Raw genomic sequence first — 64,420 nt, 5'->3', positions numbered from 1 at the left:
CACAGATCCACCTGCAGCCTGTGGAGGAGCCCCTGCCAGAGCAAGGGGATGTGTCCTGATGGAAGCTGAAGCCCGTGAGGAGCCCAGGCTGGAGCAGGCTTCCAGCAGGACCTGTGGCCCAGGGAGAGGAGCCCAGGCTGAGGCAGTCTGACCCTGAAGGACTGCAGGCTGTAGAAAGGAGCCATTCATGACGGATTGTGTAATTGGACTCCACACTGGAGCTGGAGAAGAGCATAAGGAGGAGGTGTGATGAATTGATTACAACCTCCATTCCCCATCCCCCTGCACTTCTGGAGGAGCATGAGGTAGAGGAGTCAGCAGTGAGGCTGAGCCTGGGCAGGAGGATGGAGGGAAAGTGCTTTTAGTTTTCCTTTAATTTCTCACCCTTACTAATTAACAATAAACTAAATTAATTGTTACCAAGTCAGGTCTGTTTTATCCTTGGCAGTAACTGGTGAGTCACCTCCCTGTTCTTAACCCAACCCACAAGATTTTCACCTCATTTTCTCCCCTCCTCCTGCCAAGGAGTGAAAGAGCAGCTTGATGGGCACTTGCTGGCCAGCCAAGGTCAATCCACCACGCTTGCTCAGCTGATGGCAGGGAAGTATCTGATGTAATTCATGGCATTAATAATAAAGTTTTGAGATAGATGGACTACAAAAAAAAATACTATAATGTAACCACAAAATTCAGTGATATGACTCATAGCAGGGTGCAATAATTGCTACCCAATTGCTACCCAACAGAGATGGCATATAAAATAGCTCCTTTCAGATTGTGATTTGTATCACTAAAATAGAAATCCAATTTACATGAGTAACTGCCATCAACATGTGCAGGCAGGTTCAACACTCAAACCGATCTCATTAAGCAGAAGAAATGCCCTAAATTAGTGAATTTGTTAAAAATATAGAAATGAAAAATCATGAACTAATTAGGAAAAAAGAGAACCTCTCAAGGCAGCAATAACAGAGATTAGGCTCTAGGAGCTGAATATGAAAGAGGCTGGTATTTGGGAAACAAAGCAAACATCACTCTGGGCCATATTAGCAGGACTACTGTAGGTCAGACATAGGAGGTAAACTTTGCCCTTTGTTTATCCCCTTAGAGTAACAAATCCAGAGGACCCTTCAGCACCTCTGACTTCCAGGTTTCAGTGCCAGCTTTGGATACTGCAAGTTAAAAAAGATGTAAAGAAAACAGAGAGTGAAAAACTATGATGCTGGCAAGCCCTTCAAGCAACAGGACTTATGAGGAAATGTTTTAAAAATAAAGTTTGTTATGCTTTTCTATACTAAAAGGGGAAAAGAACCAGGAGAAACACCACAGAAACACACAGAGAAAACTGAAAGCTGCTGGCCTTCCTGTACTTAGAAATATTATCAATAATGTTACATATTAGAAGGAAAGCTTGTTCTCTAAGTGCCCTTAGTCCATTATAAGAAAGAACTAACAGGAAGAAAAAATGAAAAATAATTTCTTAGATTAATGTATCTTAGAAGAACCTAGAAAGCCCCCAAATTCTATTTCTGGAGGATTTAAAAAGAGGTTAAAAAAGTGTTGATAAGCAATGGTTACATTTAATTGACCCTTGTTCCAAAGAGGCACAGACTCCTGTTCTGTGAAAACTCTAGTTTTCTATAACAAGATATGAAAATACATGTTCTGTTCTTTCCACTAAGAGCTGCTGGCAGCATGCTTACATTAAGAGGAAAAAAAGTAGTATTTGGAACTGCTGTGAATTTCTTTCCAGCTCTGGTTTCCTGTCAGTAGACTAAAGCCTTGATTTTTACTCAAAGCCTCAAGGCTAGTAGCCTGTTTTTTCAAATGTTTACTGTAAAGTCAGTACTTCCAGTAGTGTTTCCATCTCTAATATTTCTTTAATTTCTTTTTATGCAGCACTACATTGCTTTTGGTACTTTATTTTTTTTTTCTGAAGTTACTGTTTAAATGGCTACAAAAACAAGAAACCGCCTCAGCTTCCCTAATCCTCTTTCTATAGGAAGCTGGATGAAAACCTTTCAGTCCTTTGCAGGGTCACATCTCAATTTCCAGGATGTCTGAGCCCCCCTTCTCCAATCTTCTGGTGATGTTTTCCTTCTTGATTAATAAACTAGACACAATGTAATAATTAAATATTTTCACTGTGAGGAGGTTGAGCACAAAGCAAAGCAATATGCAGCTAAAATATTCAGCTTCTAGTTACTTGTGTTTTGCCTACTTAGTATAGTGATGTATGCCCATGCTGCCCAAAGCCCTTGCCAGCTGGGCTACCACTTCCTCAGAGGAGCTTCCTAGACTTAAAATTATCTTAAATGCAGTTCAAGTTTCTAAACCCCAGCAGCTATGACATGTGTTTATCCTTTAAGTGAGAAACAGTCTAAGGAAGACGAAGTTGACTTTTACCTCAGCTACCAGATCCCTCCCACCCCTTTTTTTATTCATGCTTTCTGCTACTACATCCCTCCCTCTTATGACCAGGAAAACAGGAATCTGTTCCCATTAAAAATAAAAAAATAAAAAAACAAATTATAAAAAAATTAATAAAAGGGATTGAACAAAGAACATGCTACAATGTACAATGCCCAGGTTTTCCTCCTAACTACAAACACCTTAAATCTTTGGTCAATCAGTTAGACTGGGATAGATGTGCTGTTCCTTTTCTACTTTTATAAACAAACTTCCTATATTAAGGATCAGATTTAAGTATTTAAACAGAAACACACATCAATGGCAACAATGAATCATTATTGTTATTTAACTGCCGGAAGGACTTTTGGGTGTCATAAGTGAATGTTTATGAGAAAGAGGTGTTTTAAAATAGTGGTTAATCCTAACCTTAAATATTTACCAGACCTGCAGTCTCAGTGCCACACTCCGTGCCCTGGCTCAGCCTTTCTGCAGTACCAGGGAACACACGAACTGAGGCCCCTCCAGATTATTCCAGGGAGGTTTGATACTTGGCCAGGAAAAGTCTTGAGTACATAACCTCACTGCTGGATGTTGGCAATGGGCACACAGACGATGTGGCTCCAAAAACGTCTGTACCCTGTGGCAGCTGGGAAAAAAATGACACTTCCCCTTTTGGTGAAGAAAGTTCTGCTTTGACAAACTCCTGACAAGAGGCACTGGCAGAACCCAGGGCACTTTTGGTACCAGCAGCTATCACAAGACACATTGTTTGGGCTTTTTTCCTGCTTGGGCTTTTAGTGTGCTGCTGGTTCTGTGTGATGAGCCAGGCAGAGAACACAAGTTACCCTGCAGCACTACAGTGGTCCCCAAGAGCTGACACTTCTTTGAGGCCACTTGGATATAGGTGAGGACCCATTTTCCACAGCACTTTCCCTAGACCAGGAATTCTGATAACCTACTCTTGCAAATTTGCATGAAGGAGCAGTCCAAACCAAGGATGTGGATTGTCTCATCTAGAAAAAGCCCTGAAAGACTTCATCATGAGGTAGATAGGGTTAAAAATCTCATTCTCTGGTGATAAAACCCACCAGATTCCTCCATCACCTGAGTGTTTATCACTCAAGCTTGTCATTACCTGAGCTCTTGCCTGAGGTTAAGGAGAGGTGGTAGGTCAGACCTGGGTGGGCTTCTTGCAGGTATCCCAGGAATTCTTTGGGACCCTTCCTGGAAAACCATCATACCCACAGAGAAGGAATGGATGTGGTCTGGCTTTCATGACTGCATCTGGAGATTTCAGCATGGCCAAAACCAGGATTTAGCTAAAACCTGATGAAAGTAAACCAGTAATGGGTCTCAGGCAGCTCAAGTCTGCTCTCAGCTTTTGTCTTGAGTTTCTAATAGTGGCAGACAGAAAAGATCTAGAAAATATCCTTTTACCATTGAGAATAAATTGCTGTAAAGCAGCTTCACAGCTGCCCAGGAATGTAGGGGAAGAGCTGTCACTTCTCCCAGCCTGTATCAAATGCCACAGAAGGAAGACAACATTAAATTTGGCTTCTGTGGGCTTCTGCCCTGGAACTAATGACAGTGATAACCCTGCAGGTAGAATCAGATATGGCATATCTGATTTTGCAGTCAAAAAATCTAGTTAAAGGTTTTCTATTATTTCCATGCTACCTTAAAAGAATTTTTAAAACATGTTCCCCATTTTATGGTAATTCCTGGTTTAAAATACTGCTGCAGACAGATCTTTATGATTTTCAAAATGCATTAACTAGTTATGTTCAAGGTTTCCTTTCTGAGTTAGGAATTGTTTTCAGGACTTATTTAAGTTTCTAACAAGATGGGCTTGAAGTTCTGTCCAAATATAGTTTGAGATATCATGTTTGAAAATTGACAGTAAAAACTGCAACAGATTTTTGCCCTCTTTTAAACTCTGATAATTTTTAAAGATCTTCTTCTGAGATATAAATATCCTACAATGTGTGGGGCAAACAAAGCCATAAATGAATTCCATCAGAGAAAGTGTGCTAACAGGAAACCTTGCATTCACTAACAAATATTCTTAATTATCCCCTTATCAGTTTGCTCAGGATCTTTCAGAGCTGAAAGGACACAAAGTGTGGTACAGGCAGTCTTTTCAGATACAGGGCCTTTAAGCATGAAACGTTTTGTTTCAGCATGTTCACATTACTCTCCCAGGGCGATGTTGTGTTAATCATCCTGCTCAGATCCCTGCTCTGGTGGCTCAGACGTGTCCAAGCTCCATGATACATGGTGCTGTTTGCTGGGGTGGATTCTCCCCTTTTGAAAGGCTGCCCAGCACCACAGACCATGTGGGGGTGGATTTCAATGCTCAGGCCTTTACACAAAGCATGCCACTCAGAATCTGCTCATCCCACAACAATAATATTTGGGCCAGCTCCAATACTTGTAATTACCGACAACCTCAAAGTATTCAAGTCTTATATTCTGGCATTGGTTCTCAAGCAGAAAAGGACAGGGGATTTCCTCACCACTTCAATAGTAATTCTTGCCACAAAATCTCTCTCAAGATTAATTTTTAGTAAAATGACCTTTACTTGGTAAATTACCCTTGGCTTACTAAATTAACCTTAATTTAACAAATTAGCCTCAATTTAGTAAACCAAACTTAACCTAACCTTAGCTCTACCCAGCAGTGTAATACCAAAGTTAATGAATAATAATTATCCACGTTTGTAAAGCTTTGCTACACACTATTAAACACCTGTGGCCTTGCATCCATGGATGTTATGTCTCAGCTCTGGGTGATGAAAAGCTAAATTTAATCCTCAGCCATGCTGGCAGACACTTAGAGAATTCAGCAAGGTAACAGGGATCAACACACTTCCTGAAAAGCTGTTTTTTCCATTTAACACCACTGGTGATCAGTCCACTGCAGTGAGGCCACAGGAAGCAGCAGCAGCCTGAGCACGTGTAACTCACTACAGACTGTGGGAGCTCCTGCTCCCGGGGCTGGGATCACTGCTGGGCATCACCAGCTGGGAAAGGAGCTGTGAAGGAAACAGAAATGATGTGTCTGAGTACTGGATCTTCCACCAGGGCCATTTTGGATACAAGCTGAAAGGAATGTGCTTCATAGAAGATAAATAAAGTAGCCCTTTAAGAGGCATTTTTTCCAGCTGCTGTTAACACTGCTTTGGTTGTTCCTTCTTACTCTGCTTGGCCTGTACTTTTTGTAAATAAGGCAGGCCCTAGGATTTTTCTATCTCTGTTCATTGGATACCCTCCAGCACAGCCCTGAAAGTTCCCACTTGTTGTGACATCCTTGTCCTCAGCATCTTCATCAGAATTCCTTCCTGCTCCAGCTGCTGCTCTGCAGTTTGATGTCTCTGAATTAAGTTTTAGTTACAGTGAGCTCTTATCTTTCCAGTGACAACTGGAGCTGGAAAAAGGCAGTGCCACCACCTCCTAAAAATAACTTTAACCAATGTTTTCTGATCTAAAGCCCATCCTTAGCAGTAGTTCTTCCAATGTTGACCACCTATTTGTTCAAAAAATAATTATGTTTACAGGTTTTAAATAATGTTGACCTGTCCAAAACTGGTCCCACCAGGGCTGAATAAATAATTTCCCTGAATCTGCTTCTCCTGATGTAATTATATGATGTTTGCACCACCTGTAATGAGAGCAGACTATTGCCTCCTTACACATTTTGCCATCCAAATTTGCTTTTATAAAGTCTCAGCCATTCAGTTCCCAGCCTGTTCTGATGTGTGGGGTTATTCCACCCCAAGCACAGAATCTGACACTTCTCCCTGCTGGATATCAGGAAGTTCTTGGTACAGTTTTCATGTTTCTCAATGTCCTCCTGGGTTAAAGCTTTGTCCCTTGGAATCAGTCATTTTCCCTTACTAAGCATCATCTGGAATTTGCTGCAGGGTGCACATGCCTTGTCTCATCATCCAAGTCACTGATGAAGACATTGAAAAATCCTGGGTGTCCTCAATGCTCCATTTGTTCCTGGCCTCCAGCTGGATGTTAAGCCATTGATTATGACACACTTTAGGCCTGGCATCACAACTATTTTTCAAGCACACTCATGCAACCTCCAATACTTTCTCAGCTTGAAAATAAGAATCCTGTGGATGAGAGTGTCAAAAATGTTACCTGAGACAGGGTATATTCTCCACTGTCCCTTTATTCACACAGCCAGTCTTTCCACCAGCTGTTCTTTTTCCAAGGATGAATGTCAGGAGCCTTCCCTAAATGACATGATGCTTTGCAGATGGTAGACATCAACCTGGCAATTGCTCATCTTTGATAGTTTCACTAGCTGGATGGTTCCTACAGCAAAGAACCTCTCTCCTTTTTGCCTTAGGCTGAGGAAAGCTTTCCTGGAGGGATGATTTGGATTGCAAATATCTCTATTCTGTAGTATCTTGAGAAATTCTTCATTTTATTTTTACATTTGTTTCCTGATAAAAATGCAGCAGTTATGTTTTATTTATGGAAGTGTCTGTATTCTGTTAAAAAAAAAGCACCTTATCAGAGCTGTTCTTGAGTTTACTGAAAGCTGTTAAAGATATCAAAAATTTCAGTTGCTGTGAGAAATAAGACTACTGCCTTCCTTTTGGCACCCAATTTCATGCAGATAGAAGCTGAAATACTGCTGAAATTTCCCAGTGTTTTCCACTTATCCAGAGGCTGTCAGCAGAGGTGGTTCTTCACCTGCTGCACATCTTCATTAGCAAGAAGTTTTTGAGGAGCACTGAGGGCTTGAGAGATTTGCAGGAGCTGTTCTCTGCTCTGTGTTTAACTCCAGATGGATGCATGTGACAATAAAACCCAGAGGAGTCTGCTCAGTTCCTCTGGATGTGTGTAGGCTAAAAAGGACAGGGTGTGAGCTCCATACCCAGAGCCTTGCCTGCCCAGATGCTGAATTTCTGTTTTGCTCCCTGGAGCAGTGTGTACATGACCACACCTACACAGTCTCCCAGGGCTGTCCCATCCTCCTGCAGAGCCCCATGCATACCCTGGGGGATGCAACACACCCCTTCAGCTTCAGGCCATAAAAACATCACTCTTGTGGGTTGCAACACAGCCCTTAGATTTTTCCAGAGCCTTTGTACTCAAAAACACAGCACAGAAATAAAAATAAATCTTAGGACTGAAGGGACACCACTTGCAGCACAGAAGGGAGCCAGGGCCAAATGCCACACAAATTGTGGGGTCAGTCTGACACAGAGGGCTCGCCTGAGGACTGAAGTCAGGCCATGGCACTTGCTGTCAGGGCCAGACACTGGGGTCTGGCCATTTTATATTTAGCAGAATGGACACAGCATCTGTTTGAGATGCAGCTTGTACAGGCCAAAACTTAACACCAAAGTGGGGTATTTTTTGTGACTCATTTTCTGTGCTAATCTGAAACAGATTTACCATGCCTTGTTTAATAGGGAACAGCCTCTAAAGCTATTAAATGAATGAATTGCTGGTTTAGAGCTGGCTGCTTGATTCTGAGCAACTGTTTTGAAATGGTTGGCAAAAAGAGCATGTCCAGTTTTCCTGGAAGAGCTGCAATCAGCTTACCTATTGCTCTCTTCTCCTGTCTATGACTTAGTCTCAAGGCTACACCCGGTAGCCTTACACCTACACTCCTTTCAAAAGAAGCCTTTTAAACAGATTGCAAACAGAAACTGCTGCTTGTGTCCTATCTATGCCCTGATCCTATGTCTGGAATCTTCCTCCCAGAAACTTTTGTAAGAAGGCATTCAACCTGTCTCCTCTACCTGGAGAGAAGTCAGGGAGGAAACCTGAAGTATCAGTTTCACAGCTTTATGTTTGTATTTTATACCCAGGAGTCCAAGAACATGAACATGGTGCCAGTCCTGTTGGTGTGGTCAGCTCTGAGTATAAAATACCAACCAAAACTATCATTTTGTGTTTCCTTGATTCTGTGTTCTAAGACCGGCATTTATGACCAACAACTCCAGAAAAAAAGCAGTAGCCATCTAACTAATCACAAGGGACACGTGTCATTTAGGGTCTTGAAGGACCAGACTTTCTTCTAGTGAATTGCTCAGCTCTGTTACTGCTCTGTAATTGTGTTGCTCAGGGCAAAAGGACACACACTTTTCAGTGCACTTTCAAGCAGAAGGCACATGATATTTCTGTGTGAGGAAGATTAGACAATGATCAGGCTTTTTACCATCTCTTCCTTATCAGACATCAGCGAGGACTGAATTCTGACTTGCACTTGCTTAGCTGCTCCTCAAACCTATAGGCACCCTTCAGCCTGTTCTGCTTGATTTTGAGCTATCTCAGCCTTGGTGAGTTCAAAAGTTCAGCTGAGATGTGAGTTGGATGTTCCTTCAGTGAGGCTGTGAAAAATGGAATGGGAAGGGTTCTGGTACACACAGATGAACCCGTGGTTACGTGTTTGTGTGTACAGCAATGCCTCAGCCAGACTGAGTGGGAGGAAGGGGTGAAGGGGGAGGGAAGTACTTTCCAGATTTCTAGCCAGTAGAGGAACTTCTTTAAAAATATAACAGCTAAAGATGGGGGCTAAAGGGAGAGAGGGGAGCAATTGAACTTCAGTTTTGGAGCAATTTTGCTCAAACAAATAATGACACAGAAAATCAAAAAAATGCCAAATTACATTTGGTGCCTTCTGCCCTGGTCTGTAGAGGAATGGCAGGCATCTCAGCTAAGGTGACCTGCAGCAAAGTATTTGAAATCAGATTTCCTGCTGGCTTCCAAGTTCTGTGATCTCTTGTTTCTGATGGCCTAATTTATCAGAGCACAGACTCAAACACAACACCTCCTTGGCCACACTTTCCTGCTAAAGAAAAAGTTGCTGCAAAGTCTGTTTTACATAAAATGGCTTTAAGAGTCCTCTTCAAGTTGCTTGTGCAGCCCCCAAGTGAGCTCTACATCCCTAACACTGTGCCTCCAGGGAGGATGTGAGCAGGGCTCATTATGGTCAAGTACATAGAATCCCCCCTTTCCAGTAAGTGAAAGCAGCTTTCAAGGAAGGACAATTACAACTTACAGGAACTTCTTTAAATTTGCTGTTGAATTTGCAGCACAGGTCAGTATTTGCAGTGGACAATCAGTCACAGAATCACAGAACCACAGGATATATTGACTTGAAAAGACCCACAAGAATGCTCACTCAGTCCTTCAGAAGTTTAATTAGTGGTCTGTACAGCTTGTCTTCTTGTAGGTCATTTTGGAAAGAAAAGTTCAAGGGGAAGAAATGCCAAAGACTAGATGTTAATGCTAAAAGCAGTGCTTTCTAACTGGCTTTCTTTAGGCAGAGGAAATTCTGTCTGACAAACACAAACTTCCTCATTGGGGATGGGATAAAGACCACCCATCTCTGAGAAACTGAGAAAAATCCACCCATATTTAAAACTTTTTAAATTTCCATTTCTCCCACCTCTGACTGCTATGTAGGACTAAGGCACTGCCTTTATCTCACAGTTAAAATAGGTTTCTGTACTTCCTCACCTGCCCATAGTTGACTACAAAAAGAATCAACAAATAATAAAAAAACAATCTCATGCCTCCTTGGTAAAGCTGCATCTGTAAGGAGCCTATTGTGTATGTTTAGTGTAGATCACTAAAGCAACAAGCTCTATACAATTGTCCACGCAGGTGTGTACATGTGTTTAACAGGAGGACAGGTTTGAAGAACATGACATTCCTCCAGCAGGAGCAAACAAACTTGTGCAAACCCAATTCACCAAATTCCCCAAACAGCTTTCTTTTAGACCACTGGACAAACAGGAGGGTAGGTGAGTAGCTGGCCACCACATCCTGCTGGGGCAGGCAGCAAGGACAGGGATCTCCATGGGCCACAGTGCATGGCATTGTTCAAACTTCTGCACAGTGGCAAGCAGGTGACAAACAAGGATACACAGAGAACCCATCTGAGCAGCCAAACTGAGACTACATCAGTGTGTTATACTTTGATTGTGGTGAATTCACCTGAACCTCACAGAATCCCAGAGTCACAGGAGCACAGACTGGGTAAGGCTGGAAGAGACCACACTGGCTCATCTGGTCCAACCTCCCTGCTCAAGCAGGGTCATCCCATAGCACATGGCACAGGATCATGTCCAGACAGTTCTTGGATATCTCCAGTGAGGAGACTCTACACCCTCTCTGGGCAATCTCTGCCAGTGCTTGGTCACTGCACAGTGAAGAATTTCTTCCTCAGTTTCAAGTGGAACTTTCTGGACATCAGTTTCTGCCCATTGCCTCTTGTCCTGTTGCTGGGCACCACTGAGCAGAGCCTGGTCCATCCTCTGACACCTCCCTACAGACACTGACACACATTGATGAGGTCCCCTCTCAGTTTTCTCTTTTCTAGGCTGAACAGACCCAGCTCCCTCTCCCTTTCCTTGTAAGAGAAAAGCTCAAGTGCCTTAATCATCTTTGTTGCTCTCCACTGGATCCACTGCAGGAGCTCTGTGTGTCTCTTGTCCTGAGGAGCCCAGAACTGGACACATCACTCCAGGCGAGACTGCACAGGGCTCAGCAGAGGGGCAGGACCACCTCCCCCATCCTGCTGATGCCTTTGGCTTTCTTGGTCCCAAGGGCAATGCTGGCTCAAGGACAGCTTGTTGTCCACCTGGACCCCCAGGTCCTTCTCCACAGAGCAGCTTTCCAGCAGTTCAGCCCCTAACCTGTCTTGACGCCCAGGGTTGTTCCTCCAGAGGTGCAGGACCCTGCATTTGCCCCCTTAGTCTGAAACACAGGTGCCACTGAGACCTCTAAAACCCCAGCTGGAGTGCCACCAAATCAGGATGTGTGTGAAACCACTGCCACCCTAGGAAAAGGGTTTCTCCAGACCCTAACTGAAACCCCAGCTGGGATTTAGTTTCTTTTGTCTTATCCTGCACAAGTTTCAGTGAATCCCTGCTGGTTTAAGCTTTGCACAATAGATAGAAAAAATGAAGGCTCTCTTTGTGAGTTCTTGGTGTGGGAGACAGGTTTTCATCTAGATATTGCAATTGGAGCCTTTTCTGTTTGAAGGAGGAGTGAAAGTATGCAGCAAATCCCAATTCCCCTTCCAACTGTGGCAGGGATATAGAGCTATCTCTCTGCCTTCACAATGACATCTGTGAGCTGCAGAGCCAAATTCTTCCTTTTTCCTGTTTGGCTTGAAGACCTTTCATTATTTTTACAAAATGCATTCACTTTTTCAGGAGGAATTGCAAGCAAAGCATTGTGCAATGGATGTGCACCCACCCTGTAGGCTGTGGCTGAGTTTTTCCTGGTTAGCAGAAGAGCTGTGCTCGAACACAGCTGAGTATTGTATCTGCCACCAGGTCCCTGGTTGCCTGCATTCTCTGTGGGTTACGGATTGTGAGGCAGTACCAGAGAAAACTCTCAGTGACCATACATATTCATCTCAGAGGAAACTCACAGTCAAAAAATTTGTGTGGAAATAAACACAAAATCTATTTTAGACCTTGTCTCTCTTGGCTTTTTGTCTTGGCTAGCTTTAATATGTCCCAGCCACCATGTTGATTTCTCATAAACCCAGTTCTCAGGCACTTATTTGTCCATGTGCATTGGACCAAGAGCCCGAGTGGTGAACGCGAGGCTGGGCGTCACTCAGCAGCCGAGTCCTGCTGTGAACAACGCTCACTGATCCCACACCAGCCAACACAGCTTCCTACAGAAATGTTCCCCTTGGTAAAACACCCCACCAAAACCTCCTGAAGGCACAAACCTGTTCAAAGAGAAACAGCTCAAACCCTGCCCCCCCCACCATTCATTACAGATAAACGCAATCTTCTGAAATATATTTTAAAAAGTCCACTTCCTTTGAAAATGGCAGGAAGTTCCTAATGCAAGACCAAATAAATGACTCATCCCCCATTTAGCTGCTTTTGCTGAAGCAGCTAAACCTGCCAAAAGTAGTTTCCAAACTGGAAATAAGTACTTAAGTGGGGATATGAATATTACCAGGCAAAGGTATGTGAATCCTCAGTCTGTGGTGTCATGCCTCTGGCAAAGGCATGTGAATCTTCATTTTGTGGTGTTATTTATTTATATTTTCAACTGAGGTCAGTGCCCTTGGTTCAAAGCTCCACTGAATAATTTTTGGAAGGACAGCCGATCTGAATGGCTACATGTCAGCATCATCCAGGGATCCAAAGACAGCAACAAAAAGCCATAGTAGAATAAAATTCCCAGTGGATGGGGTGTGATATTTGATGTGTCACACAGGGAATTCTTTTAACATGAACCAGCAAACATCAAGTATATTTTTCATAAAACATGTAGCTTAATCCAAAATTATCTCTCCTGTATTGTTAGCGAGAACAAGGGAACACCCAGTTTCTTTTGCAGTGACTAATAATATTACCACTGCTTAAATGTAAACAGTGTGCAGAGATCTCTCTAAACAAACACATAATATTTTTTGTAAAATATAACACTGTACTCCCACTTTATTTAATTATTTTTTCTTTCTTTGCTGCTGCAGCACAACTACTGAAATTTCCTGAATTAATGCAGGCATGGCAAGAAATACAATGTCAAGGGAAAGAAGAACAGTCTCATAACTAAAATCTGTTTCCATAGCATTGAAATGGATGGAATTGACACCCTTTGGTGGACTTTGGATCAGGTCTCAATTCTGGTGGTTCTTCATTTGCACCATACTCTTTTCCCTGGAGCCTTGTTAGCATTGATTAGTTAATGGCTTTAAAGTGCTATTTAAATGCTGAAATATTGTTACTGCCAGATACAGGAACACATAGGCAGGTTTCTGCTCAGCACATATGATTAGTCTTTTCACTAGCATGGAATTATGGCCTTTCATTCTTTGGTTGTGTGGATACCTACAACAATCCAATTTAGTAAAATAAAACTAAATCAAGGGCTTGTTTACTGTACTCTTAAATAACTTGAAGACTTATGCTGTGATCTCAAGTGAAGGCTACCAGCAGCGCTGGAGAGGTTTCAGGTTCATTTGCACAGCCTCTCTGCTGGCATGGGAATGGAGATCTGTGTCAGGGCAGCCACCCCTCCAGAGATGCTCTTCTCAAAAGGACAAGTGCATACCAGCTGCACAGAGCTAGCTTATTAAATGAAATAATATTTACAGTAGCAGTACCCATTAGGGTTTCAGAGGGCCCACATGGGTGGCAGCTTGTATTGTCTCCTCAGCACAGTGGTTCCTAAAGTACACACGTCTGTGCACGTACAGCTCCTGCTACAGGAGCCATGCAGCTGCTGTGGGAATGCAGCGAGAGCAGCCCTGCAGCACGGCCTGAAAACTCACTGAGGCTGTGCTGTTGCATTGTCAGCAGTGACACTGGCAAATTAAGCCTGGAAATTCCTGTTTTTCCAACCTGTCTTCTGCGCAGACTTTTTCAAGCAGAGGGGAGTGATGTTCCCCAAGCTTTCAGCTGTGCTCCTTTCTGGCACAGGTCAGAATTTGGATGTCTGAGTACAAATTTTACCAATTACATCTTCACACAGTAAAATATGTCATAACTTGGATTTTTAGAATTACTTCATTTTCTTTTGCAATCCACCAGTCTCTCAAAAGTGACTATAAATCACTGTGTTATTCTCAGCCACAACTAGCAAAATAGCTGGAAAGAGTGCATGAACTAGTGAAGGCTCTGTTTGGATGCACAGATTACCAGGCTTTGCAAGCAACTACTCCTTGGGACTTCTACCTGCCTGTCTTCAGCATTTTTGAAGGTCCAACACTGCATGTGCTCTAAATAACAAACAAACTACAAGGCCAAAAAAAAAAAAACAAACCCACTTAATTTTAGTTTTCCCGTCCATTCCAGACCCATTACTTGTTTTTTAACTGCAAAAGTCTTTATCTAGTGAACAGACTAATAGTTAATTCCATCTGAATCTCTGAAGCTTTCAGCCCCTTCCCCAAAAAGCAGCCAAGCACAGCACACTGAAACACTGGTTGAGGATGGGCCAAATCATACAATTCAGACACTGCCCCAGATCTGTTTTCTGAAGGACTGAATGTTTTTGAACTAGGATATTGTTTCATGATCAGATGAGGGAAGGATTAATCTGTTGGAAAATTAGTCAAGCCCATGTTCTTGTTCTAGCTTTTGCGCTTGTTCCATAACTTTGGTACACTGAGTTAGACAGATCTTCCGTAACAAACAGAGCATGCCAGTGACCTGATGACATAATTTTGAACATATGACTTCAAAATGGGCTCAGTTGCAAATTAAATTATTTGTGATAGTTTCATTGGTTTCCTGGCATCACAGTTTAAAACAGTTATGAAAAAGATTAGGCATTTTATCATTCAAACAACAAAGAAAGCACATACAGAACAGTGCTATTTTAGGATGACAAATGCTCTCTTGCCTTGTTCAGAAATACTTTTCATCCTTGAAGACATTAACTAATCAAAGGGAAGAAAACAAGACATTTCCTATATTGTACACTTGGTAATACTTCAGAGTTATTGCTGCACAACATGATCTCCCATAATTTTGTGGTGAAAAAGGAACCAGAATTCCAGGGTTCTACTTCCAAAGGCAGCAGTTTCTGTGTCAGGTGCAGAAGCTGACTTAGGAAGAGAGATGTTAATATGCATTTGAACAGAAGCAAGCTTTTGTAGACCTGGCTTAATAACCTTGCTATATAGCTGAGGAAACAGAGACTGAGAGTTTAACAGAGTTAAACAGAGTTTGAGGAATTTCTGATTTCCCCTTCAGGCCACTTCACAAGGGGGAATGACAACATGCTGTGGATTTCATGTGTTTGGGTCACAGTAACATGCCATAAAAGTGAAGTTTGCTAAGTGAAATCACACACTTGGGGGAAGAGTGTTTCACAGAAAAGTCACAGAAAAAGCAGCTCAGGCTGTGACAGTTTAACTCGCCTCTTGGCAGATGGCTACACACAGAACCATGTATACAGAGATACTCTTTGCTCAGCAGGCGAGGGCCTCTTTTTTGGAATAAACGATTAGCTGTGCTTCTTGCCAAAGGGCTGTTCACCGGGAAACTCACTCAGCAGTTGAAGCACCCGCTGCACCCTCTGAACTTCACCAGAAATGCTCAAAGACGTTATTTCCCTCCTGCAATTACAGTTCCTTCCTAGTGGTCATTTTAATGTGTGAGCTCAAGATTTTGCAACTGGTAAATAGACTTTATGTTTATATATAGATGTCGCAAGGACTTTGACCACCTGTGCCAGGACCCCGCTGCCGCCATCCTCGGCTCAGCCTCTCCCAAGGCTGCTGCTCGGTCCTCGGGCGAGCCCTGGCACACATTCCCCTCCCGTGGCCGAATGCTGGCAGCCCGGGCTATCGGGGGAAGCGGGACGCGGGTCTCGGCCGCTGGCCGCTCTCCAGCCTGCCCGGAACGCGATGGCAGCGCCGAGCCTCCTCCGCTCGGGCTGCGCGGCCGGGGAGGAGGCGGACCGGGCTTGCGGGGGTGTCGGGGCTCCCTGCTGCTAGCCAGGGTGCCTGTGGGGCCGGGCACAGGGGCGGCGGGCGGGCGGGGCCGCTGGCGGGCGGGGCCGGGGCTATAAATGCTCCCGGCGGGCGGCGGCCGGAGCGCGGGGCGGCAGCGGCGCAGGGACAGCGGCGGCGCGGCAGGTAAGGGAGCTCCGGCCACCTTTCCTCCGTCATCCTTCCGTCCATCTGTCTTTCCAGGAATCCATTCACCCGCCTTCGCGGTCCCCTCCAGCGCCCATCCTTGCACCGCCCTCCTCCTTTTCATGAAAAGTCTGTCCTTTCCCCTCGCTCCCAGCAGGTTTTTGCCGGGGGATCGGGGGTTCTCTCGGCGCCCCGAGCCGGAGCCCGGCCCTTCCCGGCTGCGGGATGCTGCTGCCAAGGTCCGGGCTCCCGGGGAGCAGCGGGATGGGATGGCATGGGCTGGGCTGGCAAACAGCTGTGAAGTCAAGGCACAGCCTCACTTTCTCTACGGAAGTTGACCACTGGTGATTGCATGTGTCTCTCCGCTCTGTGCTGGGCTCGGGGCACGGCACAGCCGTGCTGGGCTCCGGTGGGTGTTTCCGTGGGGTTGTTGTCACCCTGGGTGGCGGCAGGCACAGTCTGCTCCCGGCGCTGAAGGGAGGGTTCGCCGCGGAGTGCAGCCCCGCACTGCGCTTGGTGAAAGAAGGGATTTCACTTCTGCTAAGGGCTTTTCATCGTGGTTCAGTTTTCCTGTGAAACACTTGTAAGTTGGCGTTGCTCACTGCATAACCCATTATTTCGCAAAGATCACAGTGCCCTGTGTAGCACCCCATCCCCAGAACAGGACTTCAGCTAGAAGTGCTTATCACCTGCGTTATTTTGATGATTTTTTTTCTCTGGTTTAAATAGGAACTGTATTTTGAACCTAGAAAATGCAATTGTAATGACATGGAAGAGGTCCAAGAAAACCTGAAGCTTTCTGTCCAGGTTCTCTGCATGGTGTTTTGATTGTTTTCCTTTCTTTTGGCTTTTTATCAACTTTTTTTGTGTATCCAAGTGTGTCAAAGCTACACACCTGCTGCAAAACTCACTGTTGAGGGAAAGCAATGGCAATAACCTGTAAAGAGGAGCTATCAAGTGCCTCAGGTAAACGTCTGAGAAGAACTGCCTTGCTGTTTTTAGCCTTGGTTGTTACAGGTATAATTTGCATGAAAATTTCAGCCAGTGGCATTAAGCAGTGCACTTTGAACTTAGCTCTGGGAACATGTTTGGTTGTTGCTTTTTGTTTTTTGTTTTTTTGTTGGTGTTTTTTTTTTGTGGGGGTTTGTTTTGTTTTGGTTTTTGGTATTTTTGTTAGGTTTTTTTGTGTGATTTTTTTTGTTGTTGTTTGTTTTAATTTTGTGGTCTTTTAACCAGAGTCTAATGTAGTTTGACACAGAATGACTGTGTTTTTATCACCAGTACTTGAATAAACAGCAGGCAGCTAATGCTGTGATGTTCTGTGCACAGCAAGAATTTAATGATTTCGGATGAAATGCTAAAGCTCGGAGTAGATGCATCACAAATAGTGATTCTTAAAGGTTTGAACAGTTCCCAGGGTACTAATGAGTCCCAGGCCCTCAAAGAAGAGTAACTCAAGAATGTGTTCAGGAGGAGCTGGTGTGTGTTTTGATATGGAAAACACAGATGCAGTGAAAGCAGGTTTTAATGTAGTAATGGCAGACTCCTCAGGGTTTTGCTTTTATACCTAATATTTTTCAGTAGAAGCTGAACAGATGCCACAGCACAATGGTTTTGGGACCTGGAGGCCTCAGCTTCTGAATCAGAGCTCCTTGCGCAGCAGATATCCGAATGTGTTTGATTTCAACTTGGAAAACTTGGAACAGGAATTTCTACAATTACTGAACTGAGAGATCATAGAATGGTTTTATTGAAAAATTATTTAGCTAAACTCTCCTGCTATGGACAAGGACACTTTCCACTAGACCAGGTTGCTCAAAGCCCCATCCAGCCTGGCCTTGACCACTTTCAGGGATGAAGCATCCACAGCTTCTCTGGGCAGCCAGTGCCTCAGCACCCTCACAGTGAAGAATTTATTCCCAATATCTAGTTAAAATGGACCTTCTTTCAGTTTAAAGCCATTCCAACTTTTGTCATTATATGCTCTTGTAAAAAGATGAGCTCTTCCTCAAAGAATGGACGCTGCAAAGTGACTGGCCTTGAACCAGGCTGGGGAAGAAGGGTCTAGACAAACTAGGTGTTTTCATTTGTTTCCCTTGGAAAGAAGGGTTTGTGTACTTATTTCTTGCACTTATTGGCCTCTTTACCAAGATGACAGCAAGACAGATGTCAGAGCATCAGGTGTCCACGGAGTTAGGCAAAGAAGTGTCACCCTCTGCTGAGGGAGGGCTGCCACATGCCCTGCCTGCATTTGGGAACCAGCACCTGGGCTACCAGAAAACAAGCTCTTAAGGTTTTCAGTTTGGGCCTTCCACAATGGCTTTTCTTCTTTATTCTTGCCAAAATAAAAGGAGCACTAAAACTGTGACAGACCATCTGAGTAGATTGTATGAATGCTCAGTAGAACTGGCAGGATTCCCATATTGTCTTTCCTCTGGTGGGAGGTACTCTGCACTTTGGATATTCCTTTTTGGACTATGATGATTACAGGGCACCTTTTGGAATGTTTTGGCAAGGGAACCTGGTCCTTAGAGGGAGTTATAAGGCAATTAAGTGATTTACCCTTGTAGATCAGGTGAGATTATAGTGAAGTGTTGGGAGAAAAATTCTTTGATTCAGATTTTTAAGCCTAAGTGATTAATTTCTTTGATTGAAGTGCAACATAAATCTTCTCATGACCAGCTTAAGAGATTTTGACAAACTTCTAGCTTCCCACAGAAAATACTGGTTTTTTTTACTTAACCTCATTAGAGAGCACAAAACATAGAGCATATATGTAAAAAGACAATTCCTGATTTTATTGTCTCAAAATAGACAAAGAGTAAAAGAAAAGATGCAGAAGGGGTGAACTGGCTTGAAGCTCTTCAGAACATGAGCAGAAACTGTGAAACTCTCAAAAATAATACCAGTTCTAATTGTGGTGGATCAGCAATGTTTACATCATGTGCACAGCTGGAAGCTTAAGGCAGCAAAATCCTGTTTGCTGTCAGGGAGAGCACAGCCTGGGGAAGCAGTGGCCTGGATCAGTTCAGTCACAGCAATATACAACATGAGTGACTTTAACTGCTCTGGTTTGATCACTTGAAAGGAAAATGTTCCAAAATTCAACTGCAAAAAGGAAATGTGTCTGCTAAGTATTAGCAAGGATGAAAAACTGGTTCTGGAGATGAAGTAAGGCTTCCAGATGACTTTTCATTTTTAGCTTTCATGTTCAGTCACAGCACCTAGAAATACAGAAGAGCCCAGTTTCTCCTATCACTGTTTTGCTATAAAGATGGCATTGCACTCATGGACTGCCCTTGAGCTTTAGGTGTGAATTTCAGTGTTTACCTAAAGCAGGATGATGCTGTCCCTGAAACTGCCTCAGTGGAGAATTTCCCTGGACAGTTAGGTGGGGGCTGATCTCCAGTTCCAGTAGCTCATCATAAAATCATAAAGGGCTTGGGTTGGAAGGGACCTTAAAAACCATCTAGTTCCAACTCCTGTGCTATGGGCAGGGATGCCACCCACCAGATCAGGTTGCTCAGGTCCAGGAGCAGCTGTTACCCCTCTACCCTCTGTCAAAAGCTTTGTCCCAAAAGTTCCAAGTAAATTGCTACTACTGGAATGTTAGGGGAAATATTCTGCAACTGTTTCAAAAAGTAAGGCAAACCCATTTTCAGGTTCAGTGGTGTGTGTTCCTATGGATGACTAAAATCTGGGTTAGACATCTTGGAAATCGATGGCTGTGAATATAATGGGTATTGAACTTGGTGTTTCTGTCAAATGGTGGTGGCTTTTTTCCCATCTGTGTCGCTCCCAGGGCCCTGGGTGACTTCAGTGAGGGACAGCTAGTGGGAGGTAATCCCTACTGGTTATTTCCTTTAGCTGTGGTTTTTAAGCAGGAGTAAGGAGGCATTCAGAGCTTTTCCTGAATATGTGTGTTCATGTGTCATTAAAGTGTTGTTATGACATAATTAAACCCAGTACTGAGACTCCATGTGAGTCAGTACCTTTATTTGACATTTAATCCAGAACAGCAAGTGTAGAGATAAAGCCTGAAATTGTCCAAGTGTCAGACCTGAATGTGCAAGCTCCTGTTTTGGATGATGAGGGCGATGAGTTCAGTTTTACTTTTGTCTCAGGGCTGCTGCAGGTTCAGGCCTATTTTGTTTCCCAGCTGGCATGAGAATGTTGCCTTTGGATAATGCCCAGAAGTTTGTCGTCAGAGGGAGTGTTCTCCATGCAGAGGTGCTCTGTGGTGTGCTTGATGCACAACTGGACTGCCTGTGCTGAAGAAATTTTCCACAGCTGTATCTCTTTGTATAAAGCAGGATGTGTGTCAGTTTTGCAGCTTTTATTTTGTGTGGCTGATCACGTTTCCTATGTTTCTTTTGGGTTTGGGGCTATTTCCTTTCAGTTAGTTGTCAAAATTTTAATAGATTTTTTTCATCTGTCAAGTTTTTTTTCCTTGGTAGCTGGAGTTAGTCAATGTAGATCTTCCTTTTCAAGACCTGTTTTTAAAACTGGGTATTCACTACTTTTCTAAGCCATCAACTCGTTGTTTCCTGCCTGACCTAAGTATAGCTTCAAAAGTATAGCTTTTTCAGCTTATTTTATTACCAGTTATTTTATTACCAGACCAGGGCTAGTCTGCTAGACCTGTACTGATGATGCAGAAATTAGTGGAAACACCAAACATTGGGACTTAGTGCAGCATGAAAACTCAGCTCACTGCAAAACAAATCTTTCCATTTGCTTTCAACCATTCCTTGGGGTTATTTTTTTGTTGTTGTTTGTTTTGGTTTGGTTTTTTTTTTGTGTGTGTGGTTTTTCTGTCCTTACCATTTCACCACTCTTACAACCTGACTTTAAGAAATTCTGAATTTTAGGAAGAACAAACTAAGTAATAAGGCTCTTAAACTCTAATGCCCTCATGGAGACTCTGTAGGTGGAGGCAGTGATATTCAAAACAAAAAAGTGGTAACATCTGGTAGTGTGTCTACTGGTAGGCATAAGCTGTAATGGAAAAGCAATCAGCAAAACAGGATGCAACTTTCAAAGGAACTTTTATTTGTGAACACAGCAAACAGACATGCGGATGGGAAGTGCACTGTTAAAGGAAGGAAGGATTGCTCTGCTGGGGTGTTTTGGGTTGCTTCCTTCAGGAAGCTCTTGTGCACCTTGTCAAACTAATGATGTCATTTTCCTGCAGCTATAGTTCTGGAGTGCTCTAAACATGCTCTGCATGTCCTGTAACATATCCCTGCTAAATTTTAAGATGTATTTTTATTCTTGGACAAAGTTGTGGCATTTTGGGCTATGGAACTAATTATGCAGTAGAAGCACTGCAGAATTTTTTGATGACCTTTTATATTTTCTTTCCTAGATGATTCAGTTTAAGAGCATCACATTTTTTCCTATGTGAAACACTATGAATTTTATGAAGTTTTGTGTAAAATCCCAATGCTGTATAAAAGCTTGGATGTGTATAACTCTAATCCTTCTTGTGAACTCAGCCTGGAAAGTGATAACAAAGCTCTCTTCCTGTGATAGGCGCTAGCCTGGAGTGTAGATGGGTAAGGCTTTGAAATAAGTCAGCTGAAGATGGTGAATTATCTTTTGCCCACTTTGAAGGGTTTTGAAAGGGCCTCTTTTGAGAAGCAAGGAGTATTCTGGTGCTGGGTGGTGCTGGTTCAAACACTCCCTCACCAGTGCCACCTGTTGTGGTTCAGGCTGTGTGCTCAGCCCTGGGGAAGATCATATTGTGTATTTGGGTGCTGATGCCTGCAGCAGTGGAAGACTTTTGCCCAGATGTAGTCACAAATAATTCAGCATGTGAAAATGCTTAAATTTGGATAATTTTATTAAGGTACTTGCTTGGGAAGAATGAAAGATATGTCTTAACACAATGGACATTTGTGCAAAGTTTGAGTTCAAATTAAGCTCTAGAAGGCTAAAGTTCATCCTAGAAAAAGGAACTGGCCATGCATGGGAACAGAATAATATCCATAAATTATACTTTTCCCCTCGACAAACAAGCAAAATCCCTCATGCACTCATCATGGAAAACTTCAGCCCAGACATTTTGGCAGGGGTTAGAAAGAGAACTTGTAATAGCAATGACCAAGCAATTTTAATAGGTGGTAGAACAAGTTGTCTGTGTACTCAGAAGCTGTAACCTTATGGATAAATGTAAATTAAGAAATGTCATCAACCTTAGCTGTGATGCTTTGTAACTTAAGTCCTCATCATTGCAACATTGATGTGAAAATACTAAACATATAAAAATAATCCACTATACTCTTGTGAGGTTGCAACCTAGAGAGCCAGACAACATTCCTCATCTCTGAGTATACTGTGAGCCTCTCCCTTCTGGAATAATCTCAGTATGTTTGTGCCTCCAACTTTGACAGAGCCACCCACTTGTTGAAGCGGCTGCAGCTGGGCAGCAGCTCTGAGCTATGAAAGCATGACAGATTGAGAGCAGGAGGGGGCAGGGAGCATGTCCTGACACTAGCGAGCTGCAGGAACAATAGCTTTTTCTTGTCTGTTTAGACCATAATCTTTGTGGTAGAAGCCATCTCTTCCATGTTATGAAATAGCTAATCCATCTCTGCCCCCTCATAACATGTCTGTTATTTCCTCTGCAACCAAAGCCCAGCCCAGCACTGCAGAGCAGGTGTCAGGTCCTGTATCAGTGCATCACCTTCAATGCTTATTTCAGACCTTTGTGTGTGGTCAGTGGAAGGAGCAGTGGGATGGAGGCAGAGGAGGCTGCTGGGGCACTGGAAGGAGACAGGGTGGCTGGGGGGTGGGTGTAAGGAAAGGAAGCCTGGGAAAGCAGCTGACTGCTGTTCATCCTTTCCACCCTCCAGTGCTGCCACCCATGGCCTGGAGCCCTTAAAGCTAAAGCACAGCACTGGCACCAGTGTGAATGGGCAAATCTGTCTTTTTAAAGATCATCTAATTCCAGCCCTTCTTGCACTAGGCCAGGTTGCTCAAAGCCCCATCCAGCCTGGCCTTGAACACTTTGCATTATCAGACAGAACCACTTGTCACAGAGGTATGACCTGAGGCAGTTTCAGGTGCCAGATGCTAAAGCATGAATTTTTGAGAACTGCCTTAGGGTTTGTAATCTGTCCCTCACAGAGCTGTGATGTAGGTAGTATTAGGGATTGCTGCAATAGGAAAAAGCCCTCTGGCGTTGAAATATTTCCATTTCCCTGCCAGCTAGGAAGAGCTAGCCCCTCATTATATTGGGAGGGGGTGCACAGCAGGGGTGTCCAGCAAAGCAGTGATGGGGGACAGCAGACATGTCCTCTGGCCAGCTCACCAACCCTTCCCACAGCCAGCTTCTACTCCTGTGAAACATGGGAGGACCTGAAGCTTTCTAAGGAACATTCTTCACCACATCCCACAGAGAGGGTTGTGCAAGCTGTATCACAACAGTGCCTTGCACAACATCTGTGGGGTGGGCAGATGGGCTGCTTCCAGCTCCCTGTGTTTTGGTGCTACTGTCCTTGTGCAGCTGCCAGGGAGGTTTGTGTGTGTGGAGGGTGACCAGCCCCTGCTCTGAGGAACTGGCAGCTTCAAGGCTGTGTCTGTTCCCAGAGTGACCACAGCTGAGCTGTGTCCAACAGGCACTGGGGCCAGTGGCACCGGTGAATACAAGCCAGGGGAGGTGGGCTGGAGCCTGGAGATCTCCTCCCTCACTGCAGGAGTGTCCCAGCTGCTGGCAGGTGGGGCTGGGGGAGATGTTGTGGCCCCCCAGCTGTGCCTTTGTGCTGGGTCAGCAGCTGGCTCTGTCCCTGCAGCTGTGTCCCTGGGGCTTCTCCTGGCTCTTACTTGGCACAGGGCTCGAGTTCTTGGCTGAAAGGTTCTGGTTTCCTAATCAGGTTGAGTAGCACGTACCATAAGTAAACTTAAAAATGGTTAAAACTTAAGGCTCTTGGTTTTTTGGCGTGAAAAAAATCACTGTTATGCTAAATTATCCTCCTAACAACCTGCTTTTGTTGTTTTGTTTTTTTTTTTTTCTTGGATGTCAGCTCTCATTTTCAGCTAGAGCCTTCATGAAAACATGCTGGTAGAATAACTCACAAAGAGTTGAAAGAAAATAAAAGTAAAATGGTTAGAAGAAAGTAATGAAACTGAGTATCAGCAGTGTGCTTGAAAAGTGCTAGGTGATAGCAGCTCCCAGGACATCTATGAACTGGAGACTACCAGGCAGCATAACTGTTTCAGTTCCCTGATATTTGATTTAATGCTTTGATTCTTGACCTTTTCTCTTTTTGAAACTTCAGGCTATTTAAGTGTTCAGTTTTCCAACTTCCTTTGTCTCAGGTTATAAACTTTTAGTTGTAAATTGAGATAATGTGTAACTGGAGGCTAAGGAAGCCTGCAGAGTCCCGGGTAGTTGGGTGACTTCAACTTTTGATGCTTCCTGCTCCAACTGTTTATTCAGATCCTACTTAACTGTCAAAAGTAATTTGCCCTTTTTTAAAGGGGAGGAACTGCTGTAAAACCTCTTTCATAATTTATTGTGTGGAACGATGTCAGAGAAAAGCAGTAACTGTACACAAAGGACCTCGTGATAGCAACGCCAGTAACAAAGAGTAGTTTAAACAGGGCAGAGTGGGGGCAGATGCTTATGCATGAACTGTTTGGATGCTTGCAAATGAATCATTTGATTCACAAACAGGAAGATTAAATTTGTCAACTTTGTTATGAAATACCTGAGATGTAAACTGCACTTGGGGATGCATTATGGCCCATAACCACACATGGGTGCTATGAACTGTCTTGTCTTGATGCCCAATTGTCTCTGTTTAGTCTCTGCATAGCCGAGACAAGTTGTTTTGTTTTTTTTTTTCAAGCTTCCCTCAGTTTGCAGTAACCATGTTTATGTTAGGCCAGTCAGACAAGTTCACAGCATTTACTGTTAATGACTGGAAGGGGTCTAATTGACCGTGGAAGGCTCAAAGGCTGTTTGAGCGTCACAGTAACTTTCCTTCATTGTCAGAGGCCTGAGATGCTTGGTTATTTTTTTTATTATATATTTTTTGATGTATATATTTGCCAATCAACTTTTTCAGAGCTTTGGAGACATTTTAGCTATTTCCATCCTTGGCTCATCCTTGCATAATTGTTCTGGGAGCTGTTACAGGTACACAAAACCTCTGCCCCCCCATCCTTCCTACCTCCTTTGGTGACACTGCTGAAGACACCTGTAGCTTTCAAGAGATAAAGTGCAGAGTGATGTGACTGGCTTGGAAACACCTTTCACCTGTGGTCCTGGAGCACAAGTTTCCCTTTGTCTCCAAAGAGAACAACACCAGTTCTTGGGAGTTGGGGCCCTTGGTGCCCACAGCTATTTCCCTCTTTACCATTAGATGCTCATGAGTATTTAATCCCATGTGCAAAGTGGTTGCTGTCCCTCCTTCTTGCTCAGCCTGTGGAATTGAAAATGCTATGGGGATGCTCTGGTTACCTTTCTACACATCAGTACTCAAAAGGAGAATAATCTTTGCTGCCAGTGTTTAGACAAACAATTTTGAGGAAATTGTCTTTATTAAACACAGGCAGGAGTCTTTTGTTGCTCTTTATTTTCTGTGATAGCACATAAATAAAAACCAGTTTGGTGTGAGGGCAGAGAAATCCTGTGGCATTGGTAGCAGTGCCCCCAAGCCCTTCAGGGATGTGAGGCCATTGTTTGATTCTGCACCCCATGGCACAAGCTTGGACAGCCCTGCAGGTGCCTTCAGAAACAAGAAGTTTGAAATGGGGGATCTTGGAGCTTCTTTTGCTTCTGTGCTCAAAAGGAATTTGGTCACACATATGCATATTGCCTAATGTTTGGTATTTATGATTGCAACATTGCTGGGGTCTGAGGATGCCCTGGTGGGTGTCTTCTTTGCCTCTTTGCTGGGATCTCTGTTGTACAAAGCCAGGCTGCCCATTTATCCTGGACCTTCTGCTACCAAAACAAGGCTGCAGCAATGATTATCCCTCCAGCAATGATACAGAGGGAGAGGGGATGTATTCTGAACTTCTAATATCAAAATAATCAGGCACCTGATAGAGATTCCTGTGCTAGGAGCCTTGGTTATGACACTTGCTGCAGGTGGTTTTGGAGCAGTAGGATTAGGCTGGAAGGGGGTATAGAAAAGCCTCTGAATTAAATTAGTCAACACACTGTTGCACAGATGACTTCACCCTTCCCCACACCTTCCTTGCTTCCTAGAGTCTGATGCCTTTCCTACTACTTGGCAAAGGTAGATATGCCAAAGCTTTAAAGCATTTTGGCACCTCAGAAGTGTCTTAAGCATTTGGGTTTCTCTTCGAAGTATAATTATTTTAGAGCTTAAAGCTGTTGCAGAAGTTGCAACAGGTACCTGGGTGTACAGGGTGGTGGGTGGCCACGGCGTGGAAGTGGCTTGCCCTGGAGAGGAGACCTTGGGACCTCTCAGCAGGGTGAATTGGCCAAGCAGAGTGAAAAAAGGTCGTTTTTCTCCAAGTTGGCAACTTTACACTAGTGCTTGCAGATATAAATGAACTTTGTCTTTAGAAGGCATCTGTGAGGCAAGTGCTTTGAAATGTGTATAAAGGGATGCTTGTATGGTTATCTATTTAGGAGAGTTACGCAGATACATTAGCTTTGAGCTGCCCTGTCACATAACAGAGGGGAGCACAAAGCACCTATTTAGAAAGTATAAAATTTGTGCTGAACAAGGGTGGTACAAAGCCACTTCCCCATCTTTCTCCTTGGAAAATAAGATGTTTTTTACAGTGCTGTCAGATAGCAGGGCTTTGTTTGCCAGCTCTTGTGAACAAACAGCGTGTTGTTATCCTGCCTGAGCGCAAGGTTGCTGCTTGCTTGGAGTGTTTCAGGTGTTCCTGATGCACAGGAGGAAAACCCAGACACCTTGGAAATGCCTCATCTGAGAATATTGTGGCTCCAAGATGCAGTATCTTTCCAAAAGTGAGAACTTGGTGAGGTAGAGCTTTTGTTCAGCAAACTTGGTGGCAGTCGCGCAATCTGCTGGTCAGCACTTCCTAACGCCGGCTCTTTCGGAAACGTAGAGCAACAACTTTGAACTATTATGAAAACAGGATTGTTTTTAAGGCTATAAAAAGCATCCATCATGTTCTTTTTTGGCACAGTTTTTTTGCTCATTTGTAGTCAATGCTCTGAGTCCCTGAAAATCCAAAAGTACCCCATGTAAACATCTCTATTCCACAAACAGTGGCTGTGGCTTTGTTCCCTGGGACACTTCTTACTGGAAAACTGCAGGGGACCTGGCTTCTTACTCTCAGCTATAGGCAAACCATAGAAACATCTCTTCCACTTCTAATCCCTGTTGAAGAATTAGGTGCAATATCAAAGTATTTGTCTTAACAGAATTTGCTGAATCGGGGAAAAAAAACCTCATAGGTGCAATTGCATATGAATATTTTAACCTTCAAATATTGCAACAACATTTATTTTTCCTCTGCCATGCCCAATGGCTCACTGTGTAGAATGGCAGACTACATATGTGGGTGTAATCATAGAAATTTGCAGTGTTTGCTAAAATGTTGCTTGTAGTTTCCCAAAATTTTGCATTTTTTTTTTTCCTGCTTATTCTTTTTGATTAAAATCTATAATGGACAAAACACAATGGAAAACCTGGATAAGAGAGTGAATCAGAGTCACTTGATTCTCCTGACTATTTCTGTACCTCTGATGTCATCTTGTGAATTTGAAGTACAAAGCACAGGCAGTGGGGTTAGTTTTGGTCCTGTCCTCATGCCTCAACTGGTGGTGTAAAATATTAATGAAAAATTTCTCTAACTTAAAATCCACAGTATAATTTTTACCAAAAATGTCCCCAATTGCATAGCTAGCAAGAAGTGTTCCTAAAACCAAAGCTATTTGAATGAGAGGACACCCATGTCTTTCCAGCATTAACTCCTTTAGTCTGAGTGTGTCCCTTCATAGCTTTCTGCAGCATCCAGCTCTCCTGCAGACTGTCACCAGAGCATCTTTGCCCAGGGACAAGTGCATTGAGTTAACCCATGGGGCAGAGTGAAAAATAACACTACTGCCACTGCCTGGATGCTCCTGTGGCCTTCACAGCCCTTCCTGAGCCATCAGGGCATTTATGTAGACTGCATGATGGGCTTAAATCAGATTTAAGTCAGGAGACAGGGAATCATGTAAATTAAAGAATCAATGTAAATTGTGGTATGTTGTTCTGTGCTTACCTTCAGAAAATAATTAAAATGTGTTCACTTACACTTAACCAATAATTCCTAAATATGTTTCAGGCTTTGGGCTTGCTTTGAGTGCACTTACTCATGGTTTACTTGAGACTGTTCTAAAATTTTCTTAAAAAGTAAATATTTGTTTTATAATTGTGTTGATGGAAAAATTGGAAATTTATTAAAGATGCCCAAACCCCATATGATATGCATTTCTCCAGCAGGCTAAAGGATATGTAATAAAAAGGCTTTGACTTCCATATTTGCTGCAGCAGTTCTAGGATCTCTTTTGAGAACTGTTTCTAGCCATTCATTAGAGCTTCACAGAGATCAGCCCTCTGACCCTGGTACCTGATCTCTGCCAAGGGAGTGGGCAGATGCTGTTCTTGACTCCCAGTCTGGACCAGTGCAGAGGTGCTCTTCACCTGAGCCATGGCCTGTGCTTGTCTTGAAGAATGGAGCACATTAATCTGACAATAAAATGATGCTAATGTGTGTCCAGTTCAATTTTCTCACAGTAAAAATATGGGGATAGTGACAAACACTGGACTACAGAAGTTTTCAGAAACAGCTGTTCAAGCAAATTTCAGTAGGTAGTCATGTAGATTTGGCTATGCCTTCTTTCACCTGTGGGATGACAGTTTCCATGGTTCTCTCTGCTCTCCCTGCCTTGTTTCCTTCAGCATTCCCTGCTTTGAAGCTGCCAAACTTCTGTTTGATCTTTCAGCCTTAATATTTCTTTAATCTCATATTATGCAGGAGTGTGTATATAAATAAACCAGGGAGGCATTTTACAAGAGATTTATAACCTTCTTGCAGAGGTCTTTTAAACTATAACCTGAAAGAGTGGGTCATTGTGGGGGCTGGGTGGAGCAGGATCTTTACTTGTTCCTGTATTTGATCTTTGATGCAAGCTGAGAACAAATCTCTTTTCCTCTTTGCAGATATCAGCTACTGACCATGTCAACAGAGTTCCAGGATGCTCACCTTGCAGAGGTGAAACCTCTGGTGGAGAAGGAGGAGGTAATTATTTTAAAGCTTTTTAGAGCTTATGTGCTTTTTCTCAGGGCTGCTTTTGGAACTGCCCATACGTTCTTAGATTATTTTGAACATTTTGTATGGAAGAAGAAAAGAAAAACTGGAGATGGAATAAGAGTAGTTCATTGAGTTGTTTATTTTTTTACATAATGCAAAACTGACCCTAATTATTTGTTCTTGTTTGCTCTTGTTCTTTTAATATGATGGTGACTTTCTTTTCTTCTCTGGATAATGACAGCTCTGGGTGTCTGTAGCTGTGTCAAGTGATGCCAATTGGGCAACATCATGTACATGCCTCTATAGCTACACCCTTCTCAACACAGAGACAGGCTTTGCCTCTCACAGAGAGAGCCATTTACATTTCCTTTGGGCACAGCTGAGTCCAGAGGTAGGGCTGAGCCCCTTCTTGTCCTCTGAGTGCACAGAGCCATGAGTTACCCAGCTGGGTACAACCCTACAACCCTCCGCCTCTTGCAGCCACTGGAGTTGCAGGACAGAAACATCCCTTTTTTTTTTTTTTTTTTTTACCTTGTTATAATACTTTCCACTCTTTACTGGACTTTTTTGTTTTTAAAAAAACCTATCAACATCTGGATTCAGTGACTATCTGACTCTTCAGTGGTAGCCATATTCTGTGCTTTGATATGTTCATGACAAAATATTCACTGTAATGTGTGAAGAAACAAACATCTCAAAATTTTCTTGAAATAAAACTAAGATTTTTCTCTTGTTCCAAATGACACTTTTTCTTGACAATTATATAAGTGTGTATAAATGTGTTGGGTTTTTTTTTCTGGTCTTATACACTAGAATTCATTGCTGTATCTGCTACTTTTGTTTTTATTCCTTCCCTCTTTTATGTAAACACTTGAGAAAATAATTTCCACTTGTGACTGCAGTGAAATGGCTAGAGAAACTTTAAACACAGCTCCTTTGCCAAGGACATTGCATGAAAGCAGAGCTTGTTTGAATACCACTGAATGCAACACTCAGACATTTCAGAAACTAAGACCCCTTTTTAATGCCCATATTGTTCAGAACTACCAAAGCAAAGGAGATTCTAAGCAGAAATCCTGTTGATACTGAAGTATCTTCACTTTGAAGTTCAGAAATATCTTAAAATTCTGATTTACTTCCTGGGTTTTGGTAGCACATAGGTCAAAACTTGGAATCTTGACAATGAGCCCTATATGTTTTGGTTCATGATGTTACCTTTAATTTTGTCCGCATGGGGGAAACAAGGACAGAGTTTGATTTCCTTTGTGGCCATTTTAACATAGATGAAGGATGTTCATGCATTTTGAGGAATGGGAAAAGGTTGCCCTGAAGGATGCTCAGCACATGTTGAGGTGAACACTGGAGCTGGTTTGGAGTGGGTTATTGGGTGAGGCTCTCTGCTTGCTGTGCTTGGGTTTCTGCTACAGCCAAGTCTTTGTTCCTGAGCAGTGATCACCCTTATTTCATATGCTGTTGGTACAGATACCAAATACACTTCTTTCAGCTCTGGGTCCCACTGGAACAACAGTGGCTGAAATGCTGTGCTTAAAAGGTCATGAGACCAGCAATACAGTAAAACACAGCATATTGTCTAAGGCTAAGGCTGTGCAAAATAATTTCTGCTCAGTCAGATCTTGGGTAGCTGTTTGCATGTTCAAGACTGTGCCTAATTGCCTAAAAGTCACAGCTGTGAGAATTACAGGTTGTACTGCAGTGCTTTGAGGGCCCCTAAGAAAACAGCTATGGTGCTTCTGACATCTGTCCTCAGTTTACCTGGGCTTCTGAGGCTGAGTGAGCTCCTTGCCAGGATTCTAAGCTTTCCTTTTTATCTCAATATTATTTTTCAAGCTTTGGCTTCTTTTGCACTTTGCAGCATAAAGTGTTTGCTTGGCTGCTCTTCCCTCTGTTTTTAGCCCTGCAGTGGAAATAAGAGTTTGACTTCTTTCTGCTCCATTAAAAAAAAGGATGTAACTATAAGACATTTCCTCCTTTGAAGTTATGAGCTTTGTAGGCTATTGGAGGGTGGTCAGGTTGTCACCTAACTCCTTTCCTGGTGGAGACCCTCGACAGGAGATTGTCCGTAGCAGCTGTGGCAGGTGACAGGTTGGAATGGACCTCTCTGTGTCCAGCCAGCCTCCCAAACACTGCAAAGACTAATTTTGGCTGGAATAAGACCCGTCCCACCTTCTACATCCTGTAAGCAAGTCCCAGTAATGACTGCTCAAGTGAGTTGCAAGCAGTCAGTGCATTCTTGAACAGAGACTTCCCATCCTAAGCAGGGCTGAGGCTGTCAGCTGTTCCATGGCTACAAAAAGTGATGCAGAAGAGTTCAGTTTTTCTGCTCCATGTGACTATATTGCTCAGAGATTTAACAATGACTGAGGATGCACTGGCTTTTGTCCTTCATTTTGCTGGTCTTTAATCTAGTATTTTACTGCTTTCATTTCTCCGTGAAGATTAGTGGGTTTAAAAGCTCTTGGGTGAATTTTGTTGCTCATCAGAAGAGCTTTCATTGAATGGGCAGAGAGAGCTCTCAGCTGCAGAACTGGGGGCCTAGAACACATATCCAAGCATAGATTTCCATAACTGTAAGTTACTTCCATTAATGCTTTCAAATCTCTTCACAGGCTATCACTCGCCTCCTCCCAGACTTCGATGTTCAGGCAAGTAAAGCTATTATTTTTTTTATTTTTTTCCTCTTTTATTTTTTTTGTTTTTGCACAAGGGGAGATTGAATTGACATTTGAGAAAACAGCAAGATGTGACCAGAAGGGACTGCCTGCTTGCCAGGAATGCTGTTACTGTGGGAGAGGGGTCTGAATGGGGCTGTGCTGTAGCGATGTGAGGGGGACCACAGGGGGCCTTTTCAGACTGGAGCTGAGAAAGTTTCAGTCAAAGGGGGTGGCTGGTTTGCAAGCAGTTTTATTCTTGCTGAGAGAATGAGAATCTTCAGCAGTGGTAGTGAAAACAATATATTCCCCTCCCACATGGACACACACTTTCCCCAGTTAATTTGCTTTCATTAGCAGTGTGCTTGCATTTCCTCAGAGGAAACGTTCCTCTGGATGCATCCCATTATGCTGTTGAAATTTTCCAGAATATTCCTGAGGCCTATGGGGTGGTGGAAGGTGCTAAGCAATCAGTATTTTCAGCAACAGGAGTGAGGGTATTTCTGTATTTTTATTTAGAGACAGAACATACAAGTTCACAGCACACCACTAGGTCACATGGTGGCCCTTCACTTTTCCTGAGTGTCACTTTTGAGAGATCACTTGGTCCCTCTCCTGGCTCTCCTTATTTTATTGCCATTTGGGCTTTTTACTGAGAATCTTGAATATTTGCTGGTTCATAGCTGAGACTAAGGAATTGCATGGCTGCAGAAGCCAGGCTGGATTGAACTGGGATGGAGATCAGGGAGGGTGTAGCTGCCTTGATGAGCAGTGTGAGTGGTGTTTTCCCACTGCTGAGGACAAGGATTATGTACTGAGAAAAGAGGCTCCCTGGGTGTCTCATTTTTATCAAGGTGTATAGAAATGGAAGCAGACGGGGCAGAACTAGGGAAAGCTATTAAATTGTTCTAGTCTCTGTTCAGATCCTTGAAGGAAATAACCCTTCTCTACTTTATTGCATGTTGCACTTTATTAGCACCTGTCTATATATAAAGTGGAAATTCAGTGTTGTGTCAATTGCTTTAAAAATACAGCACAAATTCAAGTTTTTCCTTGGAAACCAAGTGAGACAACTGACTTGGGTGTTTTTTCATCTTTCAATGATACTTACGTCTATAGCAAAGATGTAGTTTACACTAACCCTGCATCTTCTCCCTCTTTTTTTTTCTAATGAAATCTACTGCCTGAAGTCTTGATAAATGTAAGTTAAGATTGTCACCATGCAGCTTCTTACAGCACTGTGTGCAGCATGGGAGAGGCTTTCTGTTTGGCTCCAGGTTGATCACTTGGTCTAGATAAATTGAATCCCAGATTAAGTCTGCTAACAGGAATACTACAGTGTTTTGATTAAGAATCCAGAAGTGACCCATATTTCATTTCTATTCTTGGAATAAATTGCTTGGTTTGTAAACCATGTGTATATATAGATTTTAACCTGCAAGATCAAATTCTCTAAGCCTTTTTGCTTTTTTCTCTCTGCGTTTTGGATTAACTGTCGCTAATCCAGAGCAGTGGTTCTTGTCATTTAGCTCTGTTCTGCCAGCTCTTACTTTTTTAAATGATATATCTTTGTTAGGAGTTTAATCTTTAGTTGTTCTAGTTCAGGAAAAATGTGGAAGAACAGTCTCAAGGCATTTTGTTAAGAATTGTGACTGCAAAGGAGACCTAGCTTTGGTCCTTAAAGCCACAAGTACCCTCCCTGTGTGTTTAAGTTCTTTTGTGGTTGATTTGTGGAAAAGGAGGTTTGAAACTGCTGTGAGTAATTTGATTGCTTAGTTGGTTAGAGAAGATCATGTGTGGCCCTAGAGGACCCAGGTCATTCAGGACTGAGGCTGAAGTGTGCTCTTGTTGAGCAGCCTTTCCCATGAACTACTTGGGAAGAGGATGGAGCTGGCCAGGGAGGGAAGTTATTGGTGCTTGGCAGGCTGGAGCTTCTCATTTAATGCCTGCATATGGATGTGGGTGATCACCACATCCACTGCAGGTTCCTCCCACCTTCTGGAAACAAGTTAAGCAGTGTTAAGTTAATAATTTTTTTCCTTCCACTAGTGTAAAGAACTGTCTGTGAAGTGTGTTTCTTCCAAGAGTAAGTACCTAGTTACTCAGATTTGGAAAAAAATAGATTCTTACTTCACATGCAGTTCTAGACAGACTGGAGTTAAACATAGATTTCCATTTTTAAAGTAAACCACTGTATAGTGGTATATTGCCCTTCTGAAAGCACATGTTGCAAGACGTGTGTGGTTATTCTCTGGAGAAGAATCTTTGTGAAGTTACCAGGGGATGGCCAAGACAAGAGATGAAAGAACTGACAGGTCTGAGCTGCCTCCAGTCAGCAATTTGTCTGTTACTATGTCTGTCTGTGGCACCCACCTGAAAATTGAAGGTCTCCTGTGTCTCAAGAAGGAGAGTGTTCCTGGCCAAGCCTGTTTTAGGATAATTGATGATAAATGGGTGCAGGGCAGTGTGCCCTGGGTGGCTTTGTTGTCTTCGTGCCAAGCACATTTTAATTGCATTCCCAGTTTGTATGTGCGTGTTCTGTAGCTTTGGAGCCGATGGAGCCCTGGCTCCTCATCACTGTGCACGTTCATCCTCCCAGCTCTGTGTTTCAGTCCATCAGCACTCTGCTTTCTCAGGAACTCAGCACAACTTGGAGCTGTGTGGCAGCTGTAGGGGGCACAGAGGAGTTTGTCCCTTGCAATTGATGGCTCGTGGCCATCTGTATCCATAAGATCCTTTCCTGCTGAACTTCCTCCTGCCTGTTGAGGGAGAAGGGAAGAGCTGCCCTGCCAGGGGAGATGAATCAGCTGGTGCACGAGGCAGGAGGGGTGGGATTCCCACTGGCACCGGTGGATGTGGTTTGGCTGGGACATTGCTGTGTCCTGTGTGGATTTCCTCATCCCTGGGGCTGCTGAAGGAAAGGAATGGGGGTGGCTGTGGTTTTGTACTCGGCAGAGCAGGGTGACCCAGCGCTAATCGGACTAGGAAGAATCCCTGGGCAGAGCTATCGCAATAACCTGCGTCAGTTCCTGCAGCAAAGTTTTTGTTCTTGGCTTCCACCTTAGCAGGGTCACGTACATTTACATCTGAAGTCATCATCCTTATTAATGTACCTGACTCTCAACCTGAACCGGGGAACCTTTTTCTTAATATTGCTAATTTAGAATAGAAATGTTAACAAAAAAAAAAACCAGAAAAAAATAACTGGAAGTATGGGAATTGGGGTCTTTGAAAAAAACAAGCCTAAGATGAATTGAAGTTCTATTCTAGAGTAAACAAAGCTAGGGAGAAAATGCTAAAGAACTTCAAGGCAAAGGGGATTTGAAACTCAACATTTAAATAGCACATTAAATGCTCAAATATTTGTAACATCCAAGAAATTGAAAAAGAAAAAATAGCTTACGCAGGTATTACTATAATAAAGTTCTTAAGTAATATGAATTTAAACTTTACTATCTCCTGGAAATTTAAAAGCTATTTAAATCTTTTTTAAAAGCTTCTGAAGCTTTTCCCTCACTTCTAAGGCAAGAGAAAGGAGGCGTATTTAACGGTCATAATATTATGAATTAAAATAAAAGCATGAGATTGTAATTGAGGATTAAGTATATTTGAAAGCTTTAATATGATCTCAATGGAATGCAGTATTTTACTTAAAATATAAAACATGACGTATTTAGCAAAATGTGCAGTGTGCATGTGCAATTTTCCTTTTTAGATATCTGAGATACTTTGGTTGTGTATTCCCTACTTCAGAAAACAACTTTTCCATGAACATGTTTCTCAATCCATATCTTACCCAGGGTAGAGAGGGGAAGGAATAAATGAGCCCTCCTGTGTGATAACAGATTGTCTTCCCCTTCTAATCGCATGAGAAAAATAATAAGGTCACTTGAAGCAAAAATAAAATCTATTTTAGGGTCTACCAGCTCCTCCAAAGTGAGACAGCATCCCTTAAATTGCACATATTGAAAGTATTTTTGTGTGTGTTCAGTGCACTAAGATAAGACAGCACCTCTGTTAAAGTGAGAGATGTGAACAGATGGTGTGTTTGTCTTTATCCTTCTATCGGATTAGTGTACCTTGGATTTTTTTTCCAAGATAGTGTTTTAATACAAATCAGTTGGTGAAGAGCCTCTTACTATAATGTTGATGTTGATTGGGATGTGCTGCCATCTGTTTTCAGTGCTCTGTATTTTGAAAACATCCATCCCTACATCACGTAGACAAATCTCTTGATCTTTAATAGGATCAATTGGGATGTGAAGTTGTTGATGTCACCAAACAAACTGCTTTGAATTGATTGTTTTTTTAGAACCTTGTGTGCATTTCCCATTAAGAATTCTTGTTACAGGAAAATAGCACACCCTTATTGAATTAGGGGAGTGTCACTGTGATGACAATGAGGATTGAGACAATTGTTAAACTGACTGTGTTATGCCAGTTATTGGGAGCATGGTCACCTGTTGTCTCTGAACTATTTTTAGTTGACACTGAGTTTGAACTAGACTCAGGTTTCCAGTTCTGGAAGAGTTATCTGTGGAGGTCAGTGGGATGTGCAGGTTCAAGGATTTGGCTTTATCTACCATGAACAGACTTTTTCTTTCATGCATGGAGGACAATCATGAAGGTGCTTGAAGGTGCTCCCTGCAATATAAACAGGTTCTGGATTTTCACTGTTATTACTGGAAAGCTCTAGCAGTAAAAATCTGATTATATGAAATGCCTTTTAGTCTCTGAGGAGAAAATAATTTCAATATTCACACTCAGCAGGAGGTGTGTTACACAATACTGCTTACACTCATTACAGTGCTGAGGTTGCCAAATTATTTTTTTTAATTAGCTAAATGTAAGAATAGAATGTGGAAAGTATTAATTGCCATCATTATTAATTTCATCTATTATTAATTGCTATGTACTGGCACTGCAAATCTCTTTAGGAGTGTTGTATAATGACAGTACCCAATATATATTAATGATATAGAATGTTATTGGAGCAATCTGATTTAGTGGGTGGCATCCCTGCCCACAGCAGGGGGTTGGAATTAGAGGATCTTTAACATCCCCTCCCAAGCTTTTCTATGGTTATATTTTAGTAGTATATGTTAATGGCATACCCAATGTATAAGGTACAATACCTTTTTTTTCCTCCAAAAGCTGAACTTAGTGAGATTACTGTGGTGATGTAGGAATCCTTTAAACTAAATGTTGCTTATCTACTTTGGAAATACTAGATATCAAACATTTAAAAGGCCTTGGGTTTTTTGTTCAGAATCAGTGTGACTTACATTAAGTTTTCAGTCATTTGCATTTACTGGGAACTCTAATTCTGGCTTTTAGGAGAGAACTCAATTCTGATTTAATTTAGCATAAGCTTGGGATGTTTCAGCATTTCCCCATACAAAACATGAAAATGAAGCTAAACTTCTCAAAATCTGGTGGAAACAGCAACAGGAAAGTGTGCTAAATCTGAGGTTTGAGATCTGGCACTTTGTACATTGTGTGGCAAGGACTTAGTTCATCTTTGATGTCTGACCTCTGTTGACTACGTTCTTCCCCTGGTCAAACCTGGCTCAAATCCTATTTAAGAGTGACATCCTTGTGAATTAGTCTGTTTTGGTTTCCCCAGCTGGGCATCATGGGAGTCATAAGCCTATATAGGAGAGCAGCTTGCCTATATAACCCAGTTTCCTGCTGGGACAAACTAAAAACCTGCCACCCGTCCTCTGTTTGACTTGCTGGATTTGTCACCCTGTTTTGCCTAAGGATGGTCCTAGATGTGGAAGATACAGCTTACCTGATAAGTAATGCAGTGAGTATGCAGAGGATGAGTCTCTAAGGAGATACAGAAGTTGAAAGTTAGAGTTTTGATGGAGTACAGTTCAGAGAGCAGTGATGCTTCACTTGTCCTATGTACAAGGGGGGGGGGGGGGATAGATTTTGATTCAGTGCCTCAGTTGTAACTTAAAACTGATGTAGTTGTGTAACTAAAAGGAAAATAGGTGAAATGTGTAGAATGGAGTTGCCTAGAATCCTTCTTTGCGACACAATGTGCAGTGTGTATCAAATTGAGGAGCTGAGATTTAGATTGAGTTATTACCTCAGATATTGGAAGGTATTTAAAAACCTTTTTAAAAGGTTTTTCCAGAGGCTGTACACCTCTGATTTCTACAGCATAATTTTGATAGATTTGAATTTAACTTGGACTTTGCCTCTGAGTATTACTGCAAGGAAAAAGTCAAGCAAGCCCTGCAGCAGCAGGCAGCGCACTGCACTGATTGTCATGGGTCATATCTGTGTCCTGTGCAGTAAATTAAAGATTCTGCTGAGATTCAAAGACTGGCTACTGCCTTTATAATTCTTTGATTGTTACATGAGTGTAACTGTTCTGTAAATAAGTGTCAGAAATAACTGTTGGCTTGTGATTCCCTTTAATACATGTTGGCAAAAGACCAAATTGTTTATACCCATCTGAAGTTCAAGTGGAGAAGAAACAAAAAAACAGTTTAATCTTTTGTGTCACACCTAACTTAGAGATCTAAAAGATGGTTGTCTGCATGCTTCCCCCATCCCCTTTGCTCTCAGAAGCAGTCTTAGAGCTGTAGAACTTAATGTCCAGTATAAACAGAACAGACAACTGGGGATACAAGCATCATAAAGTCACCCTAGGACATTGCTACTCAGGTTGGTTTGGCAATGAAGGTGCCCTTGGCTTTAAGATCAGTAAGCATTATAAACTCCTGTTATGCCAAGTAATAGCAGTTTACTTCTTAATGTTGTTTTTCTGATAAGCACCAGAATAATGTTGTGGTTATTTTGGTCTATTAGCAAACTTTGGACAGTTGAGTTTATGCTCAGGTCTGTACATCACAAGACATAAAGCAAACACATGTGGCTGCTCATTTTATTGGAGAAGATTACTGCAGTCACAAGGCTTCACAGTGTAATAAATCCTTATGGCAAATAAGCATATGCAAGCTACTTAATGCTGTTTTTTTGGGGGAATAGTGGTTATTTCTCCGCTAGAGTTCTTTCCCTAGAAATCAGGAATATTTTATCATGGTGACTTCTAATTTTGCAAATGTTGAGTCATAGTTTAAAGCTCCTGTTATTCTAGGTGTCCTTACAACAAAACTGCTTTCTTTGTTTTCTTATCCTGCCTTTTAATGTGGTTAAAAACTGTTTAACTATTCCCTCAGCATTGGGTTAGAGCTAGCAGCTTGAGTGCTTCTGTAATTGTCTGTGGGGCGGAGGAGGTGACAGTCAGATGTAACAGAGCCCTCACCATGGGGACAACAGAGGGTGTTGGGATGGGAGTGCAGAGCAGACCCTGGGATGGGGCAGGACCCGTGCTCGTGGTCCATCAGGGTCTGCTGCAGCAGCTGTGGGGCACTTGGACAATCCCTGACAGATCCTCTCTGTTCTCTCCCAGGAGCAAGATGTGGAGACTGTGCATGGCTCAGTGCGTGTCACCATGTGTGGCACCCCCAGGGGGAACCGTCCGGCCATCCTCACCTACCACGACATCGGCCTCAACCGTAAGTGGGCTCTCCATGTGCCAGCACGGGTTCTGGGACAGCACTGGTGTCATCAGAGGTGTGAAAACACCAGTGGCTAGGGAGCCCTTCCCAGGTCCTTGCTTGTTTGTGTGTTGGAAGCTGTTAGGTGGCACCTAACTCTTCCCTTATAGCAAGTGCAATTCTCAGTGTTTTTTATCCTTGCTCAGTAAATAATTGGAATACTTCAATTAAAGGGGCAAAAGATCCCTGGTAGTTCACAGGGACTGTTTTTGAATGCTGTAAAAAAATCTCAAGGGGAGGCTGATGGTATATTGCCAACAGGACTGAAAAAAGAGCTCTGCTGGGGCTTTGGGTCCTGTCTGATAAGCAGCCTTGTGCTGCTTGGGTTTATATGAATTACATGTCACGTCAGTATGAAATGAGTGCTGGCTTTGTGTCCTGAGCCAGCATTAGGAAAACAGACTTTCAAGTGCTTTTTATCTTATCTATCATATAATGAATGAATATCCAGACCTGCTTGAGTTTGTTCTTTTGTCAGTCCTATTTGTTGCACACAGTTCATGGTTTCTTAATCAGTTATCAATATTTAAAAACACCTGCTGACCTTTACAGGCTGGCTATTGCAAGGGGGTGAATATTACTATTAAGAAAAAAAATGCTTTCTTTCCTTTGTTTCATGGAAGTGGCTTTAATCTTGGTTTTCAGTGAATCAGGGCAGAGAAAATTTGGAATGTAACTTTAATTTAAACCTTGTTCTTTCCAGAGTTACAAAGTTGTTCTGGACTTGCATATTCTTAAGTTGATTTGAGCTAACAGTATTTTGTATTCTGACAAGATTTTGCGTGTATGTTTTGTGAGGACATTCAGAAACACACGGAGAGGATTGAACCACTTTCTAGGCATCTCAAAGATGGTACTTTCCACACCAGAAGGAAAATATGCTAATTCTCTCCCTGTATTAATATTGCTTAAAAATCAGAAATCAGATCACCTCAAGCCTTGGGGCCTACAGCATTGAGTATCCCTAAAAGATGCTTTTGTCTTCAGCTGTCTGTAGCAGTTCACATGTGTAGCAGATCACATAATGTTTAACTAGTAATATTTGGGCAAAAGCACAAGTCACATTCTTAACCCTGAATATTTTTTTCCTCCATTTGTTTTGACACAATTAAAAAAGAAGGATGTGGGAAAGGAAATAGATAGTTTAATCTAAGAAAAAACCTGGTATGAATAACCTTGGCTAAATTTTGTTAGTTTTCAAAATTTGCATAAAGAATAATTTTTTGAGGAATTAGGTATACCAAGTACTTCCAGTAGGTACAAAAATAAGATGGAAAACTGTCGGTGACCTGATTGATTCAACTTTACATTAACCTGCAGGATAGATTAATAGACTGTTTTTGTAGCTGCAAACTTAGTGTTTCCTTCAGCATAATTATTTCCTTTCTTTTCCTTCCCAAGATAAAACTTGCTTCAATCCTCTCTTCAACTTTGAGGATATGCAGGAAATCACCCAGCACTTTGCAGTCTGCCATGTGGATGCACCTGGTCAGCAGGATGGAGCTCCATCTTTCCAGGCTGGGTGAGTTGCCAGGGGAACAGCCCATGCTCTCATGGTTACCCTCTTCTTGGAGAAGAGCCTTGATCTGCAGTTTCATTAAAAAGTACTTGCACCAAGCACAGTAGTTGGCTTTTGAACTTAAATCCTGACACTATTTCTAAAGTACTGGCACTTCAGGAGCTCTGTTTTGTTGTGCCAGGTCACAGTAGACTTTGGGGCTGCAGTTTTATGCTCTACCTCTAACAAACAGCTAGACTGTTTGGAAAGCAGTTCCTTGATGGATATCTACATCTTGTCAATTTAAATATTGAGTTAGCCTGTTTTGTAATGACATTCTGTACATGAATACTAAATGATTACTGTAAACAAGACAGGCCTTAACCTCTGCATAATATCCCTTGCAAATCTGTGGTCTTTATGAAATGGCAGCATGGTAGCTGTTAGATTGATAACCTACCTGGAAAATCCAGGTTGTTGGGCAGCACCAGAGTGATGAACCCCCACAGAAGGTTGCTGTGTACTCCTGACTGTGCCACATATGATGCTGTAACTCTTGGAAACCTCATGTGCCATGAGCACTGTCATTGCCATAATGCTTTTCCTGTTTAGGTCAAGTGAGACAGGTTTACCTTGAGATGCCCCTTGGACAAGGATCAGCTTGGCTGAGGCAGGGAGCAGCCAACATGCCAAGGGGGGAGGATCCAAGGCAAGGACCTGTTGGTATTAAGGAGCTTATAAGCACCCTTACTGCATGAGCCAGTCTATTTCCCTGCTTAATTTTTAAGCTGGTCTGATGCTGTTGTTAGCTGCAATGGCCCAGTTGTCTATCAGAGCAGCCTACAAATCTATTTCAGTCACCCTGTCTTTGCATTTGTTTAAAGCATGAGCTTTTAAGTGCCTTAGCCCTCATGTCCTGAACAAGTGTTAATGCTTGAGTTGTCAGCTGCAGAGGGCAACTCTCATCATCTGTGGCTAGCAAAGACTTGAGAAAATGATGCCTGAAGTTTTGGCCATGTAAAAAGCTGTATTATATCTGTCTGTCCTTCAACTGAGAGACCAGCATGCCCAAATTAAGTCATAGAATCATGGTTGGGTTTAGAAGGGAAATTTGCAGGTTACCAGTGAGCAGGGACAACTTGATGAGATTGTTCAGAGCCCTGTCCAATCTGATCTTGAATGCTTGCAGGGATGGGGTATCCACCACCTCTCTGTTTCAGGGTTTACCACCCTCATTGTAAAAAAAAAGCAACTTCTTCCTTAGATCTAATTTAAATCTACTCTCCTTTAGTTTAAAACCATTACCTCTCTTCCTATTGCAACTGGCCCTGCTGATAAGTTTGTCTGCCTCTTTCTTATACATCTCCTTTAAGTACTGCAAGGCTGCAATAAAGTCTCCCAGACCAAAACTGTTGCAGTGACGTCAGCTTTTGTCATGTTAATTTTAATTTCCCAACAAGAAAATCTAAGAAAATAAATTGTTCGCAATCCTTGATGGTTTTTGTTTAGTTATATTTTGGAGGCTAAACTACAGAATAATTTGGTGTAATTCTGATGGGAAGCAGAGATTTAAATACTTCCTAGGCAGATGTTTTCTAGCGTTACTCTGAATAGACTTTTTTTTTTCCACATGCTACCCAGTTGAGATTTTTCTCAGAATCTCCTTCTCTAAGTTTTATTTCTGCTTTTAAGAAGACCAGGAGCATTAAGAAACATCTGTTTTTATTGAGCCTTCTTCATCAGCCTCATAGCCTTTCTTATGCCTTCATTTTCTCCATCAATATGAAGGGAAAGCTGTTCTCATTTATCCTGTAGTAATGTTTGTGTCCCTAAAAACACAGATGTAAGTTTTTTTCCCAATATCTAGAACTCATTTCTGTAGTCTCTGATTATGCAATACTGGGAAACTCTTTTGTGGTGAACTAGAAATACAAACAGTGAATGTGGCTAGACACTAATCTCTCTTGTTCAAACTTTTTCATAAGTTCTAAGTGTTAACTTTCCTTGGGAAAGATTCATTGTGGTCTGTTTTCTTCTTGGATATCTATTGTCCTGTAGCATATAGAATATATATAGATTATGCTCATACTTCTGTAAAATTACTTGTGCTTGCTCCTGATTTAAATTCGGTTCATACACTTGATGAGCTCATGATGACCACATTTGGTATTAGATCACTGTGTCTCTAAACATGCCAGTGTACTCTGCTGGACATGGGGTAGTAACTCCTCAAAAACATGCATGTTTTAGGTATGTGTATCCCTCCATGGATCAGCTGGCTGAAATGATTCCTGGAATCCTGAAACAGTTTGGGTGAGTGCAGAGTTGTTTACTTATTTTTGTCATTCTCTCTACGTGGCTCGCTGAAAGAGCAGGCATCTGCTTTGGCTTGGCTGTCTGGCATTTTGTTTGCTAGAAGTACACTTGTGGTTGTTTTGGATTCCTCTGTTATAGATTAATTGCTTTTGCCTTGGTTTCTGAAAGAGCTTATTTTTGGCCCTTTTTGAAATGTCTGTTTATTTTTAAACAGGAAGCAACTTAGGAGAAATTCCATGTGCCTAATTTAGGGGCTTCCTCCAGTATTCTTTGTGCATCGCCCTCGCAGGGGCAGGGCACAGACAATCTGTTTTTCCCACTGTAGCAACCCACGTTTTCCTGTGTGGTTTAGCAGGGAAAAAAACCACAAAAATCAGTCCCATCTGAAGACACAGTTTTGCTTCTGTGGCTTGAGTGTTCTAGGGGGTCAGTCTGACCTCCCTGAGCCTCTTCTACTAATGAGTGTTGGTGTCAAATTACCAGTGTTGAAAGACCTTGTGGTGGTGGTCCAGGCTTGTCTACCTGCACCACATTTGGGGATTTATCCTCCCTTAAAGCTCAGCTTTAGCAGGAGCTGTAGCTGAGAAAGGTTCCTTTTCTGTGGACACCTCCAAGGGGTTTTTAGAACAAGCAGAGAAAACTTGGCATTTGGGGTAAGGCAGCTTTGGAAGACACAGGCTGGGCCATCTCCCCAATTTAGACATTGCAGTTATAACCAGCTCTTACAGTACTCTGGACCAGCTTACTTCACTACCTCCTTAGGGGATATGTGTTTTCTGAACTGCCCAGTGTCAGGCACAGGATTGTCAATTCTGCTGCACTGCACGAAAAAATGTGACCAATAACATCAGTACCTGAAAATCAATTAAAGTGGAGTGTATTTAAAGTCTTGATTTCATATTGCTAATGAGAATCAAAACTATCCTCGGGTATTTTCCTAAAAGCATTGAATAACCTGTTTCTCTCTGTGGTTTTGTCTAGCCTCCCCTTGCATGTATTTTCAACGACCTTGGAGGTGATGCTTTAAACCTGATTTCAGTTAATGCAAATATTTGGTTTGTCTCTGCCCTGTTTGGTTATGGAGTTTAAACTTCATCAGCCCAGTGACTGGATAGCAGGAGATGTTTCCCTGCCAGCCTCCCATTGGAGAGGAACCAGTGCCCCAGTTGGATAGCTGTGATGGGGAGCGGGGGAGCTTTAGGCTGCAGGTTTCAGCTCTGTGTCTTATAAATTTTTCTGGCAGAGACTAATCACTTCCTCCCAGGATCAGAGCAATACTGTGGTTGCTCAGTACATTTACTTAAAGATAAGTGAGGGTAGCTGCTGCTCTGCCGTGCACAAGGACTAGGGTCCTGCAGATATTACTGGGGCCACTGACATTGCTGAGGGTTCTCAGCTTGCCCAAGCTGAGCCCACCCTTCTGTAGACACACCCTGACATGTGAAGGAGGAAGGCTACTGTAATTTATTTTCAGCACCCTTCCTTATCTATCTCTTCTGTTTTATTGCTCTGCAGGCTGAAGACCATCATAGGAATGGGAACTGGAGCTGGTGCCTACATTTTAACCAGATTTGCTGTAAGTTTTGTGGAGGTTCCCTGAAGCCTCAAACCTGATTACCCTTACATGTTGTTCCCATAATGTGCATGGAGAATTCCTGTTCTGCCATGCCCAGTTAAGTATACAAGCCAGGCTTTTAAGTGAAATACCACAATCTGCAGGATAGCTAATCCAGAAGACCTAGATTTTCCATTTTAAGGCCTGGGCTCTACCCAGTTAATTTGCAGAAGGTTTTTATAATGGGAGTTCTCTATTTAAACTGAGGGTGGAGAAGAAGTTAAATCCTAATGTTCTCCAGCTGCTTAGTTCAATTTCTCTTATGATTTTTTTCCCCATATATATGCTTCTTTTCTGAAAGATAAGACTATACCTTCCACTTTCTTCCCCATGACATAATTTGCTAATTTAATTTTTTTGCTGACTGTCAAATTGGAAAGCATACCTGATAAATCTTGATCTTCTCTTTTGCAGTTAAACCATGCAGAGATGGTGGAGGGATTAGTTCTCATTAATGTAAACCCTTGTGCTGAAGGTTGGATGGACTGGGCAGCAACTAAGGTAAACATCTTTAAGTTAGAAAAATAAATCTTACTGCAAGCCTGTGGGACATGAGGAACCCAGCAGTCTTGTATGTCAAGGCATGGCTGCAGATACTGAACATCCTGGGCTAATCCTTTGGGGGTTATTCTTCCTTTTTCAAAAATACTTCATGCAGGGCTAGGGATAAAAATAAGTACTTTGAGAAAACAGATACACATGGCAAAATGGAGCTACTGGGATAATTAAGAGCTCATAACAGTTTACTGGGACATGGTGGTTTTGGACACATCTTTCAAGAAAACTTCAAGTGTAGTGTAGCATTCAGTACTTTCTTTGGCTTTGTTTACCAACACAGTCCAAAGTATGAAGCAGAGCACAGAAAAATGTCCAGAATCCTCCATGTTTCAATCACCTGTGAGTCTTAGGTGCCAAAATGGCTCAGAAATGGGCATTGGCTACAGATTATTCATACAACCAGAAAATGCTGACATAAAAGAAACTCCTAGGAGAAACTTGCAGAGCTAGGATGTCACATTCTTTCAAGGCTTTGCTACTGAATATATTCCTATATCAAACTTACCAAAATAAACTGATAGACAAACTTACTTAAATGAAATGTAACTTTTCTATGCTGAAATTAATCTCATGACCCATTTGGATTCTCACCCAATGCCTCAGTGCATTAAATTCTTCTATATCTGTGCCTCTGCTTTTCACCTCTCAAGGTGAGTACTGCTCACCTCAAGAGCACAGCAGCTGTTCTTGTGTCCTTTCAAAGCAGGAGCATTTACTGTGGGTTGTGAGCTTCTGGTAGCAGTTCCATTGCATTGCCAGCGTGGGTTGTTGGGGTTGAGTGGGCACTGGGGTTAAATGACACCCACCTGGTGCTCCTATAGGGAAGGATTCCCTACACACTTGTGCCCCTAGGAGTGTGTTCCCTGTGTAACTGCATCAGTGGAGACATCTGATGGGAATGATTCAAACCCCTAATGGTGTTCTAATTGGATTGAGGGGGGAAAAATATTTAGGCTATTGTACATGTAGAGAGAGCAGAGAAACATCCATTGGTTTATTTATTGGGTAATTGGAATGTGTCATTTGTTCAGGGGCTGTGTTAATAGCAGATGCTTAAGTAATCTTGCTGTTCAGATTTCAGGTTGGACAAACGCTTTGCCAGACATGGTCATTTCACATCTATTTGGAAAGGTAACCTTCAAAAGATTCTTCTGATGTATTCAGTCATCTGTATTTACCTCCTGGGGCTGGGAGGAGTGCAGAAGCTTTCAGTTAAACAACAAAAGATGAAGTTAAACTTAGATGGGCTTCATATTTGCATTTTGAGCAGTTTTCTGCCATGGGGTTTTCTGTGTCCTGAGTACTCAAGTGCATCTCAGTTGTGACAACTCTGTTAGGGGCAGCTCCCTGTCTAGACAGCCAACACTTAAGCATAAGAGTTGTATATGCTCATGTTCTGAGCTGGCAAACCCCACAGATTTCTTTAATATAATATACTTGTAACTCTGTGGCAGCTGGTTATTAGTATTAATGGTGCTCTCCAGTGCAGGCCTAATGCAAAATGCCAGAGTGTTTTCTGCAGCTACTTTGCTGTGCTTGAAATTGTTAGTGAATGCAATGGAAAACTCCACTCCAGCAGAACAAGGAACTAATCTATAAAGACTTTAGAAACAACTGTTTGAAAATGTTACTGATTGAAGTCCTCAAAGCTTAGTTATTTACTATTGTGAAATTGAGTTCCACATTGTGCTTGTAAGCTTTCAACATCTGCTTTACCCTGGAAACATTTATTAGGCCTCTTACCCTGAATTTTTTTTTTGTTTGTTTGAAAACCTCACACTTATCTGACTGTAACCATCTGTACTGCAACATGTTTTGCAATTGTGAGATTTTAAAATTACAATGTACTTGAGTTTTAAAGTGAAAATTGCGGTACTTCAGGCAGAAGCTAATATTAATTCTGGGTGACTTCACTGGGTGCTGAAAGCTGTCCCTTCCCTCAGTGTGCACTCCTGCTGTACAAATAGGAGTCTGATACACAACTACTGTGCCATGTCTTCAGATCCTTTCAGAAAATAGCCCCTGTTCTGAACAATTCTGTCTCCACTTTAGGAAGAGATTCACAGCAACCATGACCTGATCCATACTTACCGTCAGCATATCATTAATGATATGAATCAAACCAACCTTCATCTCTTTGTCAACTCTTACAACAGGTAAATACATTTACCTGATTTCTAACTGGAAACTTACTTCTAAGAGGCTGTCCAGGTCTTTAGAGAGTATTTCTTGTGTGGTGGGATTACATGTGTTCCCCCAGTATGAAGTTCTGCTTAATAGTGCCTTTAGGAATCTCAGGTGCTTTGCTTATTGGAGAAGAAGCTTGTGCATTTGTGGGGTGAAAGGTTGGGACTGAACTATGACATTGGTCCTTCAGTCTAAGTGTGGTTCTACATCAGTTATGGAGGCCACAACATATGTCAGATTAAATTAGCATGTGAATGTCTCTAAACTAGAAGAATACAGAAGTATCTATAAAATTCCAGTGTATCAAAAAGTCTTTGTCCTGTTTTTGTTTTTTTTTTTTTGTAGTCGGCGAGATCTAGAGATAGAGCGCCCGGTTCCTGGAGTGAATGTTGTCACCCTTCAGTAAGTGTTTTGAGAGCATCTGTGCATCTGAAAATTTGGGCCTGAAACACTTGAAAAGTTTGTGTATTTATGCAGAAATAAATTAAAATAATTTATTCTAGTTATTATGTTTATATTATTTAATTATTAAACAATAATTTAAAATATAACATTTCTGCATAAAATAAATTTTATGCCGAAATATGGTATAGTTAATAGAAACTATAGTTCTGAAGGCACTTAAGCTGTACTTATACAACAAAAAAAACCAACCTAGCCTAAAACCATTTAGAAAACCAAACAATAAAACTTTCAGAAAGATAGAGCAGGTATGAGAATGGCTGTCTGTCAGATCATCTGCCTTTTGCTTATGCTGCAACTTGTGCAACATAAATTGTCAAGTCCTTCCTAGCTCAGTTGCTGATGGTTATACACAGGAGACTGTTCCTCTGACAATCTCTTTGGAATTGGGTGGACAGATCCAAAAGCTGGAGCTCAGGGTCCTGGGGGCTGGTAGGCATGAGACTTTGATGCTGATGCCCACATTCAATTTCTTATAAAGCAAGGAAGGAATAAGAGCACTGGCAAGGGTTGATTTGCTGCCAGCTGGGGAAAAGAGTGGGTTCTCAGGCACAGAATCTGAGCATGTCAGTAGATCTGCAGCTAATGCAGGACTTGATGTATCTTTAAGGTGTCTGGAGCACAAACCAAATCATTTCCACACACTTTACTGTCTCACCCTTCCAGAGCCACAGAATGCAGCTCGGGGCAAGTCTGGGCTGGATGGCAGAGCTAACACCACCCATGTGTGTTTCTTTGCAGGTGTCCTGTCCTCCTGGTGGTCGGTGACAGCTCCCCAGCAGTGGATGCTGTGGTGGGTACCCTGAGCCACTTTTGCCACCCTGCTGAGGATGGGTGGGCGAGCCAAGGGGCTGCAAGAGGCCAGCAGAGCCCCTGCCACACAGCAGTCCTGCTGGCTATCAGTCCAGCCCAGTGGTTCTCCTCTTCCAGGCTGCAGGGGAGCTGCCATTAATTCCATGCTGTTTGTCCCCTCTGCCTGTGCACTATTATTTAATAGCTACCACGTTAGGAACAATCACCACAGCAGTTCCAGTGAACTGCAAATATTTTCCTTTAGAGAGGAATCTGCTGCTGGTATTTTAACTTGCTGTGTGGTGCTGGAGCTGTGCCCTGGGTCACTCTGGAGGTGAAGAGCTGCTTTTTGACCATTATAAGTCTTCCCAGATGACGGGATGACTTCAGATGTTGTGCCTTAATGGGCATGCCCAGTCTGCTGGCCTGTGGCCACATGGCTGCTCACCACTTGGGACACTACCAGATGACCCCAAATCACAAGATAAACAACACTTGTTGCCACTGAAGTCCCAGAAACAGATGAAAAAAAAAAAAAAATACCAGTTCCCAACTATGGATTTGTACATGGAAAAAATGCAGTTAAAAAAGTGAGGTGACTTACTTGGGTTTAAAGATGTGTATATGTATATTTCACAGAGAATCATAAGACAGTCTGTATTTAAGCCAGAAAACTAGGTTTTGGATCTGTTTTTGTACAAGAGCTCATAATTAAAGTTTTGTGTGTAATGCCTTATGCTTCTATTCTTTTCTATAGGTTGAATGCAACTCGAAGCTGGACCCAACAAGGACTACACTTCTGAAGGTAATAACAAAAACTGTTTTTTAAAATAAATACTCTTCTCACCTAGAACCAGTTGGATCAGCTAAGAGAACAGAACTAGTGATGTGTTGCAATACTAATAATACAGTGAGAGTCCAATTCTGATTTAGAAAGACAATTCCTTCAGGATGAGAGTATTTTAGTGGGATAAACAAGACTAGGGGCTTATTTTCAGAATTAACAGCAGGGAATTTCTCAGCTCTTCCATTTTAGAATAGTAGGGATGAGAGTCAAAATGTTCAGTATTTCACATACCCATAATGAATTTGACTAGAGCTGGCAAAGCTGATCTTGAGATATTTTGAAGGATTTGAAAAGCTGTGAGCAGAGTAGGAGTGCAAACCAGTTCACTCTGTTCCTGTGCTTGCCTCTCAGCAGTACTATCAACAGTTAATTTGTCAACCACAGTTTGGTCAACCTGCCTTTTATGAGGGTACAGTCCAGGGCATCTTGCTGCTGTTTTCCAGAAAAATTGATAAAATGCACTTACAAACAGCAGAACATCATGCAAAGGCTTTGGCTGATATTTGGCATTCAGAGTATGAGTGCAATCTTCAGCTTGTTACTGATGAGGTAATAGCATGCAAGCAGTGAAACAAGTTTGGTCATGCTTTGCCAAGAATTTCTGCTGCATCTCTCTTTAGTGAACTAGTCAGTGAAAATTAGAATAAAGATACTTAATTTTTTTTTTCCCTTCTTACATTAAGGAGTTACACTGCTGCCCTATAATGTGGGTGTGGCAGACACACTAAAAGTTTCTGACACTGTCTCAAACCTTGTATGAGTGGCCAGTCTTTGCTCAGTCCAGGGATATGGCTGATGCCAGATCCTGCAGCAGGCCTGTTTTGCTGCTAACTAATCCTAGATAGGAATTGGGGTTTCCTGTAATTTACAACTCTACTGTTTTCAGTTTGTAGTGTTCCTTGGAACAGGACTGTTTTTATTGGGTTGACTTTGAGGGGTGGAGTGGCAGGAAAAATGAAATGCTCCAAAAATATTTCATACACTGAAGATAGCTTTTCTCATTTGGCTTCCCCTGCTTCCCTTGGCAAGTCAGGCTGATGCTTGCCATCAGCAATCTCAGCAAATAGTTTTTCCCTCTACCTCTGAGCTCTAGGTGTTTGTTTTCTCTACCCTGTTTGTCATCCAGGTCAATACAGAGTCATGTTATTGTAATTCAGAGCTGAACTTGCTACCAGGACTAAAAGGCTGGTTTCTAAGAAACTGGTAACTGCTACCCAGCAAAAAGTATTTGTAGCTCCAGCTGATGCTTTCCCTGAGCATCAAGATACTTTGTGGTTTTCTGGGGTGTAGTCACGGCTTTCAAAAACATTTAACAGCTTGCTTTGATATGTTCATCCAAGTGTATGTTACTCACACAACAAAAGGAAGTGTTTTTTCTGCCAGATAGCTAGAAAGGTCACTTCAATGTATCCTGAGCACAAGTGAATTCCTCTGGCATTATGCTAACTGGCTGTTCTCATCCCGTTTCAGATGGCTGACTGTGGTGGGCTCCCCCAAGTTTCCCAGGTAGGATTTGGCTGGCAGAAATCCCACTAATCATGGTCTGCAGCATGTCAGACTGCAACAAATGGATGTTTTCCTGTAGGGTACTTGCTGTTCCCAAATGTCAGCCAAAAGGATGGTTATGATTTCATGAATAATGATGTCAGTTGGTCATCTGAGCTTTCTTTTTTTTCTTTAAAGAGCATTGAAGCGTAAAATTAAGATTGGGAGGGGATATTATTTTCACTAATAAAGTCTTAAGCAAGTAAAGAACTGAGGTGGGAAATGCAGAGGTATTATTTTATCTCTGTTTACTAAGATAATGTGAATTAAGGCTTGAGCCACTGACATTTTAACAAGATTCTTACTTGGACTATTTATAGTATGCATCAGGAAAGTGGGAGGCAGGAAATAAGAATGCTAGGTTATTGCATACACTGGCTTGGCTTGACTGTGGATGAACTGGAGTTTCTAAAACACATTTAGGCATAAGTTCCAAGCTGCTAATAAAGCCAGACTGGTAAAGTTAAAGTTTACCTATGCCTTTGTGTTGCCTCACTAAAAAAGCTGATTTGTAAATCAGTTTTGGAACATGATCTAACACTTAAACAGATTTCTAAGCAATATAAAGCAGTGTTTGTGAACTTCAGGGAAAGCTAAATTTGTAATTGCCTGCAGCTGAAGTCCTTGTACAGGCAGTGTGTGCTCCAACAGTGGGAGTTGGGAAAAGGCTTTTTTAAAGGCACATGGTAGTATGTGCATTGTTTCTGATATGGAGAGTCCATTCTTTGCAGTGGTGCACAGAATCACACACAAAACATTTTCATGTGAAATAATTGAGACTGTGAAGCTTATGTGGCCACTGCTAGCAGAGGAGAAAAACAGGGAGTGCCTCATTGCAAGAATGTCAGTTGTAGGCAGTTGTGCTTGTGTATTCCTGGTGAGCTTTCTTGCCTTATAAACATAACTATCACCTCTGAATAGCTGAATATGTTCTCTACTGATTAGGAATTACTCAGTTACTGGTCTTGTATGAGCTGCCTTGTACATTTTGTGAGGCCAGTTGTTTTACTTTGGTTCAGCTGCCTCAGTAACTGCACAAGTCAAGTTTTGAGCTAGTTTTAGACCACTTGTGTTCCCTGGATCTCAAATGCATGTATCCATTTTGTAAAATAGTGGACAGATGTCTAGGGAGGAGAATGGTAGAATATTCTAATAAATTAAGTTTTCATGCAGTCAGTAGAACCCAGAGAATGTTTAGTATGTCCCTGTTAAGACAGGGCATCTGTGGAATCTGTAACATTGTAATATAACCTACTGAGCATTGCCTGCAATAACTCCGTCTCTCTTTTGCAGCCTGCCAAGCTTGCTGAAGCTTTCAAATACTTTGTTCAGGGAATGGGATACAGTAAGTATTGGTTTTATTGAATTGCTGATCTTGCTACCAAAGTTAACTGGGTATCTAAGCACCCAGAGAGTCTCTGACCCCAGATATGTATATAACCTTTTCCCTTTTGGGTATGCATTTGCAAGGGGAAAAAAACCCACATGCTGTATCTGAGCAAAAGGTTTTCAGACCAAGTGATGTTGTTAAATAGAAGAGAGCTTTGTTAACAGCTCATGCCCACAAATACCTCTTTTACTTTATCTCAATGTTTTTAAAGTGGCTATTTGTAATAGTGTCCCCTCATGGCATCAAAGGATGTGGATCATCTACTGCACACAACATTTGAAACCTCATTAGCTCAGAGATTTGAGTTGTAGCTGTTTGTTTTTCACATATTTGCTTCTGACAGCTGCTGTGTGGATGCACTATGAGCCTGGCCTGCCAGCAAAGGTTGAATATTGCAAAGTAATGGGAGGGCTGATGAGTCTCTTCAGTTTCCCTCTGGATTTCTTCAAAAACGTGCCCTAAACTTTCTTGAATCCCTCAGCCCTGGCCACTGCAATTACAGTGTAGTAATTTGGTCTCTGTGTGCCAGGAGCAGGGGAGGCACTTCTGCGTGTAAAGGTACCCTGAAAGTATCTATTCAACCATGAGGGCTCCTCCAAGGGTGGATAAGGCTGAGAGGAAGGCAAGGGCTTCCTTCCGAGTCCTTGTGGCGAGGTATTAATGAAAGATTCTTCTTGCAGTGCCCTCTGCTAGCATGACCAGGCTGATGAGGTCCCGCACTGCTTCTGGCTCCAGTGTGACCTCCTTGGAAGGACAGAGGAGCCGATCCCACACCGGGGAGGGAACCAGGAGCCGATCCCACACCGGGGAGGGAACCAGGAGCCGATCCCACACCGGGGACGGTTCCAGGAACCGCTCCCACACAGACACACGGATCGAGCTGACGCCGAACTCGGCAAGCAACGCTGAACAATCAAGCCCCAAGTCCATGGAAGTGTCCTGTTAGATGGCTGTGGGAGGTTCTAAACTGGTCACAGTGTGAAAAAGTAATGGATGCCCCCTGTGTATCACAAAAACATAACTGGTATTAATCTCTAGCTATTCTGTAGGATGAACTCTGTTCACCAGGGTCTGAGAGGGACCAAAGAAAAGAAGCATCTCATTTGCTCTATCATTATTCTTGTATCTCAGACAGCTGCTGCTATTGTGCCCTCCTTCAGTGGATGCCAAATTCTAAAGGATACTTGCCAAAAGCTGATGTGGTTGTAAACACTTCAGAGTCAAACCAGAATTGCTCAATACCCTCCTTTAAAATCAAAGCTGTTACAGGCCCCTTTATCTCTTACTCTCTTGAAGTTAACTGGCACAATTTGAGATGAGTCTCAAAGCGGGGGAGAAAAAAAATCACTTTTAAGGATGACTTTAAGAAAAGGAAATGAAACAAATGTGTTATGGCCTCATGTTGAAGCTGGAGTTGAATTCATTGTATATAGCTTGACTTCAAATGATAGAGAAGTTAACGTATCGTGCATTTATAGGCCTTCTAATTCATTAGTATTCAAGCCTGTTTTCCTATGTACAATAATATACTACTAAAATAGGCAATTTTAATGTGACTTTGAGATGAACTAAATCTTTAAGGTTTTTCATTTCACTTTTTTGAGATTTAGTTCCAGTCTTCCTTTCCTTCCCCCCTCATAGACCCTAAAACCTGCTTAGCCAAATGAGGACAGGATTTAAATTTGGTAAGCTAGGTAGGATTTCCTGTTTGGGAACTTGGGCCAAAGGGTTTACCAAACTGCAGAAGCTGGTGTAGTTGTAACAAGTAGGGTAGCTGTACATGCCAGCTAAGCAGAAACAGCTTGATACTTCCTTCAGAAAGCTTCTTATCTTTGCAGCTCAAGTTTTTTTGTGTCCAGCACAATTGTGATAAATTTGGAATTCTGTAAGCAAAGACAGATCCAGCTGTTCTTTGTGAGGAGAGATGAATAACTGTGGGATGGGCATGTAATTACATACTGTACATTCAACTGCCACTAATTACTAGATTTGAAACTGAAGAGATCTCACTGGTGCTGAAAAGTGTATTCCACGAAGTGGTGGAGCAGCAACACTGTATCTCTAGAATACAGTGTCTAATGACTTTGTAAATGTCATGATCTGCTGGTTCTGCATCTTTGCATAGCCTCCTTGGGTTGCTTCCTTGAAGCTAGTGGCTTGATACCTTTCTGCCACTCAGAATGTCACAGTTGGGTGTTCTTAAGTTTGTCCTTCCATAGCTAGTGGGAGAGGATTTCCAGAGCTCCAGTGCATACCTGCTGAATTGCAGTCCTCACACAGACAAAAAGCTCAAATGCTGAGCAGTTAATTAATACTTTGGGATTGCTTGTTCAGAAGAACACCATCTAGGTTACTTTATATTGACTAACTTCAGCTCTTGTGTAGAATATCCATAACATTTTGTGGGAAGAACAGACAATTTCCAGAAAGAATAAAGCTATTGTGTAAAGTCTATCAAGAAAAGTTTCTTAATGAAGTATTTGTATTTATTTCAAAACAAATAAATTTGTAACTTTGCAATGTCTGGTGTCTTTGTATTTTACCAGGAGTACAATAACCTTTTTCAGTCCAAACATAATCTTGTCATCCCTTTGTATCAACAAAGTCTTTTTGCTTTTGCTCAGATCTGTCATTTCCTACTTCTGTGCTCAGAGCTTTCCCTCCTCCAGCCTATTATTTCTAAGAAAACACCACACACTTCAGCATAGTTGCTGACTATACTGAAGGATATAGAAATATAGAAAATATTGAGCCATGATAGAGTACTATTTGCTGTTTGAGTTTTTTTTTGTTGCCCTGGATAAAGTACTGTCTAGTGTACAGATCTGGGCTCTGCCTTCCTCGCTGGAGTTGGTGCCACACTCATTGCATCATTTCTGATCTTTAAATCCATTGATGAGATGAGTTCCCCATGACTATCTGGAGTTATTCAGGCCTGCTGATGGAAATTCTAGATGCAACTTGGATTTTCTAAAGGTGGTTCTTTTTGGAGCTCTTACAAGAATGTAACTTCAGGAAAGCAAAAGATTAACCTAGTGCCTTACTTAACATACTGGAATTCTCAGGGACAAGTGCTTTGATGACTTTGCTGGGACTATTCTGGGCTGCTCATTCCTCCTGTATCTCAAAAAAATCCTGTGCTAGGAAGATGCAAAAGCAAATATTTGTCATGTCTGAGCCAAGTCTCTACTAGATGTGATGATTCAGCAGTCAGGACTGGACTGATACCAGCAAAGGGTTTGACAGCCAGTGCCAGCTCATCTTACAAAAGAAGGGCAAAGTTACATTCTTTGCTGAACTTTTCTGGGAATGGCTAATCATTCCTTCCACAAGGACACCCTGGTGTGCCTGTCAAGCCTAGGCAGTTTATTTTGGTTTAATGGGGAGGAATGCATCCAAGCCTTATTGCAGCACAAAGGGATCTGTGAGCACTTCTGAGCTGCAAGGAGTTGCTAGGATCACTATAAATGTCAGCTTTGCACTGAAAAGTGTTTATTTGGCAAAGAACGCTGTGTTCCTGTGCATAAAAGCTGGAGGGCAGCACAGAGGAGTGGTGTCTTACCTTTTAAAAGGAGTTATGACACCTCCTTCCCTGCAGTACTGGTCTCCTGGCATCTTTAGCTTGTGTTGTAACTGAAGAGATGCAAGTGGCTTGCAGATTCATTAGAAATTTTTATGAAAACCCTTCCCAGACCTGCAAAAGGTGATTTTTGCATTGTTGTTGGAGATAAAATTAGCCTGGATATTGTAGAGTCATAAACCTTGAAAACGGGAGCTGGAGTTTCACTTTTTTTTCCAAGTGTGAATGGCCACCAGGGAGTAAGGAGCTACTCTGGCATAGAGGAAACTCTGGGTAATGGGACATTTCCAGAAAATAACCAGTTTGCCCCTCACAGTGCTTTTGGGGCTATAAAGAAAGAAAACAGGATGGGCTCCCAGGGACCATGAGGCTTTCTGATTGCATTAGTGTATCTCAATGCCAAATACTTGCTGCAGTGGTATTCTTCAAAACCACTAATAGAAAGGCTGTCATTGCTGAAATCCAAGTTATTTCCACCTCTGCCTAGGTCTCAACAGCTACTGTATAAAAATCCTAAAACTAAAAAGCTAAACTTCATGGTCTCTTTCCCCCTCCCTGTCCTTGCAGAGAGGGAGTTGAAGAGGATGTGTCACTACCCTGTCATGGCAGCAGGACTTTTGTGCTGAAGGATGCTGCCATTTTCCTCTTTAAAAGTCTCTGTTGACTGAACAGCTGGAAACTTTAACCTAGATGTGTTTTCGAGGTTTATGATTAATGTCATGTGTTGTGAGTGATGGACTGAGCTGGAGTGAAAACTGTTTATAGCAAAGCTGCTTATTTTTTCTCTCCAGTGCTGGAATCCTCTCCCAGTCTGCTTTTGCATCTCTGGCAGAGTATCTGCTGCAATCCTCAATGTGCCTGCAATGGGGTCTGTTGCATCCACCAATACAACACATTGAGCAGTGTTGCTTGCAGCTTGGTTCTCCCCCTTCCCACGTGCTGTCTGCTTCTTTTTTGTCTTCACACTATTTTGCATTATTTCACAATCACAGGCACAGAAAGCCTCTCCCTGTCTGTCTATATGAACAGCTGTTTTGGATGTGTGGATTTAGCATTTCCACTGAGCCAAATATAGACTTTATGTTGGTAGCTGATCACTGCTATGCTTAATGTTTAAATAACTGACAGAAAGGATGTCAGGGTATTTTAAGAGCTCAACCCTTCCCCCTCAGCCCTTTGTAACAGACAGACACAGCCTCTCACTGTTCTATCTATTGCTTCATTAAGGGCTCCATTCATTTTATAAACAACACAGCTGCTGACCAGTGTTGGGGGAAAAAAAAGGAAAAAAAAGTTTCTGACTGCAAGTGCCAGACAGTTCAATGTCTGTTCTCTGCAACTCAGCATGGGGATCATTTGCTTACCCAGCACTCCTGGGGGCTGGAGGAGAGTTATGTTGATGTCACTGAAGAGGCAGCCCCACATCCCATACACCTTACATATTTTGGCACTGGTGGGATGTGCATCAAACACTGGATGCAGACATCACTGGGCATGTCCTGGACAGCCCAAGGGTTGGGAGGGGGGTAGCAGGCAGTTTTCCTGCACCAGCAGCTGTACTATAGTGAGCTGTGACCAGCAGAAGAGCTGCAGAAAGTATCCTTGGGTGACCTGCCACTCTCTGCAATTGCTTATGGCTGGAGTGGATTATGGTATTCAGGTCAAGGTCAGTGTGTGGAGGGGTTTGGGGGAGGGCAGGGTTGTTTGCTGGGAAGCAGTATAGGAGAAGGGCTGGGGCAAAGCCAGGCAAAGCCTGCACGAGCCAGTGCTCTCAGGAAAGAGCAGGACATGCCGCCAGCCTGGGCTTTTCGTCCCCTGGCTCTCTGTGTGTATGTATGAGTCCCCACGAGGCTCAGCCCTACATGCAGTATGATGGGCAGGGAAGATGGGTCTGTGGGTCTGCCCCACCCCTTGGACCTGGCACTGGCACAGGGAATAGCCAATCTGTCTGTAGAGTTTGGCAAGACTGCCCCATGCAAAGTTCCCCTCACACAGCAGTGAGATGCACAATGTCCAACCAACCTGCTGGATCTCAGACCCACACAGATCTCTCCAGCTAGGAAATTGTCATTTACTGAACAACTGCAACATGTTTCCATTTATTTTTAATGATAATGTGACCAAATTTTAAAAAATCATAGTTCTTTATCACCAGCTAAACATTGTTCTGATCCTGTGGTGATTCCCTCTCTGCTGCTCATGTGTGTTTGGGGCAGAGGAGATGCTACAGAAGTAGAGCCTCACAAAGGGTCAGCACTTCATTTGGAAAGTGCAAAGTTCTGAGGAGATGATGGAATTCCCAGACTAGTGAAAGCAGCCAGGAAGTCCATCATGCAAGACTGTGTGCTGGGCAGCTGCCACATGGGTGAGCAGAGGTTGCAGAGGCCGGATGGGATTTCTGGTGCCTGTAGAGACAGCAGGAAAACATGGTACCTTTGTTGAAAGCTATTGCCAGAGGCACAGTTGGCTGGAAAATGCTTAAAAACTGTCCTTCCTGGGGAAAATAAGAAAGAAAAAAGAAAGGCACACTGGAGGAGAAGGTTGGGGAGAACAAGGAGAAGCTGCTTTCTTGCCATAAGCAAGCTCAACCAACTCATCTCAGTCCAGGACAGGAGGCTACTCAAGTGTTTAAGTTCCTATCAAGGCAAGTAACATACTTCAGGCTGGAAGGCAAGCTTGATTTGTGGGAAAACACTACAGGTATTTTTTTCTAGAATTAAACAGTAGAATCCTTACCGGGGTTAGCTCTTGGGGGTATGTAAGTGAAGGGATACAAAACAGTGATTCTTTAATTTAAATGCCTTTCCCCATGTCATTAACAATCTTGTTTGAACAATTTCAGTATGTATGGCTATTGCAAACAGGTTACTCCTGCAGCTTCTCAAGAGAGCCTAAAATGAAGACATGCTTAGGCAAGTTGAGTAATTCACTCCACCTTGCTCAAAGACTCTAGACCTCTGTACCAAGTCCAATAAGAGTGTTGCAGAAAAAAACCCCAAATGTTGAGCCCGAAACAGACCAGCAAAGAAATGTAAGCTGGGAAACAATTGACTTTTCCAATCTGCCAAGAGATTCAACATGAAGGAATTGCTCCCCCATCCTTTTTCACCACATTACAATACAAGCTCCTTGCTTTTGTGTGTCCAGTTCACTGCTTTGTCACAGATTGCAAAAGCCCACTTGGACATTGGCCAGTCAAGAAGATCAGAAATGTCAGTCACAGATATCTTTCACCTTCATTTGCTTGCCTAAACTTCTAAACAAGGTGTCAGTCACAGATTCATTAACCATTTGCCACTTATTTAGTATCTTTGAACCACAGCAGCAACATGCCATCCTAAAAAACTTCACCGTGACACTTTACAAACAAGTCATGTGTTGTATAGCTGGAGTAACTCAGACTGCCAAACCAATCTTGTTTTCCCATTAATTTTTCATATATTTCAGTATATGAAGCTTACAGAAATAACTCTATAGAAATGTTAAAACTTGAAAGTCACAATCTGAGAAGGTGAATGTATGGAGATGTGCCTCTAGATAGTGAGAACACTGTATCAGTTTAATAAACTGTTTGTTTCAAATTTCCTTCAAAAAAGCTGGGACAAAAGAATGACACAGTCTTTCTAAATGTTGTGGTTTTCCTGGAATATTACGTATACAGAGCACAACCCTAGTGAACAAATCAAAAACGTGGCAACTGTGCTACACCCTCTTTCCAGTGGCATTCACACCAAAATGGTGTTTTAAATTCTAGCCAACCCTCCGTGGAAAGGCATTTTAATAAGCTTCATGCCTGCTTCTTTGGTGAGTAGAGAACCTGTTTTCTGGGACTCCCAAACAAGGAGGCTAGAGCTACTGTCCTGTCTCTGGTGAAGTCTCCACAGAAGGCTGATGACTATGACTGCTGGAGGTAGCTGGAGGCTTGCTGTTCATACCAGCATGACCAGACCTCCAGAATCCCAGCCTCCACCCTTGACCCAGCCTACAGGACCCGCAGGATGATTGCCATGAGCTGAATAGCGTAGCAGCATGGAAAATGGATAGTGTTGCTGCTACCACTCCAAAGCGTCCCTGGGGGAAGCTGCTGGGATGGGCACAGACAGTCACTGATCCAGAACTCACACACCAGGATAGGTCAGGAAGGAAAGACAGGAAGGGTCTCCTGTGTAGTATTCCAGTGAGGTTTATTGCAAACTCCCACCAAAGGGGTCCAGTGACAAAAGACAAGGATTTCCTGCATTGTCTCAGCTTAAGTCTGGGGTCAGGAGCCAATGGTTTGGGGTCACAGAGGTGGCACAGGGGTAAGGCAAAGGACAGTGACCTATAGAAACTGAGGCAGACTAACCTAGTGTTGCATAGCACAATGGAGAAGCCTTTTTGTCTCATCCCAAGCAGCCAGGCTTTCTCAAAGCCTGTGACAGATTCTTCCGGGGCATCCCTCCAGAAGTTCCCCTAATAGGCTCAAGGGCCTCCACAGAATATGTGTCAAACTGTCCTGGCTTAGGTGGGCTGCAGAATTGTCATTCCCACCCTTTCCTTAGCCTTTCACTTGCCCACTGCAGCAGTGGGGCCTGATCCTGGTATCTCCTCAATGCTGTAATTGTTCTTCCTTGGATGGTGGCATCACTTTCAGGTCCCAGCAGAGACCTGGGCCCATTGCACAAATGTACAATGAGCATCAGTTCCTGCTGGAGGAGTTTTCACTCTCAGCAGAGGAAATGAACAGTAGGGTCTTGTTGTTTTGGCTCTGAAATCCTGAGGAAAAGAGAAGCAAAGGGCTGGATCCATGAAAGCCTTTGGGGATCTAGATCTTCAATTAATTAAAACAATAACCACAGAAGTAATTTTGTAAAAGATGCATGATTTGCCCAGGCGCAGAGGGAACCAGGGAACTGAATCTAAAGTTGGACTGTTGCCTCAGTCCTAGAGCTAATCTGCTTGTAAACATCCATTAAAACAAAGGATCTCAAATGCACCACACACTGCAGATCAAGTTAATTGGCTACAAGTGATGCTCTTCCCCATTCAGAGCCACTGGACAAACAACCAGTGGCACAGGTAGAATATTAGAGCTAACAGCACTTGTTTTCTTACAGATTTGTGTCCAGTGTCCCCACAAAACTCCTTTACAGCAGTGTAATAACCACTGTTCCCCATATGTGATTCCTTCAGCTCTGTCTCCTCCACGGCTACTCATTTCCAGCTGGCAAATCTGTTTAAAACCCCTTTATGTTGCTGCTGGAGTGGTTGGGCCACACTGCAGCCGTGTTGGGTGCAGTGACTGCCTGGCAGGTGTGCATGGGCTGGACAGGGACAATGTGGTCAGCCTCTTCCCTGCCCTGCTCTTGTTGTTATGTTTTATTGCAGGAATTGCAGTGCTTCTGGGATCTTTACATTTCTGCCTGCTTTGTTTGACATTTCCCACAAAGGGACTGCCTGACAGACAAACAAATGAGCAGTATGGCTGCATACACCCCGTTTCCTTAGGAAACCAGGCTAGAGACAGAAACATCTTGGGTGTGTTGGGCAAGATCTGTGGTTTCCAGGCTTTCACTTCACTAAAAACTGACACGCACTGGAGCTGCTGGTCATGCATTCGCTTTCAACAGCTTCTTTTATCTCTCAGTGAAAGCCTTGTGTTACAGCCCCTGCAGCATTTGATTGCTGTGGTTACAGAATTAACTAATTGCAAAGCTGAGCGAGCCAGTTAAGGGACACAGTTTTTTATACATGATCTGGTCCTGTTTTCTTGATTCCTTCTGTATACATGTAAGAATGACTGTCTGTACTTATAAGCACACATTACACATGCACTGCTTTTATGCACCATAGGAAGATAAATATGTAAATATACATATATATATATTCATGGGCATGTTTCCATATGGTTTTATATATAATATTATATATAATATAGATGCCTGCACATGATATTTTATAGGTGTGTATACATCTACATATAAATGTATATATATATATATATATACACATATATTTTATATGTCCATATGCATACATGTTTATACACACATATATATATATGGCATTTTAAGATGGGCATGAATTAGAACACAGGATTCCAAGTCATATTTAGGGGACCTGATTGAGAAAGAGGTCCTAGTATGTTTTCCTTATAACTTCTTAACACAAACCATTTTCCCTTTTGGAAAACATTGTTAAATTCTTGGCCACAGCCTCTTTTTTGTATGTTCACGTGGAACTTTTTTGCCAAGGAATGGATCCTGAACTGCAACATTCTCAGTCTTGCAAGTGCTGAGGTCTCGTTTGACTGGAAGCACATAGGTCAGGTATCACCTCTGCTGCCACATCATCCAGGCCAAGACAGTAATGAAACTGAATCTTGCAAAATGCTGGTGGCCTCAGGTTTCTCATCACTAGAGAAACAAAGAGAAGAGGGGCTTTGTACCAGCATCAGAATATGTGGGCAGGGGTCACCCTTCCTTTCTGCCACTAGAGATTTCATGGAAGTTTCAAAAAAGGAATAAAGCTTTAAATTCAGGCATGACCTAGGTCTATAAAGAATATATGGGCCAAACCCTTGTATACAAATTAAAATGTTATTTGTGTTAACAGCTTTTAAAGATATACAGGATTTTTCCTAATTGTTTTTACATAGGCATGACATTATTTTCAGCCCACTCACAAGAATTCTTAATTCATCACAGCCAGAAAAATTTGAGTCTCCCAGAAACTAATCAAGCTTCTACTGCATTTTCAAGATGAAGACAGACAATTTTCCAGCTGAAAGTAAAGCAAAATAAACAACTGCATCATCCCAAGTTCAGCCCTGTACTGATCAGATCTACACATCATGTGTCACTCAGCAGTTCTACTGTGCCACTAGGGATTTTTGAAGTGGATACTATAGCTCTCTTGCTCATGCAGAAACACAAGTTTGCTCTCCCAAGTGAAACAACGGCAAACATGCCATGGGGAATAGCTGCTGTACTAATAATTTATTGGAGAAAATACTGACTTCAACATCCTTCAGTGACGATAAATTTTTACCTGGAAAGGTAATGATAAGGGTTTTTTTTGTTCTCTTAGCTGACCTTTTAATGTGAAACCACTTCTGTAGAAAAAGTTTGTAGAAAAAGTTTACATTGATGTTTACTCTAAGCATCAGCCCAGCTGGAATTAATGCACCAGAAACTACGCCAAGGGTTGCTTCTCCTTCTGCATCCACACATTCTCAGAGCTGATGTGAAGCCTAATGCTTGTTTACTCATATAAGACATCTCCTTTCCTCTACCCCAGTCATGTAAGACAATGATTTGTGTTACTGGCGAAGTGGCAGTGGGAAGAGGCACCTGTGTGCTCCATGGGGAGCAGGAGGTGGTGGTGGTCCCCAAGCACAGGCCACACAATTTCTATTTCTATCAGAATAAATGGATGCCTGAGGTCTTGTCCTCCACTTCTTACCTGACTCCCTACATTTCATCTGCAGAGATAGCCTAGGAGCAATACATCACCTGTGGGTTAAATGACTATCCTGAAAATGAGCTCTGGGGTAGCTGTTCTGGATTCAGTCAGATCAGAGAAGGTAGAGAGCTATGAAAATGTTCCTGGCACATGATACTTCAACAGATTGAGATGAGTCCAAGGAGAGCAGGACTCAGAAGTTCTTGGACCCAACCTATTGCACTGAGAGACAGAAACACCACACAGAGATTTCAAGAGAAAAACTCTTCTCCCATGCCTTTCCCATGAAATTCTCCATGGAATATGATCTGACTGAGAATAAGAGAAGGGTGATTCTAGGACTGATCTCAGTGTGACAGATGCTAGACTTTAGCTGCAAAGGTCAGACCATCAAACAATGGTGTCTAACATTAAATATAAAACATAAATGTCAGTTTTCCAGCTTAGACAATAGCATTCAAGAAATGACAATAAGGATGTCTGAATCTCATGTCTAAGCTAATGACAGCCATACTTTTGCTGTCATACTAGTGTTATGTTCTTTCCTATGGGCAATTAAACTGCTGGCCTAGTAAATGACAGTGCCAATAGAACTGTCATTTAAGTCCTAGCACCAATGCATAAAGGAGCTTCTGTCTACTCTTAGTCGATGAAGATCTATTAGAGTTAAAA

At 42.4% G+C, this 64,420-nt stretch overlaps 1 protein-coding gene across 2 annotated transcripts; it reads left to right on the top strand.

Moving 5' to 3' along the window:
• Positions 1 to 15,977: 15,977 nt before the first annotated feature.
• Positions 15,978 to 55,247, top strand: NDRG1 (N-myc downstream regulated 1). 2 transcript variants are annotated; one of them, XM_015619159.2, is made up of 16 exons: positions 15,978 to 16,012; positions 29,179 to 29,257; positions 31,897 to 31,932; positions 39,368 to 39,473; positions 40,917 to 41,037; positions 43,264 to 43,326; positions 44,845 to 44,905; positions 45,359 to 45,445; positions 46,577 to 46,633; positions 47,555 to 47,658; positions 48,035 to 48,091; positions 48,893 to 48,944; positions 49,701 to 49,748; positions 51,261 to 51,296; positions 52,629 to 52,680; positions 53,406 to 55,247. In XM_015619159.2, exons 2-16 carry the CDS (start codon positions 29,195 to 29,197, stop codon positions 53,669 to 53,671), a joined length of 1,209 nt encoding a protein of 402 aa, XP_015474645.1. In that variant the 5' UTR covers positions 15,978 to 16,012; positions 29,179 to 29,194; the 3' UTR covers positions 53,672 to 55,247. The 2 variants fall into 2 exon arrangements, with proteins under 2 accessions (XP_015474645.1, XP_033368351.1); XM_033512460.1 differs by lacking the exon at positions 15,978 to 16,012 and having other exon boundaries at positions 53,406 to 53,484; positions 53,515 to 55,247.
• The last annotated feature ends 9,173 nt before the right edge of the window (positions 55,248 to 64,420 follow it).

Source organism: Parus major, chromosome 2, assembly GCF_001522545.3.
Source record: "Parus major isolate Abel chromosome 2, Parus_major1.1, whole genome shotgun sequence".
Taxonomy (NCBI): Eukaryota; Metazoa; Chordata; class Aves; order Passeriformes; family Paridae; genus Parus; species Parus major.
This window is presented reverse-complemented; position numbering and strand designations above follow the sequence as displayed.

Excerpts from the sequence above, each read along its gene's own strand:
- NDRG1 (XM_015619159.2), top strand. The coding sequence starts at position 29,195 with ATGTCAACAGAGTTCCAGGATGCTCACCTTGCAGAGGTGAAACCTCTG. Across the intron at positions 43,327-44,844 it reads GGAATCCTGAAACAGTTTGG|GCTGAAGACCATCATAGGAA; the intron begins GTGAGTGCAGAG and ends ATTGCTCTGCAG. Across the intron at positions 44,906-45,358 it reads ACATTTTAACCAGATTTGCT|TTAAACCATGCAGAGATGGT; the intron begins GTAAGTTTTGTG and ends TCTCTTTTGCAG.